At 46.1% G+C, this 72,089-nt stretch overlaps 2 protein-coding genes, 1 long non-coding RNA gene and 2 pseudogenes across 7 annotated transcripts; 3 read left to right on the forward strand and 2 right to left on the reverse strand.

Moving 5' to 3' along the window:
* The first annotated feature begins 13,342 nt into the window (after positions 1–13,342).
* Positions 13,343–23,493, forward strand: LOC136512809 (uncharacterized). 5 transcript variants are annotated; one of them, XR_010773224.1, is made up of 5 exons: positions 13,343–15,484; positions 15,571–15,621; positions 21,504–21,559; positions 21,650–22,989; positions 23,103–23,493. It is a non-coding gene; the product is annotated as an uncharacterized lncRNA (long non-coding RNA). The 5 variants fall into 5 exon arrangements; XR_010773222.1 differs by having other exon boundaries at positions 21,650–21,824; positions 22,013–23,493; XR_010773223.1 differs by having other exon boundaries at positions 13,343–14,085; positions 15,326–15,484; positions 21,650–23,493.
* Positions 23,494–23,644: 151 nt separating this feature from the next.
* Positions 23,645–25,691, forward strand: LOC136511125 (G-type lectin S-receptor-like serine/threonine-protein kinase At2g19130; annotated as a pseudogene).
* Positions 25,692–44,281: 18,590 nt separating this feature from the next.
* Positions 44,282–47,415, reverse strand: LOC136511649 (probable WRKY transcription factor 70). The gene is made up of 3 exons (XM_066505691.1): positions 47,063–47,415; positions 46,491–46,580; positions 44,282–44,582 (listed from the first exon to the last, which is right to left on the reverse strand). Exons 1-3 carry the CDS (start codon positions 47,413–47,415, stop codon positions 44,282–44,284), a joined length of 744 nt encoding a protein of 247 aa, XP_066361788.1.
* Positions 47,416–55,813: 8,398 nt separating this feature from the next.
* On the reverse strand, positions 55,814–56,248 carry LOC136511126 (uncharacterized). The gene has a single exon (XM_066505322.1). It carries the CDS (start codon positions 56,246–56,248, stop codon positions 55,814–55,816), a length of 435 nt encoding a protein of 144 aa, XP_066361419.1.
* Positions 56,249–67,123: 10,875 nt separating this feature from the next.
* On the forward strand, positions 67,124–69,780 carry LOC136511127 (G-type lectin S-receptor-like serine/threonine-protein kinase At2g19130; annotated as a pseudogene).
* The last annotated feature ends 2,309 nt before the right edge of the window (positions 69,781–72,089 follow it).

The raw sequence follows: 72,089 nt of genomic DNA on the forward strand, positions 1-72,089 counted from the left end.
AACTGACGAGCCACAAATGAAGGACTATAAAACTCATAAGTTAGGAGGTTACCTGAGATGAAGGAACCCATAGCCATTTTTCTGTGGCCATGGCGGAATTTGGCTGGAAGGACGCAGGGCTTGATAAAAGAATTGAAGATTGCAGCCGCCATCTCATCTGAACAGCCTAATTCAAATCAGAATTTGAATGGAAAGATTAACTCATTGTTTTCATCCTCATCATATGGCAGCCAAGTCAGGACTTCTACATCAAACCCTCTATAAATTTTTTTTGAAGAGATGGCCAACATCAACATCAATTATTATGGCCGATGCAGCCTCATCGTAGCTCGAGCACTGGCGGGTTCTTCCTTCTTCACCCTTATATTCCTCATCAAAATTGGAGGAAGGAAAGTCGAGGTTTCTGAGATTAGATCTTACAATCTTGTGCATATATAGGTTTAACCATAACTGTATCAACCACCAAGGGCCACTGATAGTATGCACTGGTTCATTCTTCAGTAATTGGGCAGTTACCTGATACATCAGATGATAAGCAGCCCCTAGCAGATACTTTCCAAGGGGTATTTCCTTGCCTACTGCTAGATGCTCTGCCATAAGCTTATGGTTGTAAGTCGGACCACAAGATGTCCCATAGAAGATGAATCTCTCCAGCCACATATTAAAAAAGTACATGTTCCCTCTCACTGACGATTGATTCGTCTCCAACATGGTTTAGAATGTAACTGGTCCATCCTATATGGTCTGCTATTTTAGCTAATTTCTTGGAGCCAGCACTCAAGTATTCATAAGGCTGCATTGATCTAGTAATTCTAAGGCTAGTCAACATGTAAACATCGGCCGAAGTGATGGTCATTAGACCATGACCGAATACAAAGGCATTCAGGGCATTGGACCAAAAATAAGATGCAGAAATCAGGAGTGAATCATTCCTCTCTATCTCAGACAACGAGAGGGTCAGGCATTGATTCAGATCATAAAGCTCCCAATTCCCACCCTTTCTCTCAGACACCCTACGAAACCAGTCCCTCCATCCCTTGGGTATTTTGGGCCAATTTCTGAAAGGAGTCTTAGTGTTCCAGAAAGATAAATCTACTATGGACTCTTTGAAGGGAATTTGGTTGGTTTCTTGACGGATGAAATCGGATGGATCAAGGTTGCCCATAGGCCCAAGAAAATAGATATTAGAAGCCACAGCTGATGGGATTAAGATTTCGTTCCTCATTTCCTTAGAATCGGATGAAATGACCTTGAGAGGAAAAGAAATACAAGGTGATGACTGATGCTTGGAGAATAAAACTTGGAGGCCTACCACAGGGATGTGGTCGATGGTTGCCATTGCAACTAGAATAGGTTTGAATTTGATGAAGAATTGCTTGGACAATAGCTTGATAGAACAGAGGATTTGCTAGGGTTTAAGGCCTTTGCGATGACGACGTCGGTTGTTAAAGTTTGCCTAAGAAAAAAGAGAAAGGGGAAAAGGGCTGAGTGAATTGGAAGAGGTCTTGTTGGGACATTATATAAGACTCGGCCTAGAAAGTCAGGACTTGCACGTATATCTCAGAGCAAAATGGTTGTGGCATGATAAATGGATAAATAGGAATTTTAGAATAGAATCACTTTTATCCCAAAATTGGGGGGCATATGTTTACACCAAAATTTGGAGAGAAGAATGCGGGAATTCGAAGGCTTCCAAAATTGTGCCCATCACGGAATCGATTGCACGAGGATTGATATTAGCTGATTTAGATACGACTCTAAAATTGGATCTCTTTGGGTGACTTCAGTAGATAGCGATGATGAGCTATGGTTGGCACCAGGAAATTGCATATCGGACTCTACAAAAAGGGAAAGATTAGGGTCCAAGTTATCTTAAATTAGGGATATATTCTTCTATGCCAAAGTTTGTAACAAGTCATGCTCGAGTAGGATTCATGTTTAGGCTCCGGGTATAAATATCAGACCCTGGCTATTATAAAAAACACACAATCAATCAAATACAAGTTACTTACTTTTTTCGGCTCCGGCCATCCCTTAGGAGTAGGAGTAGAGTAGATCTCGGCGAGTTCTTCAGCAAGTATGGCTGCATTGATCCGGTCGACCTCCACTGCTTTTCTATAAGTACCATCATGGCTTATACCTCTGTTCGTACGGCTGCATCGATCTGGTCGACATTCACTACGACTCTGGTATAAGCTAGTTATCGACTCTTGTCTAGTTCAAGTATGGCTGCATCGATCCAGTTGACCTCCACTGCTTGAACTAGATTAAGGTCAAGTTATCGACTCTATCTAAGGGTGGTGTTCCTTTGGATAGATTCATTAAGTTACCGATATTGCTTATTGCTTCCATTGTTTATTTAATTACATCAATATCACTTTGCCCGATTGGGATTAATCTAGATCGGCTTTATATCATTTTTAACCCATCGTTTGTTAATCTAAACCGATCTAATCTACACTTTAAACGATGAGTTATGTTTTATCGGCTATTTTTATATCAATCTTGATCGTGCATGGTGTGTGGTTAAGGCATGTCTGATCTTGAGTAGATCTATTGGCTAGCGAAAACCGTTCCATGGCCCGTTATTATGGCCTGTGTGATTCTGCCTCACACCCCACTGTTAGCACCGTGGGGTGGGGATCGTTATTTAGTAGATATGTTCCTAAGAGGACATGATCTTAACGGTGCGCTATGCCTAAATCGGCTATTTTAGTCGATATTGAGTGCTTTTACGAATAGTTCACATCACGAGATCATTGAAGTAGGGATAGGTTGAAAGATGTGTTAGCCCCATGATCTTATTATTGTATTACGGCCTGCATGATTCTATCTCATGCCCCACTAATATTAGTAATAAGTTAGTGTTGTCGAGTCTATTATTGTTTTTACGACCTGTATGATTCTACCTCATGCCCCACTGGTCATAGCGATGGATGAGTTCTAATATATTCATTAGATTTATCTTTATTAAATGGTTGAATGATGATGAACTATTTCTTTTACATAAAGAGAGGTTTGGTTACTCACAGTCATTGGCTTAGCATGAACTAATTACTGTTGACATCTTATTGCTATTGACTAATATTTGTCTAAATAATAATATTCATCTTGAATAATAATCGATTCTTCTTACACAACCCCATGAGCTTTAACTGATTTATTCTTATGAATATGCTGGAATCGACTATTTAGTCAATCTCCTTTCATATCGGCTCTCAGAGCCGTACATTCAGGACTGTCTGGCAACACCAGCATATTCCATCCTAAATTACTGATAAACTTTCTCTCTTTGTCAATTGTAGGGTCAAATTGATTGGCATATATCGGGAGGAGCGTGCAGGATCGACCACCCCTGCGCTAAAGCTAGGCGGATCTCTAGCTCCATCAAGCGGACCCTTCTGGCTTGCTCGTATGCCCTCGGCAAGGGACAAAATTCCGTGTCGACAGCTAGCAACCATTTATTGGGCCTTATCATCTCTTTAGCCTTTTGTTTTTAAATATGGAGGTCTTGTCCCTAATTGTGGGTTCCTATCTGTTTACAGATGAACCTGAGGTCTGGTCACGGGAGCACCAGTGTTGGGACGGGCCATGGTCTTGGTGAAGACCATGTCAAAAATGGTCGTGGCGATGATCATGGCAATGCCAATGGGGAGAGCCACAAGGCCCCATTCCTTAGTCCTCCTCCTTCGCCACCACCACCGCCTCCGATGACCCATGCCAAGATGATAGCTGAGATGTTGGCTGCTCGTTGCAAGTCGACCCATGCCTTGGAGATGCGGGCATAGGCTATTGGTGGCTTCACCCATGGAGGCCTCGGTGGCAATAATAGGAATGGGGGTGGTGCCTGTAGTCCCAAGAGGCCCTGTTTCTATCAGGACTTTTTGGGGACACACCCACCCACGTTCATGCCGACTACTAAGCCTCTGGACACGGAGCATTGGCTTCATATTCTAGAGCAGAAGTTTTAGCTGCTCAATGTGACTAATGAGCAGAAGGTGCGCTTTGCCACACAATAGCTTCTGGGACCTGCTAGTGCTTGGTGGGATGCTTTCAACGCCATGTAGCCTATGGACCACCATGTGACTTGGCGGTAGTTTACCACTGCTTTCCGTTAGTACTACATTCCTGCTGGTTTGCTGAACAGAAAGCTATCCGAGTTTCTAGAGCTGAAGCAAGGAAACATGACTGTGATGGAGTATGTGAACAAGTTCAATCATCTTGTACAGTATGCTGGGACTCATGTGGATACTGATGAGAAGAAGATGGACCATTTCAATCATGGCCTCTCTTGCATCTTGCAAGAGAAGTTGTATACAAGGGGCTATTAGACCATTGGTGCTTTGATGAATGCTGCCATTGCTATGGAGGGACTTCAGCGTGACTCTCATGCTGAGTGGAAGCACAAGAGGGCGATCACTGGGTCTTCTAGTCACCCATAGTCCTAGAAGGTACAGGTTGTGAGGAAGGTGTCCTATCACTCTCTGGGTGGACAATCATCTCGCCAGACTCAACAGACTCACCAGACACCTCCCACTTTGTACCGTGCACCTACTTAATAGGTGCAGCAGCTTCTGGGACAGTAGTTATGTCTTGTTAGGGATAGGGGAATAAGCCGGGTGCATGTTTCAAGTGTAGCAAGGAAGGCCACTATGCTCGTGAGTGCCCCTAGAACCAACTTACTTAGTTTTCTTAGCCTTCAGTCAACTCTTGTCTGGTCAAGAGGACTATCATCAGGAAGAAGGTGCCCATGAGCCGCTCAGGGCAGGTTAACTTCACCGAGGCTGAGTAGATTCTGTAGGGAGAGCCCATGATGGCTGGTATGTTCACCATTGATTCCCACCCAGCATATGTATTATTTGATTCTGGTGCATCATATTCATTCATGAGTATAGGGTTTGCACAAAGGCATAATATATCTACTATGGCTATTCCTATTGCCTATAGAATCAGAGCTTTGGGTGCGTAGTTGTGCGTTAACACTTGGACAGGCTCAATAAGACTAGTGCTAGCAACTCACTCTTATCGTCTCCAGTTCATGTTATTGCCTGGGCAAGGCATAGATGCAATTCTAGGAATGAACTAGTTGAGAAGTTATGGGGTAGTCCTGAACCTTAGGCAGAGAATTGTTGAGTTGAAGCTTCCTTCTTCTGAGGATAGAATGTCTCTCCTTATGCCTTTAGTCCCCACCTTGTCAGTTGTTGCTCATACTGAAGTTTCTCCTGATCTTGCCTATATTCCTGTGGTCTATGAGTTTTCAGATGTCTTCCCCGAGGATTTACCTAGGTTACCACCAGATAGGGATGTGGAGTTTTTTATTGAGTTAGAACCTGGTACTGCTCCTATCTCGCAGCGTCCCTACCGCATGGCTCCAAAGGAACTAGTAGAATTAAAGATGTTGCTAGAGGAATTGTTAAAGAAGGGATTCATCTGTCCTAGTTCTTCACCATGGGGTTGTCTAGCTATTTTTGTGAAGAAGGACAACACTCTCCGGATGTGTGTGGATTATCGCCCTCTCAATGCGATAACCATTAAAAACAAGTATCCTTTATCTCGTATTGATACTTTGTTCGATCAGTTGGCTAGTGCAAAGGTATTTTCAAAGATTGATCTTCATTCTGGGTATCACCAAATTAAGATCCGACCACAAGATATACCAAAGACAACTTTCTCTACTAGGTATGGGCTTTATGAATACCTAGTCATGTCTTTTGGTCTCACCAATGCTCCTGCATTCTTCATGTACCTCATGAACTCAGTCTTTATACTAGAGTTGGATAAGTTTGTAGTAGTGTTCACTAATGACATATTGATATATTCTAAGAACAATGAAGAGCAAGCACAACATCTTCGGATAGTATTGACACAGTTAAGAGAACACAAGTTGTATGCCAAATTCAGTAAGTGTGAGTTTTGGTTGGATCGAGTGTAGTTTTTGGGACATGTCCTGACACCAGAAGGCATCTCTTTGGATCCTGGCAAGGTGCAGGATGTGTTAAATTGGAAATCTCCAAAGTCAGTGCATCAGATTCATTAGTTCCTTGGTCTTGCTAGGTATTATCGGCCCTTCATCCCTGATTTTTCTAAGATAGCTCAACAAATGACCAAGTTGCTCCTAAAGGATGTCAAGTTTGTATGGAGTCTAGCTTGTGAAGAAGCTTTCCAAGCCCTGAAGAAGTGTCTTACCTCTGCTCCTATTCTTGCCCAACCTGATATTGATAGGCCTTTTGATGTGTATTCTGATGCCTCTAGGACTAGACTAGGATGTGTGCTTATGCAAGATGGACGTGTAATCACTTATCCTTCACATCAGCTGAAAAAGCATGAGTTGAATTATCCCACCCATGATTTAGAGCTGACTACAGTGGTGCATGCTCTAAAAATTTAGAGACATTACCTATTGGGAAATAGAGTACACATTTTCACGGATCACGAGAGCCTCAAATATATTTTCACTCAATACGAGTTAATATGAGGGAATGGAGGTGGCTTGAGTTAATCAAAGATTTTAATTTATAAGTTCATTATCACCCTAGAAAAGCTAATGTGGTGGCTGATGCCTTAAGTCAGAAGTCACATCAAGTTAAAGAAGAATCTTTGTCTCTCAACCATTCTTAGGTGTTAGCCCATATTGCTCTAGTCTCGGATCTACTTGAGCAAATTATTATAGAGCAAAGGCAAGATGCTTCAGAAATTCCGTATATCAATAATTTAATTATAAGGGCATGGTCCTCATGTTAGTGTTGATGATTAAGGTGTGGTGAAGTTCAAGAACCGATTGGTGGTTCCCTCAAGTGATGAACTTAGGAGAAAAATTTTGGATGAAGCTCACAATTCCAAATTATCCATTCATCTGGGAAGTAACAAGATGTATCTTGATTTGCATCACTTGTATTGGTGGCCAAATATGAAACATGATATTACCAAATACATCTCTGAATGTGACATTTGTAGAAGGGTTAAGGCGGACCATATGCATACTCCTAGATTCCTACAGCCTTTGCCTATTCCCATTTGGAAATGGGAGGATATTTCCATGGACTTTGTTGTGGGTTTGCCCCGCACGACAAAGGGGTATGACTCTATTTGGGTCATTGTGGATTGCCTTACCAAGTCCGCTCATTTCCTTCCGGTGGATACAAGGTATTCGGCCAAGAAGTATGCTAAGCTGTATTTTGATCAGATTGTAACCTTGCATGGAGTTCCTCTTACCATTATTTCTGATAGAGGGTCAGTCTTTGTCTCTCGCTTCTGGGAGCAACTCTAGAAATGTCTTGGTACTCGTCCCCTTAGAAGTTTAGCTTATCATCCGCAAACTAACAGTTAGATAGAAAGAGTCAATCAGGTACTTGAAGACATGTTGAGAGCTTATGCCATTTCTTTTCCAGAAAAGTGGGATGAATGCTTGACTTTAGCTAAGTTTTCCTATAACAATAGCTATCAAGAAAGCATTCGTATGGCACCTTTTGAGACCCTATATGGCAAGAAATGTAGAACACCCCTTAACTGGGTTGAAGTGGGTGATCGTGGTTACTTTGGACCTAATTTTATCAAGGAAGCTCGAGAGCAAGTTAGTGTTATTCAGAGTCATTTGAAGGCAGCTCAGAATCGTCAGAAAACTTATACGGACAAGCGAAGAAGGCCCTTGCAGTTTGAAGTTGGTGACCATGTGTACCTAAAGGTATCCCCGATGAGAGGTGTGCATCGGTTCGGAGTCCATGGAAAGTTAGCTCCTCGTTATGTCAGACCTTATAAGATTTTGGAGCGATGTGGTGCGGTTGCTTATCGTCTTCAACTTCCGGATATTTTGTCGGCCGTACATAATGTCTTTCATGTTTCCCAATTAAAGAAGTGTTTATGAGTTCCTGAGGAAGTGGTGGAAATTGAATGACTCCCTCTCCAACCTGATCTTTCTTATATTGAGCATCCTGTCAAAATCTTGGATGAAAAAGAGAGAGTTACTAGAAATAAAGTGATGAAATTTTATAAAGTCCAGTGGCAAAATCATTCAGTGGACGAAGCAACTTGCGAATAGGAGTTATATTCTAGAGCATTATCCCCATCTTCTCCCCAGTGTGCTGAGGTAATAGTTTATGTTAAAAGCTCACTCTTACCCTTTTTCCTACACTAGGCACTCACATGAAATCTCAGGATGAGATTTTATTTAAGGGGGAGAGAGTTGTAACACCCTTAGTTTTACACCCTAAATCATTCACTAAAACATGTCATGAGCATCATGTTTATGTGTTAATGCATGTGATAGAATATATAGATAAATTTCTTGTAACTTAAAGTGATTAATAAAAATGTTAAACGAAAGTTGATCCAATAGTTCATGTATATCAAGTAGGGTTTAAAACTAATTTTTATTGAACAAAAATGCTATAGAACATATATGTGGCGCTAAAATAAAGTTTGGAATTTGAACTTTGCAGATGACAGTGAAATACTTGTTGTTGAAAAATGATATTACTAGCTAATATTTCTACTAACCTAGAAATTGCAAATTGAAATCAAGTTTAGCTCAAAAACTTAGAAAATTTCCATGTTTATCAACAACTAGACATTGCTATGTTTAGCAAATTATTTTGAGAGATTGGGTTAAGGGGTGGTGTAGTGTTATAGCTCGATTTGGTAGTCGCATATGCAATCTTGAGGATGGTGAGGATGGTTTGGCTCCTGGAGCAACCGTTTAGTTGTTTTGGGCGCTTTAAAATTTGTGCACATCACGATTTCGGGCTGGTTGGCCGCGTGGGCGCGATCACCATGTTTGGGTGTTCGGCATCGCCACGCTGACTGCTCCGCATGCACGCGCGCTACTGTGAGTGACCGACCATGGCTACTTTGGCCTAGCTGTGGCCTGGCCATCGCCGGCTCCTAGCACGTGGAGCCGCTGCTGCTGCTTGCGCAGCTGGGCAGTGCTGTCGTCGGCCTCGCCGCGCTGCCGCACTTCTGCCCCGTGCCACACCATAGCCGTTGTCGGTGCCGTCGCCTCACCATCATGTCCGTGCCTCCCTCTGCATCTCTGCGCCACTACTAGCCCAGTGCGATGCCACCTCTACCGCATGCACGTGGTCGGGCTCACCATCGCCTTGTCATTTAAGACACTGTGGCCACGCGGGCCATGTCGGCTTGGGACGCATGTGCTTGTCTATAGCTTCTGCGCGCGTGCCTCCACGATCACATCGACCATGTCCTGCCAAGGCATGGACAAGCCGAGCCCACCTACCACGCCCCGTCTCTCTCTCTTTCTCTCTTCTCCCTCCACTGCCGCCGTCGAGCCACGCCATCAATTGGCCACCGAGTGATCACCTTCATTCAATTCAGCGCATCCATGCCTTCACCATCAAGTGCTCTCATTGGTCGACCCCACCCAGCCATGAAGAAGGCACTGCCAAGCTCTAGTTTTGGAGTTTCCCCGCTGCCATGCCGATAAGGCCGTGTCCGGCCGTGGATGTGGGAAGCCCTCCTACCGACCATCCTGAGCCAATTCACCAGCACCACCAGCTTCGCCTCGCCTCCCTCTCCACCTTGCGCATGCTAGACAAATCGCTACCACCTACTCGTCATCGCTGATGCGACTGTGCCACCATGGTGCGCCACCGCATGGCTCGACCGCACATGGCCAGCCGTCTTCCGTCATCCACCGCCCCAACTGTCACCTTGGCCTAGTCTACGGTAGCCTCCTGATGCTCACGCGCTAACCAATTAGGCATGTAGTTACCCTAGCTCACAAGAATAGTGGCACCGCCGTCGCGGATGGCCACGCGCCGCTGCAGCCTTCCCTAGCCGGCCGGGTTAGAGATGGTGATCGACTCGTTAGGTGGACCTGATCAGGTCCCAAGTGGCCGGCGTAGGCGCTCGGTGCCACCGCTCGCTGCGTCGCGTTGCTCTAGGTCGCTGGGGTGTGCATAGGGAAATTCTAGGAAAGCTAGGGGGTTAAGTGAAAAGGTTTGATAGAGGGGGAAATAGTGTTAGTACTTAGTTGTAATCTAGGAGAAGTTCGAGGTTTCTTTTGCAAAATCGCTAGCGCACGAAAGATTTCCCAGCCGTGGGCCATCTCACGCTGTAGGCTAGCCTCGCGTGGGCCGTACCTCGGGCCGCTGTGCGCTCGCGCGTGCTGCGTCGCATGGGCCACGTAGGAGAATTTGTTTTTCTTTTTCATAAGGAATTAGAAATAGTTTTCTAATTTAATTTTTGAGCCAATCTTTGGTAAATCATATAAAATTATGTAGGTGTCTAAAAATTGTGAAACAAATTTTATTAGGTTTCTAAAATTGTGCTCTATCTGTTAGTGTATTTAGTTCATATATGTACATGTTGATACCAGGAGCTATTAAATCATTTGAGAGTGCTCAATATTATTAGGTTAAATATTGTAGGAATTTTTGTGGTAAATTGGTGATAGCTTTAGTCCTAAAATTTTTATGATAGCTTCATTGTATTATTATGTGCTCACTGTAATTTTTGTAGCCTTAGAATAGACTAAACATTAGGGTAGTTAAATGCTCTTTGTTTTAATATACATTAAATCATTAATAGAAATAAAGATATATTCTTAATTTGTAAAGCTAGGTGTTTGTTAGTTGAATCCAACACCTTGCTTGATGAAAATGATAGTTTGCTTAGTATCTTAGTCATTAGAGCTAGCTTAGTAGCTTAGTATGCGTATTCTTAGTTTAGGAGTTGTTGTTGCTTAAATGCTAAGTGTTGCATCATCATCGCATGTATATAGAGAACGAGTTGGTGGAGATCGTGACCACCAGTGATCACGAGTTCAAGGAGATCATCGAGGAGTACAAGGAGGAGATTCTCGTGCAAGAGGAAGTCCCGAAGCCACCGCTGACTGACTCAGCTGACACCGCGCCTGCCCAAGGCAAGCCCCAGTGCATAACTCCTTATTTTCTGATAATCACTGTTTATATATGTTATGTGTATTTATGTTACAGGAATTTTATGGAAACCACATGTAGAGATATACCTATCCTAAGAGTCTTACTAGTGCAGGTTCGAGTAGCTGCTATGCTTATGTTTCGGTAGCGTGAGTAACATGTCATTACTCACAATCGGTGATTATTGTAATTACTCTCATAATAAAATGATGAAAGGAAAAATAGAGACAGGGCAGGGATATGGTATGGGTATTGGTGGGTGTAACATATTGTGTCCCACGACCAACGGAACTTAGCTTGGCTACACTATTTTCCTTGTTCGTGTTGATTAAGCACCGTCCGTTGCTGTGGATGGTAGTCAGGTCACGGACTTATTATCCTGGGCATATACTTGCTTATGGAAGTGAGAAGGCTCGTTATGCTCTTGTTGTGGGTTCCGGTTCTTTCTGGACCGACTGATTGGAGGCGGGGAAATGTGAAGGTCTAAGCAGCATACTGAGACCGGGTCTCAAGTGTGGGGGCTTAGAGTCCAAGTTTAGACGGGACCTGGACCTAGTGATAGGAGTGGAATGGGTTGGTATTGTTTGTGCCTGGGGTATAAACGGGGCGTGTGTTTTAGGGTACCCAGCTAAGATACATTGGTTCACGAATTGTCGTTTCCATGAGACGATACGACTTGGCTATGGTCTAGCACCGTAGTAAGAACTGAAAGATAAGAGATGGTGAAATGGTTCTTATTGCTCAACCCTTGCTTGAAAGTAGAACATATGCTTACCTAGAATGGTTAGCTAATGAAGTAATCATGACTGCTAATAAAACATGACTATAAGGATGAACTATTAATAATGTTTTTCACAAAGAAAAGAAAATAGCAAACTCATATTGCCTAGCATATTCCTTGAGAGTCGGAAAATTATTCCCACTAGTCGGGTAAGTCTTTGCGAGTACATTGTGTACTTAGGGTTTATTTTACCCCTGTTGCAGGTGCAGCTTGAGGAATAGCTCTTGTGTGGAGGATTCTTTTGGTGGGCACAGACGGATCCTTATATTGTTTCTGCTAGATGTTTATTTTTATTCCGCTGTTTAATTATCGCACTCTCAACTCTGGTATTGTAATAAATGATTTCCGAGAACTCTGATTGTATGAAATGGACTAAGTATTATAAACTCGTACTCATTATGGGATTCTGGATGTAAAACATTGATTGTTTCGAGTTGTTTCTTGGAGTGTGCTCGACGGAACTGTCCGATGTAGCTCATTTTCGAGGTGCTTAGTGTCTAGTGGAAGACGAGCGCCTCCGGAAGCGTGTTATTTTGGGCGGTTCTACCACAATGCAATATCCCGATCTACTTTTGCAACATCTGCATGAAACAATTGAAGCATTCATATAAAACAACTGAAATACTTGAAATATAGGCTTGCAGCATGTCTGAAAAACGTCCAGAAACACTTGAAACACAGCATCGCCGTGCGTCCATGACCTACCTGGTGGGCAACTGCGGTGGCGCAGGCTCGCTGGATGGTGTACGCTAGCACGCTCGCTATGCCCACCGTCCGCCGGGGTGGGGGAAGGAGGACGTCAGGGTGGGGGAGGAAGACACCGGGGGTGGGGGAAGGAGCCGCCGCCGGTCAGGGAAGAAGCGATGGCCCCGTTGTTGGGTGTGGGGTAGGACGCGAAGGGATAAAAATGGAGAGGGACAGGAGCGCTGCAGGAGTGAGTGGTGGGAGGTGTTCGTCAGTCCGAACATCTTAATCGTATCATTATCGAAAGAAAGAGGAAGAAAAAGTGAGGAAGACCTTTGTCATACAATGCAATCTGCTCAGCTTATCATTCAGTACTAGCGAAACCCAAGTGAAAATCCAAGACGTTTTCAAAATGCATCAGTCCAGTCATCAAGTTTGACCACAACGGTAAATCCACAGCTGAACTTGGCCACACAGCAATAACGTTGCCGTGGCTCCGACGCTGCATATCCAAGACTCAAAGTATCAGTATCACTACCTGGAATATTGATTGACCTGTAACAGATGCTGCATCGTAGTACTAGTCTACCATGTACCATCTACCATTATTATTATTATTACTTTTATTCCTGTATACCAAATCTAACAAACACGGGGCCACGTGAAAAAAAAAATACCGAAGCTTCTTCGGCTCCGTTCGCTTGGAGGAAGCATGAACTCAACTTACGTGGATTTACAACACAAGATCCACATTATTAAGTTTATTAAAAATGTTTTCATAATATGTAACTCTTTTTTAAAATAATATAACTTGACAAGGTTTAAATTTTTTGATTTAGAACAAACTTTATAACAGACATAAATTTTAGTCTTAGAGCGAGGAAGCATGAATGAAAGCATGAACTCAGGCATCATGCTTCAAACGGCATGGGTATCGAGTGTGCTGAACATTTTCCTTTTTTTTAAAAAAAACAATTAATCATAAGCGTGGGTCCCCGATCGTACGGTCCACGTGTTCGTGCACTTCGTCCTGGTTGCAGAAAAGGCCGCAGTTTGGCAGAGAAAAAAGATTGAAGTCACGTACGTACCGTCGAACATGGCGGGTTGCTGGAAAAGCAAGCCGACCTTGCGCCGGAGCGCGCGGACGTCGAGGCCGCACACGTCGGCGCCGTCGAGGAACACGGCGCCGGGGGCGGGTTCCCAGAGGCGGTTGAGCGCGCGGAGCAGCGTGGATTTGCCGCTGCCGCTGGGCCCGATGACGCCCATGACGACCCCGTGCGGCACGTCTAGGCGGACGCCGCGCACCCCCCCTCCCCAGACCCACGCCGTCCCACCGAAAGCTTCTACATCCATCGCGCCTCCCCTCCCCAAACCCGCGTCGCATGCGCCTGCCGTCCCCAAACCCGCTTCGCACCAGTCCCCTCAGCCGCCCCGGACTGCCCTCCGCGCCGCCGCCCCACAACCATGCCAGCCGGCCATCCGCGCCCCGCCTCCGCCTCCTACCGCAGCCGCTACAGCTCCGGCCCTCCCCAGCGCCGCCGCCGCGCGTGCCGGCCTTAGGGCCGCTGGCGCTCCTCACCTACGTCCTTGGTTGGCCGGCCTGATCCGTGCCGCCTCCTCGCCGTGCCCTACGGCTGCCTGCCCTCGCCTATGCCGCCGTGACATGCCCTACGTCTCACCGCTCACGCCAGCACCATGACCACGACGGATTCTACGACTCCCTGATTGGTGAGATTTGACACTTGCTTGGTCGATTTGGGAATATTTCGAACTCATCACTGTGTATTTAATTTATTATTGGGCAGCTGCATAAACACTTAACGTGGTGGCAATTTACTCTAACCAAGTGCCAGTTTAGTTCCCAAAATTTTGCAAAATTTATCAAGATTCCCCGTCACATCGAATCTTTGGACGCATGCATGAAGCATTAAATATAAATAAAAAATAAAACTAATTACACAGTTTAGACGAAATTCACGAGACGAATCTTTTAAGCCTAATTAGACTATGATTGGACACTAATTGCCAAATAACAACGAAAGTGCTACAGTACCATTTCCCAAAAAATTTCGCCAACTAAACAAGGCCCAAGCAATAAACGCCCTGGTCGGTCTGCCATCTAACTCTTCCTTTGGTTAGCGAGTTGCCAGCTACCTCTTGCAGTTTTGTGTTCATCTACTTCAGCTTGGACCAAGATTAATGCTAGGATATTTCAGATGGTTTCTTCAAGTAGTGATGTTTCGTGTTTTTGTTTCTGTTATATATTGCCTGCAGCCATATTGCAGTAGTGCAGCTTCGACCAAGACTAACGCTAGGATATTTCAGATAGTTTGTTTAATTAGTGATGTTCCATGTTCCATGTTTTTGTTTTTAATATATATTGCCTGCAGCCATATTGCAGTAGAGCTATCTTTGTTTCCAAAATAATTGCATCAAAGTATGTGTTCGATGTCCTCAGATACAACAGCACAAGTATGTGTTAGGTATGTTAATTTTCCTACTGTTCCCTCATTCGTTCTGTTGTTTTCTTTACTATCCTCAATGTTGTTGAATGCATGTTTGCAAAATAGTTAGAGGTTACATGAAAATAAAGAATTGTGATTTGGGAAGGTAATCTTTCATCCGATATAGGTGTATTCCTTACCTGATTATAAACATGGTAAAATATGCATTCGTGCTATTAACTACTAGAATTAGCTACCAGAACTTCTTTTGCCTCAGTATTCAATGGAAAGCTGACCATTGGTATTGATGCTTTTCCAAAAAAGGTTTCCTGTTTAATTGTGATGGATGTACACTTCATCTTGACTCCTCATGATTAATTACATTAATGCCTTTGTGATGTTTAGGTGCCAAGTTCGACTCATTCACATGCTTAAATATGTCCCAACAATATAGAAGTATGCAACCTGAATTTATTCGCTGATATTTTTACTAATTTTTAAGTTAAAAAAACTCTCATCAACAGACTGGAAGAGCGGATTGAAGCCAACAGATTGCATAGCAACACTCCTGTTGTTTTGAAGTGGCTGACAAGGTGCTGCAGATCCCTCTCCTGTACTTGCTGAAAGCTTCTGATCAAGTGGAGCAAACAGCAGTGGCTCCATCAAACATGGGTAACCTATCCGTGAGTGCTGGCACCCAGTTCAAGAAAGATGTACCACATTTTTGCTATACTTTTGCATATCTAATTTGATCAGTTTCGTATTGCAGGTGTCAATCTTGGGTACAAAGTGACAGACCTAAAGCCTCGCTTCAACTATGGTAAAACTTTAGACATTTTTTTCATGTTTGGTTTGCTTGATTACTTCCCCTCTGGACTTTTTTGCTTCACAATGTGTTAGCGCTTAAGCTCCTGAGGCTGTAGCTATGGTGGATTGGGGGCCGGGGCTTGAAGACTCGACGTCGGGGCGGCGGTGCCGTGCTGTCGACGAGGGTTTAGGGCTGCGGTGCGAGTTGACGAGGAACAGGGAGGGAGCGCCAGGTGCCCAAGGGTGTCTTTATGACACAATCCCAGGCTAATTCATTTCTTCTCAGAGTTGGACTCTTATAGTCCTTACAAACCGAAACAACTTGACTCATTAGGCTAACAAACTCTGCTACTAATCTGAACCCAATCTCTAAAACTCTCAACTAACTAAATCTGCTAGGACTCTTAGGGACTCGGCTTGGACCTGAACCGGAACCATGGCATGCACGTCTTAGGTCTTAGGTCTTGCCACTTCGCCTAGCATAGGTCTTGCCGACCATAACATCTCTCCCGTCCTTTGGAAACAGCTCGTCCTCGAGCTGGAACGCCGGGTAAGCAGCCCGGAACTCCTCCACCGGCTCCCAGGTGGCGTCGGCGGCCGGCAAGTCGGCCCATTGAACGAGTACATGCCACGCCCCGCGACTAAGGCGGGAACGCAGCACCCTCTCTGGTTGATGAAGTGGCCGGCCGTGGCGTAGAGGCGGTAAAGCTGGCACCGAGGACGGCGGCGTGCCGCGAAAGGGTTTCAGGACACCGACGTGAAAAACGTCGTGAATCCGGGCACCCTCCGGCAGCCGGAGACGATAGGCCACCTCGCCAAGGCGTTCAAGCACCATGAACGGCCCAGCATACTTGGGCCCCAGCTTGCCCTTGCTGCCCGGTGCGACGGACTGGTTGTGGCGAAGCAGACGGAGCAGCACCCAATCGCTAACCGCGAGCTCGAGCGGTCGGTGCTTGGCGTCGTAGAAGCGTCGCGCATGTTCCTGAGCCTGCAGAAGACGCGCACGAACCTCGGCGAGGAATTCATCCCTGTTGGCGAGCAGGGCGTCCACAGCATCCGTGCGAGCGCCCCCCGGAGCATAGGGCAGGAGCTCCGGCGGTGCGCGACCGTAGACAACAGTGAAGGGCGACGTCCGTAGGGCAGAGTGGTAGGCGGTGTTGTAGCAGAACTCTGCCCACGGAAGGCAGTCGAGCCAATCCCGGGGACGATCGCCAGTGATGCAACGAAGGTACATGGCGATCGTCTTGTTAACCGCCTCGGACTGCCCATCCGTTTGCGGGTGGAAGGCAGTGCTCATGCTGAGTTGGACGCCCGCCTGGCGGAAAAGATCGTGCCACACGTGGCCCGTGAAGACCGGATCACGGTCACTGACAATGGAGTCCGGGAAACCATGGAGGCGGACGATGTCGTGGAAGAACGCGCGAGCGACGGAGGAAGCCGTGTACGGGTGGCCCAACGGGATGAAGTGGCGTACTTGGAGAAGCGATCGACGACGGTGAGGATGACGCTCTTGCCGTGGACCTTGGGAAGCGCCTCGACGAAGTCCATGGCAATGTCGGCCCAAACACGCGATGGCACCGGCAGGGGCTGTAGCAAGCCGGCCGGGTGCATCGCCTCTGTCTTGTTGCGTTGACACGTCGCACACTCCCGCACGTAGTCATGGATGACACGGCGATCATGCTCGACGAAGAATTCGGTCCGGAGCCGCTGCAACGTCTTTTGGATGCCTTCATGCGCGTTGGTGTGGGCCAGCTGCAGAACGTCGTCGAAGACCGAGGAGGTCGCTAGGACGTAGACGCGGCCCTTGTAGAGGAGGAGGCCGTCTTGCAGCGCCCAGTCTGCGCCGCGCGCGCCTGAGGCCACCTCATCGCGGAGCGCTCGCAGCTCGTCCGACGCGGTCACCTCGCGCCGGAGCTGGTCGAAGAGTTGGAATGTGGGAACGGAGATTGCCGCGAGGGCTGGCGCGGCTGGAGGCAGCGCGGCCAGCAGGGGTGCGTCGCCATCTCGCCGGGAAAGCGCGTCCGCGACGACGTTGAAGCGCCCTGGCCGGAACTCAACCCTGAAATCATAACCCATGAGCTTACTGATCCAGTGGTTCTGGGGAATCGTGGACAGGCGCTGGTCGAGGAGGAACTTCAAGGCGTAGTGATCGGTGCGGACAACGAAGGAACGGCCCCATAAGTAGGGCCGCTAATGCCGAACGGCCTGCACCAGGCCGATCAACTCCCGCTCGTAAGTGGCGACCTTCAGGTGGCGCGCCGCGAACGGCCGACTGAAGAACGCCACGGGGCCGGCGCCTTGGTGCAGGACAGCCCCAAAGCCGGAGCCCGACGCGTCGCAGTCGACGAAGAACTCGTTGTCGATGTCCGGGAGGTGCAGGACCGGAGCCGCGGAGAGCGCCGTCTTCAATGCCGCGAACGCCGCGTCCGCCGCCTCTGTCCACAAGAACGCATTCTTGCGCAGGAGGCTGGTCAGAGGCGCGGCGAGGGTACCGTAATCCTTGATGAACCGCCTATAGTATCCCGCCAAGCCAAGGAATCCACGAAGGCCACGGGCAGACCTCGGCTGCGGCCAAGACTGCACTGCCGCGACCTTGGAGACGTCCATGGCGACACCCGCATGCGAGATCACGTGTCCCAAGTAGTGAACTGTTGGAGCCGCGAAGGAGCACTTGGACCTCTTGAGGTGGAGCCGATGGGCGCGCAACACCTCGAGGACTGCGCGCAGCTGAAGAAGGTGCTCCGTCCACGAGGTGCTGTAGACGAGGATGTCGTCGAAGAATACGAGCACGCACCGGCGGAGAAAGGGTTTCAGCACCATGTTCATGAGGGCCTGGAACGTCGACGACGCGTTGGAGACGCCGAACGGCATGACGAAAAATTCAAAATGGCCATGGTGAGTGCGGAACGCCGTTTTGGCCACATCGTCTGGGTGAACGCGCACTTGGTGATACCCCGAACGGAGGTTGAGCTTCGTGAAAAACTTTGCACCATGGAGCTCGTCCAACAACTCCTCGACGACCGGTATGGGGAACTTGTCCTTCACAGTGACCGCATTGAGGGCGCGGTAGTCCACGCAAAACCTCCACGATCCGTCTTGCTTCTTGACGAGCAGGACCGACGTCGAGAATGGGGACGTACTGGCGCGGATCGTGCCCTGCTGCAGCATCTCTTCACATTGCTTCTCCAGCTCGTCCTTTTGCAATTGTGGATAGCGATAAGGACGCACCGCAACTGGTTCTGTGGCCGGCTTGAGGTGTATCCTGTGGTCACACGCGCGCGGTGGAGGCAGTCCGGTCGGCGGTGCGAACACATCGGCGTAGGACTCCAGCAGGCGCTCGAGGATGGCAGGCTCGGTCCCCTTGGCCGAGAACCCCCGGATGACCTGGAGCCGCTGCGGCGAAGCGGCTGCAGCCGCAGTGCGCGGCGAGCCGACTCCATGCCACAGCACGCGGCGGCCCTTGAACGTGAACTCCATGCACAAGTTGTCAAAGTCCCAAAGGATAGGGCCGAGGGTGCGGAGCCAAGCGATGCCGAGGACCATGTCGCAGGAGTCCAACGGGATGGCGTAGCAATCGACGGTGAAGGCTTCGGCCCCAATCCGGAGACCGACGTCGCGTGCGATGCCGCGACACATGACGCGATCTCCATGAGCCACGATGACATGAGCGCCTTCGCTGTCCTGGAACTGGATCTCCGCGCGCCGGGCCACAGCTCGGCTGATGAAGTTATGAGTAGAGCCCGAGTCCAGCAGAGCAGTGAGCTCGTGCGGCCCCACCCGCACACGGAGTTGCATCGTCTCCTCGGACCGTATGCCGGTGATCGCCAAGAGCGAAATCAGCGGCTTGTCGGGGTCGAACGGAGGGTCGGCGGCCGGCGGGGTGTCGGCGTCGTCATGATCGTCCGGTTCTTCGACGATGTAATCGGCCGCCTCGAGGAAGAACAGCCGGGCGCACTTGTGGCCCCGGACGTAGGGCTCGTCACAGTTGTAGCAGAGGCCTTGCTTTCGACGCTCCGCCATCTCCTCGGGTGTAAGGCGCTTGAAGGCTCGAGGCGCCGGTGTCGATGAAGAACCCGAAGAGGACGTCGTTCCTGCCGGGCCGGTCAAGGCCGGCGTCGATTCGGCAGGTCAACGTCGCGGTGGTGCAGGCAGAGCGAGCTGAGCCGGCGCGCTCCAGCGTTCGTAGGCGCGGGCCAGGTGCATGGCGCGTTGCAGGTCCTGTGGGTCATGGAGCTCCACGTCGACGCGGATATGTTCGGGCAGGCCACCCGTGAAGAGCTTCGCCTTCTGCCCTGGGGAGAGACGTCCAGCGTGTGCAGCACGCGCCTGGAACGCCTCCATGTAAGCGTCGACCGTCGATGTGAACGGCAGCCGGGCCAGATCTGAAAGATGGTTGGTGCTCAGGGGAGGCCCAAACCGCTGATGGCACCGCGTGCGGAACTCCTCCCACAGCGGCCGGCCGGAATCGGCCTCGAGGACCAGGTACCATTGCTACGCGACCCTGGTGAGGTGGTAGGACGCGAGCCAGACCCGGTCGGCGTGGCGTGTCTGATGGCCCTGGAAGAATTGCTCGCACTTGTTCAACCACCCCAGCGGGTCCTTCCCGTCGAAGGTGGGGAACACAAGCTTATGATACTTGGGCACGACGTGACCCTCCAATGCAGCCTCCGGCGCCGGCGGAACATGCAGGCGAGGAGGGGTCTCCACCGCGGGTGCCGGCGACACAGCCGCCGCCCCCACGATGGACTCGAAGGACGGCACGGGGGACGGCGAGTGAGGGAAGGAGATGTGTGTGATCGGCACGCCGAACTGGGGAGCCGCGGCCGACGTGAGAGGCGCCGAGGCTGGGCCCGAGGCCAAAGGCGCCGATGGCGCGGACGAACTGATGTCCGTGAGCGCCGGCATGGAGGACGCTGGCCGGCCGCCGGAGCCCGGCAACGCGGATTGATGAAACTGCGCCCTCGTGGGGGGGGGGGGGGGGGCGTCGATTGCCCTGACGCGCGCCGCCAGATCGCCCATCTGGAAGAGTTCATGAAGGCGAGCTGGTTCTGGATGCCTTGGACGGCGTTGGTGAATTGCTGGAGCGTGTCGGCGGGGATGGCGTATAGCTGGGGCGGTGGTGGTGGCTGCGAGGACAGAGGCAGGGTGGTGGTGGGGACGAGCGCCCCGGAAGAGGCGATGGGCTGCGACACCCCAATGGTCGGCGTGACCAGGGGCGCAGAGGGGTTGGAGATCGGTGGGATCGACGGCGACGGGGAAGCGGTGGTGGGTGGAACGGCTGGTGACGAGGTCCCGGACGAGGCCATCAAGTCTGATACCAGGTTGTTAGGGCTTAAGCTCTTGAGGCTATAGCTATGGTGGATTGGGGGCCGGGGCTTGAAGACTCGACGTCGGGGCGGCGGTGCCGTGCTGTCGACGAAGGTTTAAAGCTGCGGTGCGAGTTGACGAGGAACAGGGAGGGAGCGCCAGGCGCCCAAGGGTGTCTTTATGACACAATCCCAGGCTAATTCATTTCTTCTAAGAGTTGGACTCTTATAGTCCTTACAAACCGAAACAACTTGACTCATTAGGCTAACAAACTCTGCTACTAATCTGAACCCAATCTCTAAAACTCTCAACTAACTAAATCTGCTAGGACTCTTAGGGACTCGGCTTGGACCTGAACCGGAACCATGGCCTGCACGTCTTAGGTCTTAGGTCTTGCCACTTCGCCTAGCATAGGTCTTTACACCTGAACATGGCAATTATAACAATAGTTTCACTAAAGCCGTCCATAGTATTTGACAAAGAGAATTGCTTCGTTGATTGCTCTTCCTCACAAGTATTGTACTCTCCTTGGTAGAACTATTTAGTTCCCTGTTTTTCTAGATTCTGAACCTTCCCTTAATGTGCCAGATAGTGAAAGTAGTACTCTCATGAGTGACGAACAGGGCATTTCCGCAACACTGCAGGTTATACTTCAATATATACTTTTTTGATGACCTAAATTTATGTGCGTTCCATGCTCACAGTTTTCTTCCTCGCATTATATCTTCTGACAGGTTGTTGGTTGCTTAGAGTTAGATTGTGCATCTCTTGAAGCAAAGAGAAAACTGGACACTGACCAAACAGCGCGAGCTGCACCAATCTGTTGGTGAATTTGTACTTACCGATTACCTTCCCGATTGCAACAAAGAACTACGACTTAGTTCACCTACCTTTCTTATTCAAAGCCAGGTAATACCACCGAATTTCTATTGTTGCCACCTTAGATTGATGAGACCTATCTCAGTGAAAGAACTCTTCTGACATGTGCAATATAATGTCATGTTACTTCATGCCGAGCCGCTCTGTTCTCTTTACAATTTTTTAATTCCTGCTTCGTTTTAATTCCTGCTTCGAACAATGACGCACACGACATGCAGTTCGTAGCAAACAATTTGTGATATCCACTTTGTAAAGCAATTGACGTCTATTCTGACAAGGTACAAGGTATGTAGTTGCTTTATACCGCACCCTCTTACTCTTATTTAATGCTCTGTTTTCCTGTTCTTGCTTAGAAAAGATATGTGTGACATGCCAATTTTAACAAACAGCAAAATTCGATGCGCCAAATGACAAAACTACACACATATATAATTTCAAAGGTATGCCACATGAGCCTACACCTATTATGAATTTGTGATGTATTATATCTGTTACCATCTGTATCATTATGTATCTACAAGGACTCAGGTAGTGTGCCACTAAATTACTCCTCACTTATTTTATCCCTGCTTTTTAATAGAACCAATATGCTATACATAAATGCTTTCCGTTCTCTCGATGTAGCAGGAAATAGAAGCACCGTCTATTTTGCATGCCATGGTAGCATATTTGCGCATCAGGTGATTAGGGGGGTGATAGGTTCATTCATTTTTTTATGGCACCCAACAAGCCTTCTTTTAATTGCTATCACTTTCTGCTGCAAGGATGATTTACATCCAGAATTCAAAATTCTATGATTTAGACTTCCTGCAGGTCCATTGGACAAAACATTTCATAATCTATGATTTAGACTTCCTGCAAGTATATTGGAGGAAAATATTTCAGTTTGATGTACAGTAGAAAAATCTGCATATACTGATCACCTATCCACCCAAAATGTAGCTTATATAATATAGCAAGATGGTTAACAGATCACCTAGCGCAATTGAATTTATATGCTACACCTATATTACAAGGACGACCAAACTTTCTAGAGTATATGAAACTTAATGTAGCCCTCTGCTCCCTAGATGGTGGTTCTTTAAATTACACCCATTTGGTTTCACAGATAAAGTCTAACCATATGCTTTCACCTATAGACCTCTTGACGATTTGTCAGCTGCAACTACTTCACATCACCCTCTTAGGCTTAATGGTATTACAGCTTCTAAAATAGCAATGCACCATGAATTTTGTTTATGGCATAGTCAATGGAGCCTACAAGTGCCATGGTTGATGGTACAACTCATCATCCTCCCTTGGACACAGGGCGCCGACGATGCTATCAAGAGCAAAATCGAAGGGGTAAAAACCGCAAGATGAAGAGGAAGAGGCGCAGAACTATGTTCAGATATGCTGATGATCATCATAAGACATTTACATAATGCCATTACCTTTTCAGGTTGACGATTTAGGCGATTCCCAAGGTCCAAACTGTCCTTCGTCTGATGGATAGTATGGTTTCCACCTTCATTACTGCCATGGATGTATCCTGCTAATATTGTTGCAGCCACTTTAGTTTTTGCAGTATTTAGTGCAAACATCTACACATCTGAAGCAGTCGCATTCAGTTGTAAGCTTATAGCACAGTTTTCTATGCAAGTAACATGATGGGAAAAATATTTTTTTCTATCAGGGTAATGCACATTTTGTGTTCTCCCTGTTCTTGATAATTATTATAACCATGTGCATATCTACGCCTAACCAACTACCCGCGGCAACGCGCCGGATACTCACTAGTATATTACTATGGTTCTAGTACTACTCAGTATTCACTACCTCCATCTCCCTTTGTTTTTTCTCTGTCAGTCATGCATTCTGCCTTCTTCCTTCTCGTGTACCTCCTCTACTCTCTGCATGCTCCTACCTGTTCTGCAACAACAGATTCCATTTTTGCCGGTGAAGCGCTCATTGGGGGCGCCAAGCTTGTCTCCAGCAACGGCAGGTATGCGTTTGGCTTCTTCCATCCAGGCAGTAAATCCTCTATTCGGCACACTCCCAAGCACTGGTACCTAGGAATATGGTTCGACAAGGGCTTCCAGTTAACTCCAACAGTTATAGGTCATCACAGAATGACAAAGCTCGCTATCTTTGAGGACGGCAACCTTGCCATCTTCAACCAAGCCACCAAATCCGTGGTTTGGTCGACCCATGCTAGTATAACAGCCAAGAACTCTACGGCCATGCTCCTGGACAATGGAAACCTTGTCTTAAGGGACACAGCCAACCCCTCCAACATCTTATGGCAGAGCTTTGACTACCCTACAGATATCATGCCCCCTGGTGCAAAGTTTGGCATAGACAAGACCACCGGTTTGAACCGGCGTGTTGTTTCCAAGAGGAGCATGATTCACCCATCTCTCGGCCGCTATTGTCAGGAATTAGATCCTACTGGTGCTCCCCAATTTGTCTTCAAACTATGTAACACGTCCATAGTGTATTGGTCTACTGGGGAATGGAACGGCCAATACTTCAACGCAATGCCTGAAATGTCAGGGCGCACTGTTTGACTACAGGTTTATCAACAACGACAAAGAGGAGTACTTCCAATCCATATTGCTAGAGAAAGACTTAATATCTATTAGTATTTTGGACATATCTAGTCAGAACAAGATGCTCATATGGTTTGAGGACAAGCAAGAATGGACAACAATATACACCCAACCTAAAGATTTATGTGATATATATGCTACTTGTGGACCATTCACTATTTGCAACAGCAATGCACCTTCACCATGCGATTGCATGAGGGGATTCTCAGTAAGGTCACCTGAGGACTGGGAGCAAGAGGATCATACTGGTGGTTGCACAAGAAATACACCATTGGATTGCAGCACCAGGAACCATAGTGGAGCTAAAACGGCAGATAAGTTCTACCCATTGCCTTATGCAACACTGCCTACAAAAGGTGACATTATTGGTTCTGTTGGGAGCACAGAACAATGCGAACAAGCATGCCTGGATAACTGCTCTTGCTCTGCATATGCCTATTCTAGTGGTCAAAGATGCTCCCTATGGTATGACGACTTGTTAAACATAAGAAGCTATACCAATGGAACCACTGATGATGGGGGAATTCTGTACCTTCGCATTGCTGCCAAAGATGCATATAATTGGAGAAATAGCAAGAGATCAAAAGGAAAGATCATTGGAGCTATCATCGTTGCAAGTGTTGTAGTTCTGAGTATGTTATCAGCTTTTTTTTTCATGTGGATGACCTTGAGGGAACGATCTTTTCGCATATTGAATGATGTTCAAGGTGGAAATGGAATTATTGCTTTTAGGTACATTGATCTTCAAAATGCAACTAAAAATTTCTCTGAGAATAGGGAGTGGTGGTTTTGGATCTGTGTTCAAATGGCTTTTAATTGACTCGACAGTCGTTGCAGTGAAGAGGCTTGCTTGATGGTGTCCGTCAAGGACAGAAGCAATTTAGAGCTGAAGTGAGTTCCATAGGAATCATCCAACACATCAATTTGATCAAGCTAATTGGCTTCTGTTGTGAAAGGGATAGGAGGCTGCTTGTGTATGAGCACATGCCAAATTGCTCCCTTGATGCACATATTTTTGATAGCCATACAACGGTCCTAAATTGGAGTACCCGTTACCAGATTACTCTTGGAGTAGCAAGAGGGTTGGCGTATTTGCATGAGTAGCAGGGATTGCATCATACACAGTGATATTAAGCCAGAGAACATACTTCTTGATGCATCATTCATACCTAAAATCACAGACTTTGGGATGGCAAAATTTTTAGGAAGGGAATTCAGCAGGGTTATAACTACTATGAGAGGAACTGCAGGGTATCTCGCACTTGAATGGATCAGTGGAGTGGCAATTACATCTGAAAGGACCTAGGATGCCGCCTAGAGGGGGGTGAATAGGCGTTTCTGAAAATTAACACCTTTAAATGTGGAAATGATTAGTAAAGGGAGTTTCCAAAATAGAAACTCCAAATAAGAGTAATACCACCCCTCACAAGTTAGTCACAGAGTATGTAAAAGATACTAAATAAATCTAGGAGCCACAATCCTGCATCACAACGATTAGTGCAAGGATCAAATAAATTCAGCACTGAGCTCAAATACCGGACGTGTCCGGTAGTTATACCGGACGTGTCCGGTATGAACGTGTTCTGCAAAGCAGCCTCGCACAGTTATCAATACCGGACGTGTCCTGTATACACGATTTCTGCAAAGCAGCCCCAAACTTGCTCCTTTCGATTTCTATCTTCAAGCCAAACTGCAGGTATCTACTGGAGATGATAATATACACAGAGAACCTGCGCAAGAGCTAGAGCAATACAAATATCAAATGAAATATGAATTAAGACACGATATTTGTTTTACCGAAGTTCGGACTCGTTTGAGTCCTACTCTCCGTTGAGGGGGCTGCGGGCGACCCAGCGAAGGTCAGCCCTAGAGGATACCACGAAGGTCACTCTAGCCAGAGTCTTTTCCAACTCCTTTTCTTCCTTCCACTAGTTGATTCCGAGGCGGCAGAATCGACCGTTACAAACTTTCTGAGGCACACCACAATCTCTCGGGTGCTCTCCGGCGATGCCTAACCGTCTAGGACCGAAGAGTCCAAGAGTAACAAATGCGAATCACGAGATTGACAATATGCACAAGTGCTCAAGTGGTTGGATTGCTCCCTTTTTGAATTTCACTCAACCCACAATTTGATTTGGCAAATTTGATCAATCACTCACTAAGAGAGGGTTGGGAGAGTTGGCAAGGCTAAAAAACGTGTGTATGTATCAGCAGAATCAGCAGTCTCCAAAGGTGGAGGCTTGGGGGTATTTATAGCCCCTTGGAAAAACTAGCCGTTTTATAGCCGTTGCAATATCGGACACGTCCGGTATGACTTAAACTGCGCCAACGGTAACTAAGTTACATTGAAGTTGTGAGGCGTCGGAACTCCCGATGAATGCCGAAACTCCCGACCATTGGAACTCCCGACTCATGTCGGAACTCCCGACCCTCAGCAAATTTGAAAAACATGTAACTCAGTTAAAGTATGTGAGGTGTCGGAACTCCCGACTCATGCCGGAACTTCCGACCGTCGGAACTCCCGACTCATGTCAGAACTCCCGACCCTCAGCAAATTTGAAAACTATCCGTTGGCCTCTGGCTGTGCATATCGGACACGTCCGGTATGACCAGGACAGTGAACCCTCCAGTGTCAGTTAAAGTGCGAGACGTCGGAACTCCCGACCATTGCCGGACCTCCCGACCGTCGGAACTCCCGACCTACGTCGGAACTCCAGACGAACCAACTCGAGAACAACAATTTTACCACTACTGGGTAAATACCGGACACGTCTAGTATCAATACCAGACACATCCGGTATTGCCAGACCAGCAAAAATAAAGTTAGCTCTTTTGTCGCTCAAATACTCAAAACTCACATGGGTTGGCTTGAGCACTTATGAAACATTATCTATCAACATGATGCATCCCTCTTAATAGTACGGCATTCCTATTAACTCAAAATTAAAAGTATAATGAAATTAAACCTTTTGAGTTAATCTCTTTCAACCGAAGCTGTGTATTCCAATCTTCATTAAAATAGGGGCGCTAACATGTTGATAATGATCTTTTCACTTGAGCATACCCATTTTGAGCACGTGACTTGATTCCATTCATCAAATTTGAATAATCACAAATGTATCAAGTCACTTCCATCAAACACTCCAATAGTGATTTGATCCTCCACATAAACGTGGCCATCATAGCTTGATTAGTACCTCAACTAAATGCAAGTACTTCCTTCTTCACCCTAGCTAGGTTCTTCGGCCACCAAGCCGTCGCTTGCCCTTCACCCTTGCTTAGTACCTCGAAGCCTTTCCTTGCTATCTTCATCATCTCAAGCCATCAAGTCACATCTTGTGTTGAATCATCCATTCATGTATTATTATCTTTTTCATTTCAATTTAGCAAGCTTCAAATATGAGACCAATCAATATGCAATCCCTTACGTCTCATTAATTAATTCTTATAAGCTTGCTTTCATATAATACATGGAAATCCCACAATAATTAAGCCTTTGCATGAATTCCATTTGCATTGTTGTCTTGTGCTTGAACTAGATTGTTTACACAACAACACATCATTTTGGCTTTCATTAAGTACCTATGAGATAACCTATTACCTGTCCACACTTAGCAAACGGGTTAGTCCTTTAATCATGTTGTCATTCAATCATCCAAAACCCACTAAAGGGCTAGATGCACTTTCAATCTTCCCCTTTTTGGTGATTGATGACAACTTGATTAAAGCTTACACAAGGATATAAACATTTAAACTTTTGGGTTCAATGATTTATGAGAGGCTCCCCCTTAATATGTGCTTATGATTAGAATTCACAAAATGACCTCAAATGTCAATTGCACATACTAAAACATATAGGAGACTCCCCCTAAATCATTGCATCCGTGGGGTGCATGTGTGTGTGACAAAGTGAAACCGTGATGCATATGATAAGATATATCACACAAGAATAAATATAAAGGCATCACATCAAATATTTTCATTCTAGCATGCATAGTCCTTATGAAAATAAATATAACACATGTAATTCACACATAGCACTCATTACACATTTTCTCGAGTCCACAAGCCACTAATATATAAATAAAGATCATGTCTCAAGAGATACATAGATAAAGCATAAGTCTCATCTCTCATATGATACAATCTATCTCAAATCCAAGATACATCAATGAAGCTCAAGAACAAGAACAGATAGTCTGCAGTACATATCTTCAGGTACAAAGATAAGCAAATGAAACTATCCTGAAGCTTTAAGCAGTCTCTCTCCCCCTTTGTCATCTATCACCACAAAGGTCCAATAATGACATACTAAGGACAAAGAGGCTACAAGCTGTCACTGAAAGCTGAGATCACTCATCATCATCTTCATCTCTACTAGCATCCTCGTCATCTGAGCGTGTAACACTGGCTAGACAAGAACCACCCACACCAGATGGGTCATAGCCACCAGACCCACAGTAGCTGCCACCACCTGTGAGGTCACTCTACCAATCTGAAGCATAGTCGTCTGTAGTACTGGGACATGGCTGAGAGTGAGTAAGCACATGAGCCTAAAGTGGTAGAGTGTTAGGGTGCTCAGGTGCCTACTACTGCTGTCTCTGAAGGAACTCAGCATACTCTTTGTCGTATCTGGCCTGCTGCTGCTCCTCAGTCTCAGGCTCACTAGCTGCTTCATATGATAGTGGAGACCTAGGAGGATCAAGCTCAAGCCTAGAAGCAATTTGCTTCAAGGTTCGAGTATCCTTCCTCCTAGCCTCCCTCTCCTTCTGCTGTCGGGTCTGGATGTCCCGGCACATCCCAAATATGGAGCTGAAAAGCCTGCGGATAGGTGAGGGAGGACTGCCACGGCATGAAGAAGAATGTGAAGGAGCACGTGGTGGAGGTGAAGCTCCTGCTGCTGCACCACTCTCAGGTGCATCTGCCTCAACTGTACCTGCTGCTCCTCCTGGACCTGCTGGAGGTAACCCTATCTTAGGCAAGTCTGCAACAATCTTCAGGGCTTTATGAATCTTATCATACTCGAACATGTGCCATGTCACCTACTCAATTATATGCATGATATAAGGAGCAAAACCATAGCCCCTGAGGGGTCTCTCTCCCACACTCCTGATCTCCGACCAAATAAAGTCAAACACGCTGAAGGGCCGAGCATTAGGTGCTATCCTATGGAGTAGGTTCCTAGAATAATCTGCAATGTTGCCCTTGTCTCCACCCATGTAGTTAATAGTCTTCCTGAACATCCTGTCTAGGTATCTATAGGTAGGGTGAAGACCTAGAACCTTCCCCACTACTCCTCTCTCACCTCCTGGTGGATACATATAGGCAAGCCGCTCAGGGGGTAACACCTGCTCGGTGTGAATCCTGTCTCTCTAGATGTCATCCTCTGAGAAGCTAAGCTGAGCAGCAAACACATAATAATCTACACTGTACCACTGGCCCTCAAGCATCCAGTGCATCCGCCTCTCATCCTCCTCAACAAACAGAGTAGCATAAAACTGAGCTACTACCTCTGTGTTCCAGTCATGCTGGAACTCCATGATCTCATAAACCCTAGTGCGCTGGCAAATAGCAATGGCATGATCAATTAAGGCCTTCTACAACTCTCTAACATACTGCCAGTCAATCCACTAAGACCTAGCAATAACTGGGTTCCTAGTGAGAATCACACTAGAGTAGAAGTCAAGGTGAAAAGCTGTCTGGAAGCGGTGATCATACTAAACCTTAGGTAAGCCTCTCAGATCAACCCTTCGCTCATCTCTAGCTTTCCTAGTCATACCCTTTCCCCTGTAGTCAACTCTAGGAACATAAGAGGGCACATTGGGCAAACGTGTCTCAAGGAGACCATAATGCATCCCTTGACCAGGCTAGTGCTGAACTGGAGGAACTGGCTCCTCCTCCTCAATCTCCTGCTCCTCATCTAAGCTGTCATCTTCTGAGCCTCTGTCAGTGCTCTTCCTCTTTCTATCTTCTCTGGACTCCACTCTGAACTCATCAGTGTTAGTGTCAGAAGAAGAGCTCCCTGACCCCTCTGCATACTGAGGTGCTGCACTAGAGGCAGCTCTGGTAGACCTCCTGCTGGTTGGCTTGAATCTAGGATGCATTTCCTGTCTTACCTTCTTGTACTTTTCAAGTGCAGGATCATGCCTATGCTTGGACCTCGGCTCCTGTCGTCCACTCATGGCTGTTGTCCTGTATCAAAGGATTTTCAAGAAATTTCAGATACATGCCCAAAATTTAATCTCGAATTGCAATTTAGAAGTAGAATCTTTGATCCATGGTTTTACATCCATTTTGACACACACTTGTCAATAAGTTTGCAAAACGTAGATACAAAAGAAGCTAAGCCTAACAAACAATTCTATGCTTGGATTGAATCAAAAGGGAGTAGAGGGTCTACTCTGTTGGGCCATACTGGACACGTCTGGTAGCATATCGGACACGTCCGATATGGGCGCCCAGCAACCCTAACCAGGGTTCCTCGATTCAAACCATCACGGATCAATTCCAAAATTTGGGCATTGCTTCTATATCACCAATGCAGCATATTGACCGAAGGAATTTCAATATCAAGGATTAACCATGTAGATCAGACGAGGTCCACGATTAGTGTACCTTGAGAGAAGAGATGAGAGAGCGATGTGAAATCCAAATCCACGGGCCTTCAATCCTTGATGCAAGCCTTCTCCAATGCAATCTCCCTCTCTCCCTTTTCTTGGTGAAATCCCGGTGGCCCTAGGAGAGGAAGAAGTCAGTGGCTGGGTTGGTTGGAAGGAGTTCTAGGCCGAAGGGGTACGCTCGGTTTTATAGCCCCGCTCATACCGGACACGTCCGGTATACGCGGGCTAGCCCAAATAATTCCAAAAAGTATTTTCTCTCTTCCAATCCCCTTTTCTGTTATTTCTCAGTCCAAAAAGGTATATAATCTTGATCCAAACCGAGTATCATCACTTTCCTTATCCAATACCATAAATTGATTTTCTCTTTTCCAAATATTTGGCATATACAAGATTTCGCTTACTTGAGAGAGATAGAGTGAGACATAGTAGATTGTGGACTTAAGAAAGCCATGTCATGTGTGATTAGCCAATCAAACAATCAAGGAGAGCTATAATCATCACATGACAAGGCTAGGTCACAAAGACCAAGATTCAAATAGTTTTTCAAATTCACACCACCTACACATGCTAGTTATGGGTTTTGAAAAATATCTCTCCTATGTCACACAAATGCACATTCTAACATATAAAGGGCCTTAGATGCACTTACAATATATGTATGTAAACACATACCTTTGCCTTGAGCCCACAAGAATACCACTAAGAAGATAAATAGCATGAAGATCTTTATGTTGACCTCAATTGCCAAATAATCATGCTAGATACATTTTCATCCGAAGAACTACAAAGAATGCTAGATAAATTTGTTAATCCACAATGGTGAAAAATAAAAACTTAGCTGCCCCTAAATAAGTGCCTTATGTAATTTGAATGACTTTCAGCAAGCACTTTATTCTATTAAGAATTTAGGAGTCAATTTTCTATTTTGAACCACAACCAAATAAATTGCCATAAGTAAATTTGAGTATAAGAGATGCTCACAATCCACTTAGATTTGGTAAACCACAAGCTTCTGAGTAAATTGAGGATATATGAAAATATATGGGTCAAAAACTCAGTTGCTTATCCAATTAGTGTTCTGGTTCCTACAATACCGGACATGTCCGGTAGGTATACCAGACACGTCCGGAATACAACGAACAAAAATACTTACTTTCTATCCCTGGCCATACCGGACACGTCCGGTAGTAATATTGGACACGTCCGGTAGGTGCAGGACAGACACAATTAATTTGCTGCTTGTGATTCTTTGTTTAGCTTTATTATTTATTGTATACTAGCATCTCAACAAATAAATTACTCTACTAGAGAGCGATCAAAAGCATCATATGGCAAACATGATAAATCTCAAGTGAAATTAATTAGCCACATTTAATGTTTCACAAATATACCTATTTGTGACCCTATTGAGCACAAAACAAATAAAGTGGCTATCCTATGAGGTTTAGGTACTTGTTACCAATGGTGTGGATGAAGTAGATGATATTATTTATTAAATTATCTTCAGGTCAACCATATATAAGATTATGATGAGAATTGATTGATAGATTGAGTGAATATTTTCAATTTACTTGCTCAACCACCCCGAAGCCTTCATCTCATCACCAAGTACCTACATCATTAACCTAAGCACACTTTGGTACCCAACTCTTGTTGGGTCCTTTTGGGTTAATCAACAAGTGCTTAGGCACCCAAATGGTATTAGCACTAGTTTGTGGTGAACACATCACCTTGCTAATGCTAACTCTATTTATGGTCTTCCTAAGCATATCATTATAAACAAATGTGTTCGGCTTAGGTGAGTTACTATTTGGGCATTCATAGCTTAGATGCCCCCTTCTTCTACAAGCATAGCATATGCGGCCTTTGTTTGCTCTATGCTTGTTTTGCTTGTATGGGCATCTATCAACCTTATGTCCCATCTCATTGCATCCATAGCATCTTCTTGTTGCAACTTGGGCTTCCTTTCTTGCCTCTTTGTACATTGGGCATTTCTTGGTAGGATGTCCCAATTTCTTGCTCATGAGACAAGCACTTTGTCCACCACTCTTCATTTGCTTGGCCTCCTTGGTAGAAGCCTTTTGATTGGCGGCTTCAACCTTATCGGCCCAACTCTTGTGTGGACACATAGCCCACTCATGTCCATACAATCCACAATCATAGCACATCCTTTTTCCATGTTTCTTGCTCTTGGTTGAGTTGGCCTTGCTTGAGATGTGATTCCTTTGTTGGGTTTTGGAGGAAGCAAAGTTTGAACCCTTCTCAAGCTTCTTCACCATGTTATCACGGTTATCTTGAGAAGGTTGTGCTTTCTCCTTACCCTTCAATCGAATCACATCTTTCTTTAATCTTTTCACCTCTTCTTTGAGCTCTATGTTTTCTATGAGATTTAGCTCAATCGAAGATTGGCTTGCTTGAGGAGCACACTCATTAGTATAAGAAACATTTAATTGAGATGGTGTACTAGTGAGTGGATGTGTGAGAGGTTGAGAAAATTTTACCGATGTAATCACAACCTCATGAGCCACCTCAAGCATGATGCTTGATTCTACTACTTCCTCATGAGAGCACTTTAGATGAACATAATTTGCTTGTAGCACATTATACTTGCTTGATAGTTCATCTAGCCTTGCCTTGAGCTCAAAGTTTTCCTTCTCTAGTTGTGAAACACTAGAAGAGGAGTTAGTAACTAAAGCATGCTCAATTGACAATTTTTCATACCTTTCACTTAGAGCCTTTAGTTCTTTCATCTTGGAGATGAGAAACAATTCTTGCTTCTGAAGTGATTGCTCTTACTTCTCAATCTCTTCTTCAAGCTCATCATTCTTTTCAACTATCTTCATGATGATGAACTTGTCTTTGCGGTTGAGATGATCAAGGTTGTAGTTGTCTTCAACTTCAACATCACTCTCATCTTGATCATCTACTTGTGCTTTCTCCTTTTCTTGATCTTTCTTGTTACTCTTTTTCTTGCTTTTCTTGGCCATGAGACACAAGTGATGAGTATCATGAGATACTAAGGTTGACTCATCACTTGGTCGCCACCGGGCTTGAGCATCGTTGCAAATAGCTGCTCGCTGGTCTACTGCCTCGGCCATACCGGACACGTTCGGTACATGCAAGCAGACAGCAGGTCACGCGCTGCTTGAACTTCTTGCTCTGGCTCAGCGCTCTTGAGGTCTTGTGAGGCTTCTTCGCTGTATGATGACACAATGGACATACTTTCCATTGACTCGATCTCAAGTGCATCATCACATTTGGATTTTCCATATAAATCAAAAAGTCTAGTCCAAATGAAATGAGCACTCTCCGAAGGTGGTTGTCCATTGAAGATTGCCTCATCTTGAACCTCTACACTCAATGTACTCAAAATAATATTAATAGCTTGAGCATTGAGTTGCACGCATATCTCTTCCTCTTTTGACAAATTTTTGTAGTTGCTCCAATCAACTATAGAAAGAGGTATGCTTGCATCCACAATATGCTCAACAAGAGGACTAATGTCTCTAAAAGCATTGAGTACATGTATTGACCAAGGTAGAAAGTTTGAACCATCATTTTGGAGAAGCACCGGCTCCAACTCGATAGGCATCGACATCCTTTTCTCACGGCGGTGAAGCTTTAGGTGAGAACCTCGCTCTGATACCAATTGAAAGGACCTAGGATGCCGCCTAGAGGGGGGGGGGGTGAATAGGCATTTTTAAAAATTAACACCTTTAAATGCGGAAATGATTAGTAAAGGGCAAATAAGAGTAATACCACCCCTCACAAGTTAGCCACAGAGTATGTAAAAGATACTAAATAAATCTAGGAGCCACAATCCTGCATCACAACGATTAGTGCAATGATCAAATAAATTCAGCACTGAGCTCAAATACCGGACATGTCCGGTATGAACGTGTTCTACAAAGCAGCCTCGCACAGTTATCAATACCGGACATGTCCGGTATGAATACTGGACGTGTCCGGTATACACGATTTCTGCAAAGCAGCCCCAAACTTGCTCCTTTCGATTTCTAGCTTCAAGCCAAACTGCAGGTATCTACTGGAGATGATAATATACACACAGAACCTACGCAAGAGCTAGAGCAATACAAATATCAAATGAAATGCGAATTAAGACATGATATTTGTTTTACCGAAGTTTGGACTCGTTTGAGTCCTACTCTCCATTGAGGGGGCTGCGGACGACCCAGCGAAGGTCAGCCCTAGAGGATATCACAAAGGTCACTCTAGCCAGAGTCTTTTCCAACTCCTTTTTCTTCCTTCCACTAGTTGATTCCGAGGCTGCGGAATCGACCGTTACAAACTTTCTGAGGCACACCACAATCTCTCGGGTGCTCTCCGGTGACGCCTAACCGTCTAGGACCAAAGAGTCCAAGAGTAACAAATGCGAATCACGAGATTGACAATATGCACAAGTGCTCAAGTGGTTGGATTGCTCTCTTTTTGAATTTCACTCAACCCACAATTTGATTTGGCAAATTTGATCAATCACTCACTAAGAGAGGGTTGGGAGAGTTGGCAAGACTCAAAAACGTGTGTGTGTATGAGCAGAATCAGCAGCCTCCAAAGGTGGAGGCTTGGGGGTATTTATAGCCCCTTGTAAAAACTAGCCGTTTTATAGCCGTTGTAATACCGGACACGTCCGGTACGACTTACACTGCGCCAACGGTAACTAAGTTACATTGAAGTTGTGAGGCGTCGGAACTCCCGATGAATGCTGGAACTCCTGACCGTCGGAACTCCCGACTCACGTCGGAACTCCTGACAAGAACATGCTAAAAATGATCTAACATGAACTTAAGATTAGTCTAGGGATTAGAACAATCATAATAGATGAAAACATAATTAGAAGCATATAGATTTTTAATCAACTCATGAACATGATCAACTTTCTCTAATAAAAAATATATCATAATATCTCCACCATGGTCATACCTTAGACTCTAGTGTGAGGCTTCTTCACAGGGTGCTCATATTAGCCAAGAACTAGAACTAGAGCTTCTAGTTTCTAGATAACTTTCCTGACCTTGGCGTTAAGCCTCATGGCGCCGATCTATGCCACATAGGGACCACGCTGTAATCTGACCGCGCGTAAAGCTTGGCGCCAAATCCTTTGGCCCCCGAGACGTTCAACCTCAACGCCAAATGTCATGGCGCCTACCCTAATGTCTATATTCAGAATAAGGTCGTTCAAAGGTACACATGTGATTTTTTTAAATGGCCAAAATGTGAAAAAGTAAGGAATAGTTCCACCCACTTGTTCGCATGCCCTCACTACCTACTCATCTAGAGTTTGGAGTTTGTGAGCTCGACCACTGGTGTCGCCTGCGCCATCTGGCTTACGGCTAGGTAGCTGGTGCTATGAATGGCCAGCCCTCACCTATTCCCCACTGGCGTCTGTGTTCTTGGAAGGTGATGGTGCGGTAACGTGCATCACAGTGACATTGCTAATACTAGCTTGACTTCTATTGTCCTCCTTCCAGCGCGCCGTTTTAGTTGAACTGCCACGTCGCCTGTGCCGAGGTGACTCACACGTCCTCTCCCCTCCCCTTTAGGTCTACTTTGGAAGAAGGGAGAGCAAAACCCAGAAATGAAAAGCCCCCTATGAAAAACTAAGATCTTAACTAAAATGGAAATCTGTTTGATAGGAAAAATAGTTGGGTGCACGACGTCAAAGATAAACCTGCTCCTCACTGTCCAAATGTATAACAACTTCTAAGAAGAAAGATCCCTGTAGTTGCCTTCGAAAGTCTTAAACAAATTGCTGAGATCTGATTCCTGAACGCTGCTGACTTGCTGTCAACAAGAATGGTAAAACCACTTTGCAGATCTAGCTAGTTGAAGTAAGCAGGTGTTTTTTTCAAACTCCCTGTGGTGTTTCACGTGGTTTCCAGCGCGACCGATGCAAGAGTCTTTTTCTTTTTGTCTATTTAAACATTATTACTAGGACTGATGCAGAAGTTGTTGAGCGAGTAGTCATAATGATAACTCATAATCCATGCTAATGACGACGATCGCTACCAGTACCACCACGCACGTTAACGTTGTTAGCCACTGCGTGGTGCGTGCGCCCATGTGCGTCACTACTCTGCGTCATCGTGGGTAGCGTCAGCGCCGTGACGTAAGTAGCTACTGCTGTACTATACAATATAATCAATCCTTCATTGTTTTTCTCTTAAAAAGGAATTGTTAGAATCTCATGCCGGTCGGTGATCTGTCCGTCTTGGAATGGGAGAAATATGTGGAAGACTATTCCGCCTTGGATTATGCTTTGGTCATTTTATTTACATTTTGATTGATGAGCAAGTTGCGTTTGATGCGTTGGTTATTTTCCCCCTTTTTTTGAGGAAGTTGATGCTTTGGCTATTATTCTAGTCATCACCAGGTGATCGACGTTATGATCAGGTGAAGAAGCCGTGTGGACGATATGTTAATCTGCTGAGTTTGCAGGGAACACATACGCATGCAGCGTCACTTGGTTTCACACCGCCTGGGACGACTCGGATATCATTACAATTTACGCCACCACTTTGTACTTTATACGTACGCTTGCGTAGCAAACTGATGCACACAGACACATGGAAGAAGAGAAGCAATAATTAATGGTTTTAATTTAATTCTATATATAAAATTATAGCTCAATCCAGATTTGTATATAGGAGGAGGATATGTACAGTCAATGGTGTATATCACCAATCAAGATCGCTAGCTGCGCACGTTCTCAAAGTCAAGTCACACAAGCTAGCTCCAGCCTCCAGGAGCTTGCTTACGTTTTGCTACTGCCCGGCCATGTCACAGGCTCACCGACTCACAACGGTGCTTGTTAACCATGTGACTTAAGAGGCAACACGAATCTAGATCGATAATTAGGCTCTGTTTCACATAGCTTAAAATTATTAAGAAGTGTTTTTTCAAGATTCTCGCATCAAACGGATTGTTAAAGGCTTAAACAAGAAAAAAAAAGGTTATATAGTTTGCATTTATGCAAAAAAAATTTGGCATGCGGTACACATATATAGTTTAGGGTTAAGACTACCTTTGGATGTTATTGACCTTTTTCATAGACGGTACAAACGAGGACGTGGAATAAGCAATTCTTTGTTGTTATGAAGTGCAATCATTTGCTGGTCAACAAGGCTTACAAGGAACAAAGTTGTTTTTTTAACAAATGCCAATCTAAAACTCTTTTTATCTTGTTCAGAGAAACACACTAGTTAGAACATTGGACGTAACTACAACTATGTGATGACAACAAAGATCATATTCACCAAGGAGCCAGAGAAGTAGTGACTATGCATTTCTTTGCTTTCTTTGGATGGCCAAATAATATGCTAGGATTGAGTTTTGAATTCGATATGTTTTATGTTAGTTTCATTTTATGTAATAAGTGGCCTGATTCCTTAGTTAAGGGATGAAGCCGGATTCAGTTTCTTTATCTATGAAAAAATACAGCTTGACATTTGCTTCATCTCCAGCTGATAGCTTCCATTGCGTAAGTGAGCTAGTTGTGGCGCAGGTGGTTGGGTGGTGGCGATAGATGACAGTGGCGGCACCAGATGACTCCGGCGCGACGGCTGGTGGATAAGACGCGGTGAGGAGCAGGAGAGAGGCTAGGGACGGCAGTCTGCGGCACGGTGAGGGGCAGGGAGGAACAGGAGAGAGGCTAGGGACGGCAGTTGTCTTACATTACTTTATTATAGTAATAAAATATTACTTCAATTGATTATAACAGTGGAATATAGCAATGTTATCAGAGTTACAGAGGAAATAAAGATTAATTTAATAACATGGTGGAGTATTAACATAGTGGACATTTATATACGAGAGATGCTAGCATATTTTACATCTTTTCTTATAAAAACCTTTAGTGAGGGTTATAAATAAACACTACGACAGCAACACTGCTACCAATTTGTGATTTGAGGATTCGGACACACTACGACAGCAACACTGTAGACAACGCGCTATTTTACCATAGTATTTTAGTTATACCATTTCAAAGTATTTCTTTATTTTGTTATATATATATATATATATATATATATATATATATATATATATATATATATATATATATATATATACTAAAAATGTTAGGATTTTGGTGTTAAAATTCCAGAGTCAACACTGCTACCAATTTGCCACAGCAATTCCTACAAGTTTGAGTTTTCGCAATATTAAGTATTCAAATTAATTAGGTTACTCTTGAAAGTATTATGAAACTAGGTGAACAAAATATACTAGCAGGTGGATCATAATTTTATGAACTTAACAAAATTGGTTTCATATTTTTTGGTTAACTACAAAATTTTCTATTGAATTTACAAGTTTGCTTTTAGCAATTAAATTAGGAAACGCTTTAGAAAAGAAAAGGGCCGGCGACCACTTACTTGGCCCAGCAGCCCAACGCGAGGCGCGGCCGCGTGCAACAGCTGGCCCAGCAACGGCCCAAGGCGGGAGAGCCCGCGCGCGCGATCGTTTTTGCAAAGGAGGGCCTGTGCTCTTTGGAAATCAAACGACGCAGTGAGGTACTGTTTATCTAGACTAGGTCTTTGCACAAAACACCTCAAAAAGAGTTGCCTTCGCAACGGGGCGGTTCCAGGCGTGCCCGTGCGTGGCGGTGCGGCGGCAACGGCGGCTACACCGGTCATGCTAGACTTACTGTGACAACAACCACGAACCGACCACTACCTACGGCTAAACCCTCAGGGGTGGGTGGCGGTTAGAGGCTCGGTGGTGCACTGCCGAGAGCCGTAGTGGTGAGCGGCTAATCGCGATGGCGGCACATCCGTCCCAACGACCTATGGCGCCATAGAGGGAAGGGGTTAGCGAATAAGCACCAATAGCTCACCGGGATTCGAGCTGCGGTGGCGGCTGAGGCGTAGGGGTGCCGAGATGGCCTAGCCACGTGCAGCCGATCCATGCAGCGGCATTCCGAGCGCAGCACCGATGCGTCACTGCATCGATGGAGAGCTTCCTGGCCAAAACTGTGCGAGCACCAAAGGGCGTGAGTCAAAGCGAGTTCAAAGCCACAAGCAATTGAACTATTACCGCTCCAATCCTACCTCTCTCCCCAGTCCAAGGTCATGGTGGCGAACATGGCCCACGATGAGCTAATCACCGAATTGTCACGGGGTAGGACTTTACCGTGGCCAGATGCGGTTGAGGTGGCTAGCTAGCTCTCCCTGCTACTTACTGACATGAGGAGATGGGCTGAGAAACCATGGGCTAGGCGAATTTAAAAGGCGGGGCGCGGTGCCCAGGCTGAGGCCACGTCGTGGGGAAAAGCATGCGGATGAGCTTGAGCGGTAGGGCGTGTTAAAGCGGGGCTCTGGTCGGCGGTGGCAGAGCGAGCTCGTGCACACAGGTGACGAGACTAGGCGGCTTGGCGCGACGTTCATAGCAACAAGCTGCAGGACCCAAGCGAGATCGCCTGTGCCGGCTAGCGGGCAAAACAGGGCAGGGAAGCGTCCCATCGCCGCTGCGTCCGGCCCTCGACTCATCACGACGGCAAGGTCTAGCTTAAGGACTAGGCGGGATAGGTAGGACGAGGGATGGGGCAAGCACCACGTCGATCGCATGATGCAGCCGCAACCACGGCGCGGCCCAACAGCCAGTCGTGCGAGCGCGGCGCGCGTGCAACAGCGAGACCAGCCGCAGCTAGCTAGGAATGGCCATCGCCCAGGGCAAGGCCGCGCGGCGTCAGCTAGCCGTAAGCTTGCCAGAGGTAGTGGCCCGGCCATAGTTGGAACTCGGTAGCGGCAGCGCTCGCGCTCGGATGGTGACCGCGCCCACGAGACCAACTGTGCTAAGCACGGTTTTTAAAGCGAGCCAAAAACTGCTAACAATCCCGGATGAAGTTCAACTAATTCCCCTATCCTACAGCCAGCAGTGCCAACTATCTGGTGAAGCAATCACCAAGAGCAGGGAGCAACTAGAGGAGAAGATAGATGTATGCCAACATGGGCTCATCGCTCTGAATGTCCGTTCATGAACGGAGCGCCAACAACACTATTCAGACACGTTTTAATGAAGTTAGAGCAAATTTACGAGGGTATCGTAACACCCAACACCACTACAACCTAAGCCATGCTCAAGTGCACACTCAGGGACAACCAACAGTACAAGAACGTGAAGTTGGTGCCTAACAATTTTTGTTAGAATTTGGATGTCAAAACGGCATTGTCTATTTCCTTTTTCCGACTTCGAAAAGTCGAAAGCTTCGATTGGAGCTAAGCAACTTTTAACACTTTTGTCCTAATTTCTAAAAGGCCTAACCCTATTGAAAGGTCCTAATGGCTAGAGGAGGGGTGAATAGCCTAATAAAAATTTCTACAACAATACTTAATAAAATGGTTAGACAATTATGAGGCGAAGCAAGTGTTGCGCTAGGCTACTCAAAATGCAAACCACCTACCATAATTCTAGTTTAGATAGTATCTATTCACACAATAGCTATGACACTACCCTATGTTAGTGTGCTCTCAAAGGCTAACTAAAGAGCCACACCAACCAAGCAAGCAAGCTCTCACAACTAGCTACACTAAAGAGCTTGACAACTAGTTTGCGGAAATGTAAAGAGAGTGATCAAGAAGGTTATACCGCCATGTAGATGAAGGAACCAATCAATCACAAGGATGAATAACAATGAAGATCAATCACCTCGGACCCTGCCAGCGTCCGGTCGTTTTCAGTAAGGTTCCAGAAACGCATTTTGCCTACCGGACGCGTCCGGTCATGCACGACCGGACCCTGTCAGCGTCCGGTCAGAGACCCTAGCCTCTGTGCGCTGCTCGACAACAAGACCGGACCCTGCCTCCAGCGTCCTATCGCTGAGCGACCCAGCGTCCAGTCATTAGACCGAAACGCACACCCTCTGCTGCCACTAACCGGACGCGCCGGTCCAACCGAGACCAGCGTCCGGTCACTTACAGTGACCTCCGTCTTTTCTGTCTAGGGCGCCGGTGGCACCGTCGGACTGTCTGCACTCTACGGGCGGACACTCCACCAGTGAAGTTCATAACCCTTGCTCAAATGTGCCAACCACCAAGTGTATCACCTTGTGCACATATGTTAGCATATTTTCACAAACATTTTCAAGGGTGTTAGCACTCCACTAGATCCTAAATGCATATGCAATGAGTTAGAGCATCTAGTGGCACTTTGATAACCGCATTTCAATACGAGTTTCACCCCTCTTAATAGTACGGCTATCAAACCTAAATGTGACCACACTCTCTAAGTGTCTTGATCACCAAAACAAAATAACTCCTACCATTTATACCTTTGCCTTGAGCTTTTTGTTTTTCTCTTTCTTCTTTCCAAGTCCAAGCACTTGATCATCGTCATGGCATCATCATCATCATGCTATGATCTTCATTTGCTTCACCACTTGAAATGTGCTACCTATCTCATGATCACTTGATAAACTAGGTTAGCACTTAGGGTTTCATCAATTCACCAAAACCAAACTAGAGCTTTCACCTATTAACCTCGACCAACCCGTACTCCCTGCAATAGCCCATACTTCCTACTAACCCATAGGAGCAAAACATCTAAGCACCTTTTAACTATTTTACTCAATTTAATTCATCAAAAATGATATTTTAAACACAATCCAAATTCTTGCCGATTCAACGAAAGTTCCCGTTAAATCACGGATTCGATGTTTGAGCTCCTAAAAACCCTAGTTACAATATTCACTTCCGAAAATTACAGTTGCATTCTTATCTACCCTATTCGCTCATCATTTTACACAAACACTATACACAAGTTATATCTTGTTTTTGTTTACCGAGATCGCTTTCCCGTTTCATACGTGTTCTAACTTGTTAAAAATTCGAAAACCCATTCGGCTTGATTTCTCCGAGACGTTAACTTAGATGCTAAGTCAGCTCGTAACACCCGAGGTGTTACAGCTAGATGGCTGCGGCATGGTGAGGGTGAGGGACAGGACGCAAGCGAGGTGGAGAGTGCGGATGGGGCGGCAGACGAAGATGAAAAATTTGGGGAAAGTAAAGTCATGAGCGCGGCCGCGAAATATTGAACCCCTCCCATGCGCTTTCTTTCCGTAGTCGTGCGCAGCACGCTTCCTCTGTTGTGTGGGCCAGATGCCTGCTTGCAGCGCGCGAACAAAGCCACAATTGATGGTCAAACTCCCCGTGACAGCGCCAACCGACGGGAGGGACTTTTCCTGACGGGATTTCAGTGCACGCAAGGGATGGTCGTGAGCCCCTGACGGAAGACGTAGAGTCGAAGGGGAAGGTACCTACCGACAAGAGAAAACCAGTCTGGGGTAGTGGTGGTAAGGGAGGAAGCCACATGCGTGTGTATTTCATGTAACTTGTGATGTCCAACTTATTCCCTCCATCCCACGATAGAAGTCGTTATGGGATACATGTAGGTCAAACTTTCTCAACTTTGACTATGTTTGTAGAAAATACGTGTAACATTTATATCTCCAAATAAGTTTATTATGAAGTATATTAAACGATCTATCTAATAATACTAATTATATATTATAAATATTAATATTCTTTTATATATAATTGGTCAAAGTTAAAAAAAAAAACCAACTTCTCGGAAAACAAGAACGACTTCTATTTTGGGACATAGGAGTATTTTTTTGCTATTCTTTTGCTTGATTTACATATTATGTAAAATAATTTCTAGAGGTGGCTGAATTTTGACTCGCCTCTAGTAATCGGTCTCTAGGGGGTGTGTGGCTTGGTTCAGCCCGTTCTTAAAGATGGATTCTCGGAAGATGGAAAAGTAGAGGTGGCCAGAGCACACAGCCACCTCTATAGCTATTATAGCCGTCTCTAAAAAAGCTTTACTTACCAGCTACTGTTTTTTACAATAGTGTCTGATCACATTCATACTCTCTCCGTCGTCCACAAATCAAATATAAGGAGATCGATTTATTTCTGTAGTTTCTTAGGACAGATTAAGAGAGAAAAAATGACCGGCCTGGCCCTCCATCAAACCCCACCCACCGAGACCAGCGTGTGATTGATCCCTGAAATGAGAAAATAATTAAATGCGTGGGATTGGATCTGGTCGGTACATTGAAATCCTTAATCAAACGTCAAGTGCATATGCCAAGCTACTAACTCTTGCCGCGTGAATCTGCTTGCCTGCTTGGAAACTCGGTATGCACTATATGATAATAATCCCTGAATGCGCTACCGTACCACCCGGGTCCCAAGGATAAATCTACCTGATGATCTGGAATGCATCTGCCGACATCGTGGGCAACGAAGACGACTAGCTAGTACTCATCATACGAATACGAATATCTGTGCATAGACACAGAAATACTGTCTTCTTCATCTTTCTTCAACTCTGAGGCAGCGGCCATCAATGGAGGAGAAAGCGATGCCTTTGTGAAGTCGAGAACCTGCGAACCACTGCTGCTTGAGCTGGGCTCATTATCCCGGAACAAGGTGTCGCACGTATGCTCGTTGATCAGGGTGACCAAGAAAAGTGGAGGGTAGCTGTTGCTTTGCTGCTGCACGTATTTCTTTGCTGGGCACTTGTGGTCATCGCTGTAACCGCACTTGTAGTATAACCTGCAAATTAGTAACCGATCGACAGTATGAACATATATAAATCTTGAAATAAACTTCTTTTTTCCGAGTGAGAAAATTAAAGCATGCCAATAATAAGTTAGAAGTAGAGATTGTTGACAGGCTGATAACGACATTTTATGTACATGTCAACTCTCCGAATCCGAACGGGTGCACGTATTTACGACTATTTATTCTTTCAGCGGAGGTGTCATGCTCTCAATAGTAAAGGCACCTAGGTGAGTTTGTTAAATCTCAACATCTACGGGCAGATGGAAATGAATGAAATCCTAATTATTTGAATCTATATATTCATTAAAACTTATAATATGAACATCTATATTCGTATTTATTTCTACTATAGATACTAAATGGATGTGTATAAATCTATTTTATATCATTTTTCTCCATGCAATTCTAGATACATAATGAAAAGAATGGATGGATTTCCGATACAGGTGAAACTATCTAAAAGTTATTCATGTGACTAATGACTATATATTTATATTCATTTTATTATATTATTAATATGTACCAATTGAAACTATTTAAAAGTAATGGCTAACAATATTAATAACAATGTATACAAAGAATTTAATTAAATCTATATAACTAATGTCTGTAGTTTAATATGATTAATTATGGCAATTTCAATTATATGACAAAGATGAGCTACCTGATCAGTTGTATGCCCTTCATATTCATCCTCAACAAAAGAAATTATAGTAAATAGTGACATTTCTATTCGATTCAATGCGTATCTGACCATTTCCACATTCCACCCCTAGCCAGCATAGTGTCTTTTAGAAATGCTCATAGAGATGAACTATATTTGTGTGTGCATTGTGGGCATGCATGCATGTATATATGTGAATGCATGCATCTATACCATGTTTAAAATAAATTTCATAATGCTATGCATTTAAATATGCTTTCTCAAAGGATAATCTAGCTTGTGATTCCTCGAGAGGATAACCTATTACATTAGGCTAACTTCTGTCTTTCTTTAGGCCTTGCTTGGATGTAGTCTCGGATTCGCATCAGTCCATATGTGTTGGAGTTGATTGGAGTGGAACTTGAACTAAATTCCACCTCAAATCCACCCCAAGGATTAAGGTGAATACTATAACATTCAAACAAGACCTTAAGGATAACACATCTTGAACAGTACTGCATCAAACAAGATAGGTCCACTCACAAAAAATAAATGTCCGTCTAGTTTCAAGAACGGAGAGAATATATATACCATACTCCTTTAATTTCTAAACTTTTTTTTACTAGAAGATAACTACGATAATATATTCGCAGAAATCTAAACATGCATGACTCACAACGGATAATTGGAAACAGTATAAATAAATGTACACTACTTGTCTACTTGATGGAAACATTGTGCACGGGTTACAGCTTGCAATGATGTTACAGAAGTATACAAGCTGCAATCTACAATCTACAAGTTGAAACAAATTTAACAAGGCCTTAGTTTAGCTATTGCCCAAGTCCAGCTATAATATTGGAGCCATAATAAACTCCTACTACTCCATAGTCCACACAAGATGAGTTATCCTTATTAAGGGAGCAGAAGCTAGCTAGCTGCCCGGCCAAATAGAATAAGTAATTGTTGGGTCTGAATTAAAAAAAAACTCGTACAAGGATAGAAGCTAAAATCCAATGTACCAAAGATATGCTTATCTGAAAAGTTGCTTTTTTTAGAGAAGCAAAGACCCAAAAAAACGTGTAAGCAGAAGGAAGCTGACCGAGCTATAGTATTTGTACTTTGTAAAAGGTGTCATGATGGATTAGAAAACGGATGAATGATCATAATCTTTCATGACGAATTAATCTGCTAATATGGTGACTTAGCTAGAGTACGTTGGTGATGCATTATGAAGTTCCATCAAAGATACATACCTTGGATATTCAGCATAGAGGATATTCTTCTCACCATATTTCGTCCAGTGGAAACGATCGTTTTCTGGTGCCTCAGTCAGTATCTCCTTGCTGAATAACATGGATGGAGGAGAAAGAGAATGTAATTTCACTGCATGACTTTTTACAAACTTTCCTACCTATATAACCATGAAATATTGATCCTCGAATAAAATTAAAAATTAAGCGCACAGAGACACCTAACTAATATATTCTTCCTTTTTGTAAATTGTAATGTAGATCTGGAAATCTCGAGGCCTAAACTATTAAGTACGTTCCATTTTTCTTAACGCGTCGCTCTCAAAAGCAAGTAATTAATTAACTATAATGGAGCAAGGAAGTAAACAGTAGTAAACTGTGACGTGAATTAGTTACCTTAAGCCCAAATAAGTTTATAACAGATCTGCAAATTAACTCATTTGCCCATATGCAGATCCACATAAAGTTATATGCAACTATGCAAGTTATATGTCTTAATAACACCACTTACTGTAGTAGCTTGTAGGCTTGTAGCATGCAAGACGCAGTAAAAATCATAGGTTTGTAGTACTCACATCGGGAGTTCATCTCCAGCTCTGCCTCGGCGGTGCCTCACCCTTCTTGTACGAGGCACGGGACCGTTTCTGCCCCTCCTGCTGGTGCCTCCGTCGGAGTAGGCTGTGGGCGCAGCCATGACCTTGGAGACGAAGGGGTGCTCCATCTCAGACTGGAGAATGGAGAGCGACGACTCCATAGCCATGGATATTTGGCCCACGTTGACCACTGCAGCGTGACGGCGGTTAGGCTCCGGGATGAGCTCTACCTGCTGCCTGAGCAGCTCCGCCAGCTGGGTACCCCTCCTGAGCTCCTGGATCGCTGCGTGCCTCGGGCTGGAGGAGGGCGGCGGCTGCGGTGGCGACAGAGTCATGGAGTTGGAGCGCGTCGACAAAGGGGGGACACTCTTCAAAAGGTGAAGAAGGAAAAATGTGAAAGCTCCGGGCTGGGACTGGGAGCCGGCGGGGTCAGAAGTTTGGACAGGAGCTTGTTGTGTGTAATGTAACCTTAATTAGAGGAAAGCAAGGGCTCAACCATTGACCATAGAGATAGGCAGATAGCGCAACAACTAATAAGAGTATGTACGGGCCGGACTGCGGACTTGTTATTTTAATTCTGGCTATTGATTAAACAAATCATATCCGTCGATTTAAGAGTATTAATTGCGTGTTTAGGTGCAAGTGTACGTTACAACCGTGTATGTCTCCGATTCTGGTGTCCCTGAGAATATATACAATTAACCATGCATACTTGCATCAAAAACACTTGCCAGTTGCCACCATATTATATATTATTTGTATTAGCCTATTAGGCATGGTAATCCATGCATCAAAACAAAATGTTCAAGTCTGTCAATCCTAGCTAGCGCAGAACACTGACCAGATTCATAGGGGTGAGTGTGTGCATTGTGAGTGTCTGCATTGTGCTATGTAATCGTAAAAAAAACACTGGCCATATTATCATAAAGCATAAATTTAGGGTTGGCAAAGGGGGCGTTCAATATGTTAGATAATAGGTATTTTCATATTTAATTTAATCCAGAAAAAACAGTAACGAATATTTTTGATGACATGTATGTACATGTGTAATTACTACTACTCGCAATAGAAGTAACGGTGGCATACAAGCAAAACAACATACTTATCAAAGCAAAAACCTTACATGAATACAAACATAGTAAGAATAGAAATATACCCTGCGGTAGTGCCAGGCCATTCGCACTAGTCGACATAGTGCGTTGCTTAAAGTAGTAGACCACAGGTGATGCAGGTAGATGCTCGCAGTACAGTTCCACAAATGGCCACTAGGAAGACGATGTATAGCTAATAGAAGGTATTGGTTGTTGGGAAGAAGACATGGCAGAAGAGAAGCAATCACACAAGGTCATTGTGCTCCCTAAAAACCTAATTCGCCCGCACACCCAAGCAAGTGTCGTAGGTGGGCGTCGGTTCTAGAGGCCTGCCATCCAATTATTGTTTGTGCAGAAGACTAGATTGGGGAAAACTCAGAGCAACTCGACAGAGAAGAGAGGGTGTGGTTTCTGTGTCTGGTGCAAGGATTCTAGTTATCTCTCGTACTTATGCCTGAGCGGAGGAAGCCGGAGCGTCAAGAGGATGCACCTAGACAGTAGCGAAATTAGTGAGAACAGACGGAGCGCAAGGCTTCTAGTTACCTCTCATACTTATGCCCGAGCAGAGGAAGCCAAAGCATCAGGAGAATGCACATGGACGGCGGCGATGTTACTAGAAATGGATGCACAGAGTAATCATGGAGGAAGCCAGAGCATCGAGTGGATGCACATGGATGATGGCGAAGTTACCAAAAATAGACGGACAGAGTAATCACAGAGAATTACAATAAAAACTCTCGCACATCGACTACTCCATAATTGTCAAATGGAAGGAGGCAAAGTTACTGGAAATGGATGGACCGAGTAATTACGGAGGAAGCCAGAGCGTCGAGAGGATGCATATGGATGGCGGCGAAGTTACCGGTTATAGACAAACTGTTGTGCACTGAGTAATCACTGAGGAAGCCGGAGCGTCGGGAGTAATCAAGGAGGAAGCTGGAACATCGAAAGGATGTGCACATGGACAACCACAAAGTTACCGAAAACAGACGGACGAAGTAATCACAAAGGACGGATCGAGTAATCATGGAGGAAGCCGGAGCATCGGAAGGATATGCACATGGACGACAACAAAGTTACCGAAAACAGACGAACGACGAAGAAGCACACTGGCACATCGAGAGGATACACATGGACAGTGACAAAGTTACCGGAAACGGAAGGAGGAGTAATCTTGGAGAATATGGAGACTAGGTAACTGCTGAGTTGATGACTCCATCAACCAAGCTCAAGTGGAAAAACCAAGGCCCAACTCGCACCGCATCATGTTGTGGAGAGGTGCGGCACGAGCGGTGCGGCACAAGCTCGTGCATGTCACATGCTCATGCTCACTACACCTCGGAGGCGGCGGATGCATGTGGCACGTCCGTAGTCTCTCAACTTCTCAATAGGAGCACACATAGTCCACCTATTTAAGTTAAGTCAATGTTTAGTCAAAATTCCATACATAACTAAAACTATATAATTACACCTTAGCATTTAATATGTGCCTAAGGATTTATTTGACTTAATTGAGTTAAAATTGGGCCAAGCCCAAATTAAATCCAACACAACAAACATATATTGGGCAAGAGGGTTTATGGATTGGTTCAACATCCTCTATGAGGATCCTTGTATGCCTAGCGAACTTGGCATTTGTAAGGCACAAATTCAACATTGTGTTGTGGACAGCCGGCTACAAAGTGGTGCACTGATCCAAGGGAATGATTATTGAAGAGTTCAAGTGTCGGTGTAGAAAGTGACCAACACGTAAATATTTATAGTTTTTCCATACGTGGTGATCGGAGGTGGCCTAGCACTCATGACACAGGGTTTATACTAGTTCAGGCAACGTGCCCTACATCTAGTTTGAGTCAGTCGGTGACTTTATTCCTGAGCCCGGGTGCTCGAAGTTTGCAGTGGGTTACAAACGAGAAGGAGAAAGATGGAGGGTACAAGAGGTCCGGTTGGACTCTGGTCAGAGGGACCGAGAGTGACGGAAGCTCCGCTATGTGCTAAGTGTTCGAGCGTGTGCTCGTGGTTTGAACCTGGTGGTTCTGTTGTTGTGTACTAGTAAACTGATCGATCTGAATCAACTTATCTGTTGGGAGAGAGCGCATCCCCTTTTATAGATGAAGCGGATGGCCTTACAAGTGAGAGGGAGAGAGTACATATGCTACTAAGTCTTGTTGCCCATGCCGGTGGGTACAGGATGATGGTAGGCGCCCACAATACTGTTGAATGTCAGATGCACGTGGGAGGTTGTGTTGTCTTCTTTGGGTATGGCAGACGTCGGCGCCTGCCACACTGTTGATACCCAGAGGCATGCAAGGGGTTTTACCATGTTCGTCTAGTACAGTAAATGCCGGTGCCCACAACACTGTCGATGCCCAGAGGTATGTGGGGGGAGCCTTACCGTATTTGTCTGGTATAGGAGTTAATGGCGCCCACAACACTGTAGGGGAAAATATCGGCGCCTACAACACTGCTTGAGTTCTGTCGTGCCAGGAGGGTCGCAGGGTACTACCTGGCAGGTGCATAGGGTACGGTCCCTAGTATTGTGGTTTGACTTGTGCGCCCTGCCTTACTTTCTCCATCCATTTCCTAGCCCTTACCGAGCGGGTGTCCCCGGTCGGTTGGCCCCAGTCGGCACTGACTGCGCTAGTTGGAAAGGAGCTTGTAAGCAAGGGTTCGATGTATCCCCAGTGGGAGATGTGGGTCAGAGTCAGAAGCGGTGTTTGGCCAGGCCTTCCGATCGAAGAGTCCATCTGAAGGTGGGCTGGAGACCGAAGCGAGTGCTCTGGTCGAAGAGGCGGGCCAGAGTCGGAAGCGGGCGCCATTCCTCCTTGGCTAGGCCTTTCAATTGGAGATTGGATCACCCTTCTGGCCTGTCGTTTAAGTACTTGGGCTAGCCTAAGAGTTGCGCGTTGCTCGCAATGTTGTCTGTTGGGCCGAGCCTTTGTTGGAAAGCTGGTCCATGAGGGACCTCGGGTTTATGAACCCAACAGGAGCCCCTGAGCCTCTGGGTGATTCGGGTAGAATCACCTAGGAGATTTTTGTCTTGATGGCGGGTGCACGCGAGCGCACCCACGGGTGTAGCCCCTAAGCCCTCGGGTGATTCGGTCAAAATCTTCTGGGGGTTTTTCGTGTCACCAGCGAGAGAGGTTTTGTTTCGTCAGCAAGTGCGCGCGAGCGCACCCGTGGTTGTAGCCCCTGAGCCCCCGGGCGATTCGGGTAGGATCGCCTAGGGGGTTTTGTTAGCGGGTGTGTGTGCATATTTTTTAGTCAAGACGGAGTTGTCAACCAAGGCATCATTGCATGGCCGAGGCGGTTAGTTTAGGGATCGGGCGAGACGGAGTTGTTAACCAAGGCATCGTTGCACGGCCAAGGTGGTTAGTTAGGGATCGAGCGAGGCAGAGCTCGCGGATCCTAGCGTCGGTGTAGCCCGCGCAGCCAAGGCAGTTAGTTAGGGATCGGGCGAGGCGGAGCTCGCAGATCCTGGCGTCGGTGCAGCCCACGCAGGCGAGGCAGTTAGTTTAGGGATCGGGCGAGGCAGAGCTTGTGGATCCTGGCGTCGGTGCAACCCACGCAGCCGAGGTAGTTAGTTAGGGATCGAGCGAGTCGGAGCTCGTGGATCCTGGTGTTGGTGCAGCCGACGCAGCCGATGCAGTTAGTTAGGGATTAGGCGAGATGGAGCTCGTAGATCCTGGCGTCGGTGCAGCCCGCGCAGCCGAGGCAGTTAGTTAGGGATCAAGCGAGATGGGGCTCATGGATCCTAGCGCCGATGCAACCCGCATAGCCGAGGTAGTTAGTTTTAGGTGTCTTGAGCCCCTGAGCCCCGTTGGGCTCGGTAGGGGTCGGTTTGAGTTTTGTGCGTTACCCCGTCCTTAGTTTCTCACAACCGGAGGGGCTGAGCTTTATCGCTTGCCTCGATCACTTGGGATCGAGTGACGCGCTCGGTGAGCTCGCTAACGGGTATGATCGAGTGGAATCCGGGTCCGTCGTTCATGATGGGGTCGGCATAGCCCTCTTGTGACATTCCACTGCTCCTTTACCTGCAACCCGACAGATGCCTGGGTTGTTCCGGAGACTGACCCGGGTGGCCCGCTGGCCTCCCCTTTGATGGAGATTCTATAGGTTTGGCGGAGGTTTAGGATCAAACGAGAAGGTTGAGATGACCTTGTCTGCTTTAGGGCAGACTGGGTGAGGGCCGCACAGGGCTCATCTACATTTTCTCCCCTAGCTTTGTTTGACACGAGGCGGCCTCAAGCCCTTCGTGGGCCGGCCTTCGAACCCCGGTTGGTCGTTGCTCATGTTGAATGAGGCAACTGCCACTTCATGACGCAACATGGAGCATTGTGATGCATTTAGCCGCATGTGCGATGCCTTTAGTTCCTGAGCCCCCAGGCGATTTAGGGTGGAATCATCTAGGGGGCGCAGGCGTATGGAATGAATGTGTGTATGGATGTATGAATGATTTATATAAAGAAAGAGTGGGGGTCAAGAATGTTACCTTGATGACTCGAGTGACGGGGTTTGAGGAGCTTCAATCGGAAATGTCCGACCAGGATTCATGCTCGTCGTTCGTGATGGAGTCAGCATGGTGGGCGTCCCTTTGCTCCTTACTTGTCTCTCAGCGTTCATCTGAGCCGTTCGATCAGACTTAGGAAGCATGTTGGTCTCTCCTGGCGGAGATCCCTTTGTTTGGGTCTTTACAAGTACTGCCTGGGAAGGCAGAGAGCCGCCTATGTGTAGTGGCGCTTTGTTTTTCACACCCGGTCGTGTGGTAGTGGTGGGCCATACCTTGGCCACGTCCCATCTGATCAGGTGCTGTTCCGTCGGACAGGGTGCATCTCATCGGTCAGAGTGTGTCCCATCATATCCCATCTGCATTAAATGGGGAAGGGAGAGAGTTTTTTGCTCTGATCCTTTGCCCTTCTTCAGCTGCCGCATTTCCTCCTTAAATAGGGGAAGGGAGAGGGCTTCTCGTCACAGTCCTTTGCCTGTTCTCCAACTATTGTCTCTCCTCCTTCCTTCTCACCAAGAGTGCCTGTAAGCCACGGCAGTTCCTAAGTGAGAGAGAGGGCAAGTGAGGGGGAGAACTCACAGATCTCTTCATGAATCTAGACCACAATGTCGAGCTAGAGGCTGCTCGAGGCGGTGTTGACCGTCTTTGCCTGAGAAGGGGTGGCTTCCGCCGAAGGAGGTGGCACGCTGGATTCATCTACGAGGCCTTTTTTGGGATGGAGCCGTGTGTGGACTCTTTTTGATGGGTCTTCACTGGGTGAGCCTTGTTGGAGGGGAAGTTGCCTAGGATCGTGCTGGTGGAGGGTTCCATGCCTACAACTGCTCAGGTTGGCCAGTTCATAAAGTTTGATGAGATATCTTCCAGCCACGGTCGCCAAACCTCGGTGGGCAGCGTCCTAGCCTAGGAGCTACCTCGACTGCATGAGAAGGTCATGGGCTCCATGCTCTTCTGTTGAGCATCTATGGGTGCGACGCACTTGAGGTACCTGTTTTGCTCACCGAAGTTGAGGGAGCAGAACCGAGCGAGGTCCTTGAGGTACCCGTTGCGCTTACCGAAGTCGAGGGAGCGAAACCGGGTGGGGTCCTTGAGGTACCCATTGTGCTCGCCGAAGTCAAGGGAGTGGAACCAAGCGAGGCCTGTGGCTTCTCCTTTGGTGTCAGCTGATGCCGCTGAGCAGGCATAGTAGTATTTGGAGTAGAAGTAGTCAGGAAATGTAATCGTTAAGTTTGTGGGGGAGCCCTGTGTGAACAGTTTTTGTATCAATGAATACATCAGTTCTGTTTTTGTGATGGAATCACTATCTGTTCTTTGTTTTTTATCCCAGCATAGCTTTGTTTTCATCCTTTGTTTTTCGCACCTACCCATTTGTTCCGTAGGCTACATCTTTTAAGAACCTAGGCATGGCCCGCGGGGCTCGGCTGCTCGTAACCGTAGGTCATGACGGGGTGCATTTGGTTGGGAGTAAGAATAAAGTCACGTAGGGTAATCACAGGAATGGATTGCCCTTTTGTTCGGGTAAAAAGTTTTTACCATGCGATAGTAAAAAAGAGAGGTAGTATTTAGTATTGTACCCTCATGGAGCCCCCGAGCGACCTGGGCTAAAAATGTTTGGGCTGGGGTGCTTTACAAGAGCAAGTGTTGACTAAAAGCGGTAAGACCAAATTTAAGGGAAAAATAACGTAGTTGTTCAATGTTCCAAGTGTTGGTGAGAATGTTGCCGTTGTCGTCCTCCAGTCGGTAGGCACCGGTCGGATCACTTCGGTTACCATATAGGGTCCTTCCCATGGTGGAGAGAGTTTGTGTTTTTCCTTCATTGATTGGGTCCTCAGGAGCATGAGATCACCGACTTCGAGGATCCTTCCCCTGATCTTCCTTTTGTGGTACCTACGGAGAGTTTGTTGCTAGCGAGCAGAGCGAATGACGGTCGTCTCATGGGCCTCCTTGAGTAGGTCGACTGCGTCTTGCTGAGCCTCCGTGGCTCGGTCACGGTCGAAAGCCTTTACTCTTGGGGCGCCATGGTCGAGGTCAGGGGGCAGCACTGCTTTAGCTCCGTAGGCCAGGAAGAAGGGTGTGAACCCTATGGATTGATTTGGGGTCATTCTCAGGCTCCAGAGGATCGCTGGGACCTCTGCAACCCATTGCCCGGCGTACTTATTGAGTCGGTCAAAGATGCGTGGCTTAAGTCCTTGGAGGACCATGCCATTGGCATGCTCGACCTGACCGTTAGTACGTGGGTGTCCGACCGAGGCCCAGTCAATTATGATGTCGTATCCATTACTAAAGTCTAGGAACTTCTTCCTAGTGAAGTTACTCCTATGGTCAGTGATGATGCAGTTGGGAACGACGAACTGATAGATGATGTCGAGGAACCTCTTCTGAGCGGATGTTGGTGATGGGCTTGACCTCTATCCACCTGGTAAACTTTTTGACTACTATGAGTAGGTGAGTGAAGCCACTCGGGCCCTTTTTGAGGGATCCTACCATGTCGAGGCCCCAGACCGCGAATGGCCAGGTGATGGGGATGGTTTGAAGCTCCTGTGCCGGCAAATGAGTTTGCCGAGCATAGAATTGGCATCCCTCACACCTGCAGACGACCTTCTTTGCATCTCATAGTGTTGTGGGCCAGTAAAAACCTTAGCAAAAGGCTTTTCTGACCAGCGACCTCGGGGCCACGTGATGTCCGCAGATCCTAGCATGGACCTCAAGGAGGAGCTGCTTCCCCTGGTTGGTGGGGATGCACTTCATGAGCACCCCCGATGGACTTCGTTTATAGAGTTCATCACCGAGCACGATGAAGGTCTTGGTGTGTCGAGCCATCCATTGAGCTTCAGTCCTTTCTAGCGGGAGAACCTCCTCGAGGAGGTTGGCAACTCGCCAGTCGGTTTGATCGAGTGTCAATATGGTGGCATCAGTGGGTGACGTCATCATAGAGGCACTGGGGTTGGAGCCCCCGAGCGCCGGCTTGGCATCGGGGTTAGAGACCCTAGGCGTCGGCTTGGTGTTGGGGTGTGTCTAGATTGGACCTTCTAGGATGCAGGTGGATGCCTCGTGGAGATCGTTGATGAAGATCCTGCTCGGAGATGGATCTCGCCTGGTGGCCAATTTTGCGAGAAAATCGGCGGCATTATTGTCCTTTCAGGGGATGTGATGTAGCTCAATCCCCTGGAATTTGTCCTCTTGGCAGTATGCTATCATGAGGGGGCTTTTGTAGGAGGACTCCTTCATGAGCTGGTCAACGACCAACTCCGGGTCGTCGTGGACGTAGAGTCGTGTTGCGCTGAGCTCGATGGCGATATGCAGCCCATTGATGAGGGCCTCATATTCTATGGCGTTGTTTGAGGCTGAGAAATGGAGGCGGATGGCGTAGCGGAGCCTACTCCCATCTGAGGAGATCAAAATCACTCCAGCCCCTGAGCTAGGCACCATTACGGATCCATCGAAGTACATTGTCCAATACTCGTGGGTGACGTTCGGGGTCAGTAGCTGCACCTCCATCCATTCGGTGACAAAATCCACGAGAACCTGAGATTTAATAGCAGTACGGGGGATATACCTGATGTCATGGCCCATGAGTTCAAGTGCCCACTTGGAGATCCGTCCCGCGGCGTCACGGTTGTGGATGATGTCCCCGAGCGAGTATGAAGTGATGACCGCAACTTCATGGTCGGTGAAGTAGTGCAGGAGCTTCTGGGTCACCATCAGTATGGCGTATAGGAGTTTCTGCACCTAGGGGTACTAGACCTTGGGGTCGGTGAGTACCTCCCTGGTGAAGTATATGGGCCGCTAGACCTTAAGGTGGTCTCCTGGCTCCTCCCTTTCTATGACCAAGGCGGCGCTTACCACATGGTTGTTGCTCGCAACATAGAGGAGGAGGGGTTCTCCCCATTCGGGAGTGACGAGGATTGGGGCCGACGTTAGGGATGCTTTGAGGCTCTCTAGAGCCTGCTGAGCTTCCTTAGTCTAGACGAAGGCATCCATCTTTTTGAGGAGCATGTAGAGTGGCATCCCCCGTTCGCCGAGCTGAGAGATGAACTAGCTCAGGGCGGCCAGACAGCCAGTGAGCCTTTGCATGCCCTTGACGTTGTGTATGGGGCCCATGTTGGAAATGGTCGTGATCTTTTTGGGGTTGGCCTCGATGCCACGCTTGGACACAATGTATCCTAGCAGCTTCCCCTTTGGAACCCCAAAAACACATTTCTTGGGATTCAATCTGATGTTGAACCTTTGGATGTTCATGAACATTGAGGCCAAGTTTGCGATCAGGTCGTAGGCTTGAGCTGTTTGGACCACAATGTCATCAACATAGATGGCGATTGTTGGTTTCAGTCACTTGGCTTGATCAGGCTCATCGAGCAGGTTGATTTGGTCGGTGAAGCATTGCTGCATGCACCTTTGGTAGGTGGCGCTAGGGTTCTTTAGGCCGAAAGGCATGGTTATGTAGCAGTACGAACTATACGGGGTGATGAATGAGGTTGCGAGCTGATCGGACTCTTTCATCACAATTTGGTGATAGCCTGAGTAGGCATCTAGAAAGGAGAGGATCTCGCAACCTGAGGTGGAGTCGACTATCTGGTCTATGCGTGGAAAAGGAAAATGATCCTTTGGACATGCCTTGTTTAGGCTAGTATAATCAACGCACATTCTCCATTTCCTAGTCTTCTTTTTAACAAGAGCAGGATTGGCAAGCCAGTTAGAGTGGAATACCTCTCTGACGAATCTGGCTACCAGGAGTTTGGTGATCTCTTCGCCTATTGCCCTGCCCCTCTCATCGTCGAAGCGGCGCAGGTGCTGCTTAGTGGGCTTCGAGCCTAGAATGAGGTGTAGTGCATGCTCGACGATGTCTCGTGGTATGCCTAGCATGTCAGATGGCTTCCATGCGAAGACATCACGATTGGCATGTAGGAAGTCGACGAGCTCGCATTCCTATTTGGCCGGGAGCTGGGTCCCGATCCGCACCATCTTAGTTGGGTCGGTGGGATCAATTCCCATAGCCTTGGTTTCCTCGAGCGGGTGGAAGGCCATCGAGAAGGTTGGTTTGTTGCAGTCTGGGACTGCTGGGGTCAATGACTCCCTGAGCTGTAGGAGCTCGGATGAGTTGATGACCGTGGTGGCGAGCTCAAAATGCTCGTGGTCACACATGAAGGCGTGCGAGAAGGCTTTGCTCATGGTGATGACACTGTTCGGTCCTGGCATCTTCAGCTTGAGGTAGGTGTAGTTGGGGATTGCCATGAATTTGGTGTAGCTTGGCCACCCCAAGATGGCTTGGTAGGACCCTAGGGAGTCCACCACTTTGAAGGTGAGGACCTCCAAGCAGAAGTTGGCTCGGTTGCCAAACGTGACAGGTAGGTCGATCTACCCGAGTGGGTAAGCCTGCGCTCCCGGGATCACCCCATGGAAGGGAGAGCCCGCTAGGCGGAGTTCTGACCAAGGGATGCGCATGGCATCGAGGGTGTCAATGTAGAGGATGTTGAGGACGCTGCCTCTGTCAATCAGCACCTTGGTGAGGTGCTTATTGTGGACAATGGGGTTGACGATGAGTGGGTAGCATCCCGTTCTCGCAACATGGGAGGGATGGTCCCTTTGATCGAAGGTGATCGAAGATTCTGACCAGCTAAGAAAGGAGAGGACGGTCGTCTCAGCAGTGCATGCCTCCCTATAGCGCACCTTGTGTTGGTGTTTGGACCAGATGGTGTCGGAGCCACCAAAAATCATGATGCATTCCTAAGGGTCGGGGAAGTTGTCTCCGTCGTTGCCCGCTGTGCCCCCTTTCTTGGCTACCGCCTCTTAGCTGTCCCCTCTTTTGGCCCACTGGCCTATCGAAGGAAATGTTTGAGGAGCTTGTAGTCTTTGTAGAGGTGTTTGACGGGGTAGGCATGGTTGGTGCATGGACTATCCATGAGCTTGTTGAAGTGGTCGGGTAGGCCTTGTTGGGGCTGCTTGCCCGTGCGATCAGCTACGGCGACCAACGCGGTGTTATCCAATTAGCGCCGATCCTTTTTGTTCTTCTTGCCCCTCTATGTGGAGGGGCCCCATCTTGGTCCACATGCTTGGCCTTGCCTTTGTCCTGGCCTCCGTTGAAGACCGCTTCGACCGCCTCCTCGCCGGAGGCGTGGTTAGTGGCGACATCGAGCAGGTCACGGGTGGTACAGGGCTTCAGGTAGCCAAGTTTGTGGATCAAGGACTCATAGGTCGTCCCAAAGAGAAATGCGCTGATGATGTCCGTGTTGACGATATTAGGGAGGGAGTTGCATCGTTGGGAGAACCTACGGATGTAATACCGTAGGGACTCGCTAGGCTCCTGCTGGCAGCTCTTGAGGTCCCAGGAGTTACCAGGGCGGACATACGTCCTAATGAGGACATGACCTCCATACATATAACCATGCTTGGAGAACCATATGGAGACCAAGGAGATCAACGAGGGTGTCCTAACCGAGAAGGAGGCCCGAAGCTCATCTGGTTCAAGTCCCCAAGGTGGAGACCCTAATCAAGTTCGAGTCCGGCTCGGGCTCTAGGACTAGTCTACCTTAAACTGGTCACCCAAGACGCATCTGGACTTCATTTTCGACGATCCACATATGGTTGGAAAGATAATTTGATAAGGAAGCCAATCCAAGTCGTTTCACATTAAAAGACCTTCGAAATCAACGGGAATCGTTGAAACTAGTTAGCATCTAGAATCTACCAGGGTGCTGCGACACCGTCTTTTGGTCCGTTGGACCGTGTATCGTGTTTGAGCCCATTAAGGGGCGCATCCAGGGGTGACGCCCAAGAATCTGTAAATAGTAGCCGTCACTCTCCTTAGGGTTTGGGTTTTGTTTAGTTCTTGATTTCCTCGTGAAACAGACGTCGTTTTACTACAACTGTCGCCACCAAGGCCGCTTGCTGTGAATCAGGGCCCCAGTTCTTGATCTTGTTCGTCTGTGGCGATTAGTCCTTTCGAATAAATACTTGAATTCCTTCTCATTATCATAAGCCTCATATTTATTTGTAATTTCAGATTACGTTTATTATGTTCTTGCTTGTGTTCTCGATTCGCTTGTAGGAAGCCTTCTCGGCGATGTCAATCGCATTCGCGTGGTTGATAACCAACGGAGCAGTGGTGTAACAGTTGCGGGGGTCCGAATCAGTCTTGGTTTGTAGCCTAGATTATGAACGTCAAGTCTCCACCAATTGACGCTATCATACCTTTTGGAAGATCGGGCCTAGTCTACATCAAGTGATATCAGAGCACTTGTTGCTCGTTAGGTATAACTTTATTTTTCCCTTTAGATTGTTACTGTTTTTGCATTACCTATAGTCCAGAAAAAGCCAAAAAAAATATACATCATCATATATTTCCTGTCCTATAGCCTCATTGTGCCGTGCAATTTCGTCTCTGTTTTGCGTTGTTGAGTTTGTGCACTAGGTCAAGTTCTGGTTGCTGGTTTTAGATCGTTTTTTTAGTTCAGTTTGTGTTTTCCCCTTTGTTTTTCATCATAATCCGTGAACATCTCTAAGTCTTGTTGAGTTTCCTTTGTATCCATCAAACCCTAATCTATGCCATCTAATTTCCTCCACTTGTCTTCACTGTTTCCATCAAATGCTTGCTGCCGTGACCAATTTTGCGCGCATTGTTCACGTTTTGTCCTCTAATTCGGAGTGCGTTCGTAAAACTAGTCTAGTTTTTTCTTACGAACTCGGATTTTGATGTTCCATATATCAAAATCGATTAGAAAAAAATTTTGAATCCGCCCATCCCCACCTTGTTAGGGTCGGAGATTTTTATTTTGGTCAAAAAGTGGTCACAAGATCCTCTTTTCGTGGTCACAAGGTTTTTGTCGATTTTGAGCACGTCTTCTGAAAATTCCATAGGCTACGTCTTTCACTTGTTTAAGCTCATATTTTTTGTGATTACTTTTTTTGTGCTCCTAAGTGAAGAAAAAATATAAAAAAAACAAAAAGTAGAAATTTCTCAAAAAAACAACGATAGCCCCAAAAAATAGAAAAAAGAGTGGCAAAAGAGGAACAATATCTAGAGGAGCACATAGATAGCGTCATTTGAGCTATATTTGCGTGTGCTAATTTCTACCTTGTTCCTAATCATATTCTTGCTATTCACATCACTTAATACATCTGGTACTTGGAACGTGAGTAGGCCAGCAACTAAGACAAGTACTTGGGATACTTATTAAGCTTTGCCATTCAGTTACGAATTTTGCTATTCCTTGCTACTATATTGTGCCTATCCAAGCTGCACTTTCTTCTAACTAAGTACAAGTTCACCTTGCAACTGTTACACTCAAGCTACAACGGTATCACAGTCACCGATCGATTGCACCGTCTGTTGCTTTGGTAAGAACACTTGTAAGACAGTGGTAAGACGCTTGAGAGTGTGTGACTTTACTCCTTGACCACATCCTATAGTAGTTCATAGAAAAATACATACTAGTGTGTTTTCTTGTTTGATTCTAACAATGACAGGTTGTTCATATCCACCGACTTATGATGGTATAGGTGCTGATGAGTACATGGAGTGGGAAAGTGCCATAGATAACATATTTGCTACTCGCTTTATGTGTCTAAGGAGGAAGGTAAAAATGCATCTAGTGTTTTGCGACATTCTGCTTTATCTTGGTGGGAGTCTTTAGATCCTTCTGATAAACCTCAAACTCGGAATGATATGAAAGATCTTATGAGAGAAAATTTTGTTAATCCATCTCTTGTAATTAATTCAAATGATGAGGTGCATCAACTAGATCAATCTCTTGTTATTCCTCTTGTTATGCCTAACCTTTTGTAGGACAATGTACAAAAGAGCGAGGATGACGTAACAGAAAATGAGATGCTTACAGTCTCATGTGACAATTCAGAACCATCAACTATTACTCCTACTGAACATAAGAGCAAAGGTAAAACCCACGATGCTAAACTCACAGAAGGTGAGAGTTCTCATGATGTGCTAAATTTTTTCACCAATCATGCTATGATAGAGCAAATTTTAGTAGAGCCTTCGCTTGATTTACCTTTGTCACAAGATGATTTGCTTGATGTTTTTTATGACAAAGATGACTTGCATGATGATATTTATATTATACCCATGCAATCATTGAAGAATGATCATGCTATATGTGTGCTGAAATCGAACACTTGTGCTGAAAATAGACTTGTTATTCATAATGCTAGTGAAGTTGACGAGCCGAAATTGTTGTCTTCTTTAAATACTTTGGGTTATATTGAATTTGATGTTCCGTGTAATTTTAGTTCTTTATAGGAGAAACTTTATGCATATGCTAATTTACCATGGTTCTCTAGACATACATATCATGTTTTTAGTAAATATAACAACCAAGGGCAATATTTGATACAACGAGTTTATATTTGTACAAATCTAAATTCTCCTTTTATTGTGCAAAGTAATGATCAACTAGAGGATAGTAAAAAAAACACTGTTGTTATGCCATATTCCTATAGTTTTGCTTTTCGAACACAAGTGGAATCTAAAGAAAGGGAGCATATGTTTCTTGTTAGTACTAATCTTTTGCAGGATAGTATTGGCAAAGATCGTGTGTATTTCAATCGAGCAGACTACATGTCTATAAGACAAGACATGATACAAACTTGGACATGTGGTCATATTCTTTCTCACAACATTGTCCATTTTCATTATTTTGGAAACCTCGATTGTCCTCATGTTGTGCAGGATCGACTTCAAACAAAATCGACGCCGAGGATGGCTTTTTGTCAAGAAAGGGAGGATGATGAGGACATGACCTCCATACATATGACCATGCTTGGAGAACCATATGGAGACCAAGGAGATCAGCGAGGGTGTCCTAACCAAGAAGGAGGCTCGAAGCTCATCCGGTTCGAGTCCCCAAGGTGGAGACCCAAATCAAGTTCGAGTCCGGCTTAGGCTCCAGGACCAGTCTACCTTAAACTGATCACTCAGGACGCATCCGGACTCTGTTTTTTACGATCCACATATGGTTGGAAAGATAATTTTATAAGGAAGCCAATCCAAGTGGCTTCACATTAAAAAGCCTTCGAAATCAACGGGAATCATCGAAACAAGTCAGCGTCTAGAATCTGCCAGGGTGCTGCGACACCGTCTTTTGGTCCGTTGGATCGTGTATTGTGTTTGGGCCCATTAAGGGGTGCGTCTAGGGGGGGTGATGCCCAATACTCTATAAATAGTAGCCGTCACTCTCCTTAGGGTTTGGGTTTTATTTAGTTCTTGATTTCCTCATGAAACAGACGTCGTTTTGCTGCAACTGTCGCCGCCAAGGCCACTTGCTGTGAACCAGGGCCCCAGTTCTTGATCTTGTTCGCCTGTGATGATTAGTCCTTTCGAATAAAGACTTGAACTCCTTCTCATTATCATAAGCCTCATATTTATTTACAATTTTAGATTGCGTTCATCCTGTTCTTACTTGTGTTCTCGATTCGCTTGTAGAAAAGCCTTCTCGGTGAGCTCAATCGCGTTCGCGTGGTTGATAACCAACGGAGCAGTGGTGTAATGGTTGCGGGGGTCCGAATTAGTCTTGGTTCGAAGCTTAGATCATGAATGTTGAGTCTCCACCAATCGACGCTATCATACCTTTTAGAAGATCGGGCCTAGTCTACATCACGTCCCCTGGAAATTTCCGACAAATACCCTCTTGAGGTCCGCCCAATCACGGATGCTATCGTGTGGGAGGAATTTGAGCCATGCCTGAACATGTTCCCCCATGCAGATGGAGAGATATTGAATGATGAAAAGGTCATCATCCACCCCTCCGGCTCGGTAGGCGAGCCAAAAATCTTCGAGCCAAATACCAGGGTTTGTCTCCCCCTTGTACTTGGCGATGTTGGTGGGCGGTCGGAAGCTGTGTGGGAACAACGCTCTCCGGATATGCCTACCAAAGGCCTGTGGTCCTGGGCCCTCAGGGCTGGGACTCTAGTTGTCTGGCCGGTGACCATGCCTAGGGCATGTTTCACCGCTCCCCTCGATGGTTCGGCCAGGATGCATGTCACCTGTCCTCATTGCCGCTCGGTGGACGTCATCATCATGCCGAGCCTGATGCCGGTTGCTGATGATGCTATGAGCGTCTTGGTGTGGACCGGGCCATTTGCGTACTAGCGGTTGGTGTAGAGCAGGTGCTAGGTCAAACTGCGGTGCCGCCGCTGCCTCCTGAGCCACGCTTGGCGGCTATAGCGGTGAGCGGATGGAGCGATCCGTCTGGTGCGTCCCCACTCCCCAGTGGGGAGAGAGGGCACATGTTGGAGACACGATGTGGAGCTTTCCGCCTATTGAATGGCGACGACTTCTACCAGTGCCTGGAGGTTCCGATAGACCACCTGCTCCTAGGCGTCGACGGGCTCGGGGACGCCGTGCAGAAGCATTGCCACAGCGGCGATGTTCTGGCTAGCCCGAGCGAACTGTGGGGGGTCGTTCCCCTCATTCATGATGTCACGCTGGATCTAGAAGGCGCGACCCTAGGCACTACCCACCGGGTCATGCGCATGGGGCACAACGTGCTTCACCGAGCGCACCGACGCAGGCGGCGGCTGGTTCTGCCGCCGTTGTCATACCTCCTTGGCATGCCCTTGCGCGAGTGAAAGGCCCCCCACACGTAGGTCCAAAGGGGTGTGAGTTTGTGCAGACTCCGCAACCACTGGTGGCTGTCCCGGAGCATCCACCATAGCGCACTTCTAGGACGGATGGTGGCTAGGTGCCACGTCGCTAATGCTGGAGCCATCGCTCTTGACCTTGTTATCCAGGAGTTCATGGAAGGTGGCGGGAGCATAGCTCGCCATTCCCATGAATTTAGATGTGAGAGGTGTGGCGCCATCATCCCTTGGAGCCCCCAAGCGAACGCGTCCACAGGGGACACGTGGCCATAGGGGAACCATTCGTACGGTGTTTGTGGTGCGGACAATATGGCCCCTCTAGATAATCGACGGGAGATAGTAAATAGAGAGTAAATAACAGTATGTACATTACTCACAACTAGGTTTGAGCAGAGAGTTTGCTTGGAATGAAGCGTAGGTGCCTTGTCATTGAAGTTGTCGTGCGTCCCAGAGCCGATGAAGGGCGCCCCTTTGATGGGCGCTGGAAAAAGTGCCTCCTTGCGGGAGGTGTAGTACGCTGAGCCGGTCGGTGATGAAGTCTAGGCTTCCAAAGAGGAAGGCCTAGGATGGCTCAAAGATGGGTGGGACCCGCATCCCAACAGGTGGGAGTGCGAGAAACTCCAGTGAGACGAAGCGAGTCGTATCGCTTGTGCCCGCCACGGCGAAGGTGGCGGAAAAGTGGGCCATCAGATGACCAAAAAGTGTTGAACGTATAACGTCTTCCCCACGGACGGCGCCAACTGTTGGTGCAGAAAGTGACGAACACGTAAATATTTATAGTTTTGCCATACGTTGTGATCGGAGGTGGCCTAGCACTCAATGACACAGTGTTTATACTAGTTCAGGCAACGTGCCCTATGTCCAGTTTGAGTCAGTCGATGACTTTATTCCTGAGCCTAGGTGCTCGAAGTTTGCAGTGGGGTTACAAACGAGAAGGAGAAAGATGGATGGTACAAAAGGTCTGGTCGAACTCTGGTCAGAGGGACCGAGAGTGACGGAAGCTCCGCTATGTGCTAAGTGTTCGATCGTGTGCTCGAGGTTTGAACTTGGTGGCTCTGTTGTTGTGTACTAGTAAACTGATCGATCTGAATCAACTTATCTATTGGGAGAGAGCGCATCCCCTTTTATAGATGAAGGGGATGGCCTTACAAGTGAGAGGGAGAGAGTATGTATGCTACTAAGTCTTGTTGCCCACACCGGCAGGTACAGGATGATGGTAGGCGCCCACAATACTGTTGAATGTCAGATGCATGTGGGAGGTTGTGTTGTCTTCTTTGGGTATGGCAGACATCGGCGCCTGCCACACTGTTGATACCCAGAGGCATGCAAGGGGTTTTATCATGTTCGCCTGGTATGGTAAATGTCGGTGCCCACAACACTGTCGATGCCCAGAGGCATGTGGGAAGAGCCTTACCGTATTTGTCTGGTATGAGAGTTAATGGCGCCCACAACACTGTAGGGAAAAATATCGGCGCCTACAACATTGCTTGAGTTCTGTCGTGCCAGGAGGGCCATAGGGTACAGCCTGGCAAGTGCACAGGGTATGGTCCTTGATATTGCAGTTTGACTTATGCACCCTGCCTTACTTTCTCTATCCATTTCCTAGTCCTTACCGAGCGGGCGTCCCCGGTCGGTTGGCCCCAGTCGGCACTGGCTGCGCCAGTTGGAAAGGAGCTTGTAAGTAGGGGTTGGGCATATCCCTAGTGGGAGACGCGGGTCAAAGTCAGAAGCGGTGTTTGGCTAGGCCTTCCGGTCGGAGAGTTCATTCGGAGGTGGGCTAGAGACTGAAGCGAGTGCTCTGGTCAGAGAGGTGGGCCAGAGTCGGAAGTGGGCACCGTTCCTCCTCGGCCAGGCCTTTTGATTGGAGATTGGATCTCCCTTCTGGCCTATCGTTTAGGTACTTGGGCCGACCCAAGAGTTGCGCGTTGCTCACAATGTTGTCTGTTGGACCGAGCCTTTGTTGGAAAGCCGGTCTATGAGGGACCCTAGGTTTATGAACCTGACATCAAGTATCACAAGCTTGGATACACATACACATTGACATGGTGGCATTTTGTATTAACAAAAGGGACTAGCTAGTGGTTCTTTAACTTACACCCATTTGGTTTCACAAATAAAGTCTAACCATATGCTTTCACCTATAGACCTCTTGATGATTTGTCAGCTGCAACTACTTCACATCACCCACTTAGGCTTAATGGTATTACATCTTCTAAAATAGCAATGCACCATGAATTTTGTTTATGGCGTAGTCAATGGAGCGCCTACAAGTGCAATGGTTGATGGTACAACTCATGATCCTGCCTTGGACATAGGGCGCCGGCGATGCTATCAAGAGCAAAATCGAAGGGGTAAAAACCGCAAGACGAAGAGGAAGAGGCGTAGAACTATGTTCAGATATGCTGAAGATCATCATAAGACATTTACATAATGTCATTACCTTTTTAGGTTGACGATTTAGGTGATTCCCAAGGTCCAAACTGTCCTTCATCTGATGGATAGTATGGTTTCCACCCTCATTAGTGCCGTGGATGTATCCTGCTAATATTGTTGCAGCCACTTTAGTTTTTGCAGTATTTAGTGCAAACATCTACACATCTGAAGCAGTCACATTTAGTTGTAAGCTTATAGCACAGTTTTCTATGCAAGTAACATGATGGGAAAAAAATATTTTCTATCAGGGTAATGCACATTTTGTGTTCTCCCTGTTCTTGATAATTATTATAACCATGCGCATAGCTACACCTAACCAACTACCCGCGGCAAAGCGCGGGATACTTACTAGTATATTACTATGGTTCTAGTACTACTCAGTATTCACTACCTCCATCTCCCTTTGTTTTTTCTCAGTCAGTCATGCATTCTACCTTCTTCCTTCTTGTGTACCTCCTCTACTCTCTGCATGCTCCTACCTATTCTACAACAACAGATTCCATTTTAGCTAGTGAAGCACTCATTGGGGGCGCCAAGCTTGTCTCCAGCAACGGTAGGTATGCGCTTGGCTTCTTCCATCTAGGCAGTAAATCCTCTATTCGGCACGCTCCCAAGCACTGGTACCGAGGAATATGGTTCGACAAGGTCACCCAGTTAACTCCAATATGGGTAGAAAATAGGGAGAGCCTAGTTATAGGTCATCACAGAATGACAAAGCTCGCTATCTTTGAGGACGGCAACCTTGCCATCTTCAACCAAGCCACCAAATCGGTGGTTTGGTCGACCCATGCAAGTATAACAGTCAAGAACTCTTCGGCCGTGCTCCTGGACAATGGAAACCTTGTCTTAAGGGACACAGCCAACCCCTCCAACATCTTATGGCAGAGCTTTGACTACCCTACAGATATCATGCCCCCTGGTGCAAAGTTAGGCATAGACAAGACCACCGGTCTGAACCGGCGTGTTGTTTCCAAGAGGAGCATGATTCACCCATCTCCTGGCCGCTATTGTCAGGAATTAGATCCTACTGGTGCTCCCCAATTTGTCTTCAAACTATGTAACACGTCCATAGTGTATTGGTCTACTAGGGAATGGAACGGCCAATACTTCAACGCAATGCCCGAAATGTCAGGGCGCACTCTGTTTGACTACAGGTTTATCAACAACGACAAAGCGGAGTACTTCCAATCCATATTGCTAGAGAAAGACTTAATATCTATTAGTAGTTTGGACATATCTAGTCAGAACAAGACACTCATATGGCTTGAGGACAAGCAAGAATGGACAACAATGTACACCCAACCTAAAGATTTATGTGATATATATGCTACTTGTGGACCATTCACTATTTGCAACAACAATGCACCTTCTCCATGCGATTGCATGACGGGATTCTCAGTAAGGTCACCTGAGGACTGGGAGCAAGAGGATCATACCGGTGGTTGCACAAGAAATACACCATTGGATTGCAGCACCAGAAACCATAGTGGAGCTAAAACGACAGATAAGTTCTACCCATTGACTTATGCAACACTGCCTACATAAGGTGACATTATTGGTTCTGTTGGGAGCATAGAACAATGCGAACAAGCATGCCTGGATAACTGCTCTTGCTCTGCATATGCCTATTCTAGTGGTGAAAGATGCTCCCTATGGTATGACGATTTGTTAAACATAAGAAGCTATACCAATGGAACCACCAATGATGGGGGAATTCTGTACCTTTGCATTGCTGCCAAAGATGCATATAATTGGAGAAATAGTAAGAGATCAAAAAGAAAGATCATTGGGGCTATCATCGCTGCATTGTAGTTCTAGGCATGTTATCAGCTTTTTTCATGTGGATGACCTTGAGGGAACAATCTTTTCGCATATTGAATGATGTTCAAGGTGGAAATGGAATTATTGCTTTTAGGTACATTAATCTTCAAAATGCAACTAAAATTTTCTCTAAGAGAATAGGGAGTGGTGGTTTTGGATCTGTGTTCAAAGGGCTTTTAACTGACTCGACAGCTTTTGCAGTGAAGAGGCTTGCTTGATGGTGTCCGACAAGGAGAGAAGCAATTTAGAGCTGAAGTGTGTTTCATAGGAATCATCCAACACATCAATTTGATCAAGCTAATTGGCTTCTGTTGTGAAAGGGATAGGAGGCTGCTTGTGTATGAGCACATGCCAAATTGCTCCCTTGATGCACATATTTTTGATAGCCATACAACGGTCCTAAATTGGAGTACCCGTTACCAGATTGCTCTTGGAGTAGCAAGAGGGTCGGCCTATTTGCATGAGAGTAGCAGGGATTGCATCATACACTGTGATATTAAGCCAGAGAACATACTTCTTGATGCATCATTCATACCTAAAATCGTAGACTTTGGGATGTCAAAATTTTTAGGAAGGGAATTCAGCAGGGTTATAACCAGGGAAAATTTTATCGGCCGAAATCTCCTGATATTTCCGATATATCCTTTTTATCTGTAGGTGCCGATAAGAAAATATCTATCTTTTTCGTACAAATTTTGTTTAAATTTATTTAAATTTACTTAAATTCAAATTAAATTTTATTTGAATTTGGCCTGATATTTCCGATATATCACGTTTATCCTTTTTATCTGTGACCCCCGATAAATTCTAATTTCAAAATGAAAACCTTGGTTATAACTACTATGAGAGGAACTGCAGGGTATCTCGCACTTGAATGGATCAGTGGAGTGGCAGTTACATCAAAAGTGGATGTCTATAGCTATGGGATGTTGCTGATTGACATTATATCAGGAAGGAGAAAGAGAAACACATGTAAAGAAAATACTAGTGATGATGTCCATGTTGCATGTTTCCCAGTGGAGGTTGCAAGTAAACTCTTGAATGGAGATATTGGGAGTTTGTTGGATGTCTAGTTATCTGGTCATGCTAACTTGGATGAGGCTGAGAGAGTCTGCAAGGTGGTTTGCTGGTGTATCCAGGAAGAGGAGTCAGATTGGCCAACCATGGGTGAAGTAGTACAAATTCTTGAGGGTTTGTTGGAAATTGATATACCACCAATGCCAAGATTTCTTCAAGCTATCATAGGAAGGTCACACTAGATATGCTCATAGAGCACCTAGTCCTTTATGAAGGCAAGGGTTACCTCATGTATGGTTAAAATAAGCTTTTGTGCTCGATGAAAAGCTTCTGAGGCTTTCTGTGATGTAGTAATATATGCAAAGCAAGACTCAGCAAGCAAATAATTTAAGTACAAGTTCAGCAGCGTTTACACTGTAATTGTGATGATGCATATACTTCTAGCTCGGACGAAGAGGTCAAGGTGGTAGGAATTCATAAAAGGTAATAAGAGTTCTTAATTTCACAGGAGCTTGGAGCTAGGCTAACATTCCAACAAAGGCTAATGGAAACGAGATGCAATGGTCAACATCTCTAGACATCAGAGCTGAAATTTGCCTATAAGACGAACTAAAACCATAGATTCCATTGCAGTCGACAAATCTAGCTATGGAACATGGAAGCAAAGTGAAGTCAGAAATCTTCTGCATTTTTGTTTACTTGTTATCTGTGGCCTCAGTAGTCAGTACACGACCAAGCCCCACCCCTCTGTCGTCTTCTTCCTATTTCCTCGGCTGCAACCTCGGGGTTCGCTGGATGGGAGCGAAGCCTCCCGTCGGCAACAGCAATGTGCCAAACATACCTCTCTTATGCCGGCGCGGCGGCGCATCAGACGGCACCGCTATTCGGCGGACATTCACCAGATTTTTGTATGGCGAACGATTGGACAGCTCCCACTGGATTTCATTTCAAGAAAAAAATTGGATCTATTTATTTCCCCTTTTGTCATGCAACATTCGGTTTTCGTCTGTTTGCACGCGGCCGGATGTGTGCTGGTCTCAAGCGGAACGCTCTTTTTCTCTTTGGGCTGCTGATGCCATATGATGTAACCCTAAAAAAAGAAAACATTTATTTGAAAATGCTATAACTTCTGAACGGTGTATCAATTTTCAATTTCATCTGCACCGGTGTGTTCTACGTGACGAGACGAATAAAACTAGATTCCGCTTACATATGTTTCAAAGAATTTTTTTCTAGTAGCAATTTATGTATATTAACTTATAATATATAACTTATACATAAAAGTTATGAAACCTAACTTATATATAAAATTTATGAAACAAAATGAACGAATTAACTTATAACTTGTGCTAAAAACTTGGAAACACAAAGGAATGAATTAACTTATAACTTAAGCCAAAACTTGAAAACACAAAAACTATGAAAACATAACTTATGTACTAAAGTTATAAAACACAACTTATGTTCATAAGTTATTCTACAATTTATGTAGGTAAGTTATTCTATACAACTTGCCAACGATACCCAATAAGTTCTGATAAAAAATTGTGCTAATAAGTTCTGCTCTACAAAATGTTATATTGTAAGTTGTGATATATAAGTTCTGACAATAAGTTATGCATAAAAGTTATGCGTATAACTTAGAAACTTTTGAAAAAATAAAAGTTATGTGTATGCTCATAAAAAAGAGGAAAGTTATGTGTATAACTTGCTTGTACTCCCTCCGTCCAAAAAACATGCAATTCTAACACAGCGTCATGGTTTAGTATCCCAAATTTAATTAATTATAGATAAAAAAATTATTAATATTTATGATATCAAATAAATACCATTAGATTAATTATGAAATATATTTTCTTAATAAATTAATTTGGAGTCATAAATATAAATAGTATTCACTAGAAATTTGGTTAAACATAAACTATTTTTGTCGGCACGCAACTTGTTATTGCATGTTTTCTTGGACAAAGGGAGTATAACTTAGATATATAACTTAATGAACGACTCAGATGTAAAGTTGGACATATAAGTTATATTCAATAACTTAGATGTATAAATTAACATCATAATGTATTAGCAGAAACGTGAAACTGTGTACGAAATAACTTATATAAAAAATAAAAAGGTAAAAGAAAAAAGAAAAAAATAAAAAAATAAAAAAGGAGAAAGATGGACGCACCTACAGTTAACATGCTAGCGCGTGTCCGACTCGAAACGTGCCAACTCTACGTAATTGAATCAGGCGAGGGAAAACCGTAGACTGCTCCATACGGCTGACGCACGTAGGACCGTTCGCTGCACCAAGAACAAATGAACGTTCGTGAAAATGGAATTGGACGCATCGGATCGGCAGACGCTACTCAGCCTTCAGCGCATGCACTGGCATGGCTACCCGCCTCCGCGTCCACGCCGGCATGGCGCGCTAATGGGCTAATGGCGGCGCAGCTCGCCCGCTGTGCGCCTGCCGGCTGGGTTCGTCTTGCCGTATCGCCTCTGGCCCTCTGCTCCGGGCTCGCGCAGCTCCGGTTCGTGTCGCTAGCCCGCCGCTGGC

This window comes from Miscanthus floridulus, chromosome 16 (genome assembly GCF_019320115.1).
Source record: "Miscanthus floridulus cultivar M001 chromosome 16, ASM1932011v1, whole genome shotgun sequence".
NCBI lineage: Eukaryota > Viridiplantae > Streptophyta > Magnoliopsida > Poales > Poaceae > Miscanthus > Miscanthus floridulus.

Bases quoted from the DNA above. Each gene is read 5' to 3' on its own strand.
- LOC136511126 (XM_066505322.1), bottom strand. From the start codon at position 56,248: ATGGGCCATGACATCAGGTATATCCCCCGTACTGCTATTAAATCTCAG.
- LOC136511649 (XM_066505691.1), bottom strand. From the start codon at position 47,415: ATGACTCTGTCGCCACCGCAGCCGCCGCCCTCCTCCAGCCCGAGGCAC. The intron at 46,581-47,062 runs GTGAGTACTACA...CATGTTATTCAG, and splicing joins GCTGGAGATGAACTCCCGAT to CAAGGAGATACTGACTGAGG. The intron at 44,583-46,490 runs GTATGTATCTTT...ACTAATTTGCAG, and splicing joins CTCTATGCTGAATATCCAAG to GTTATACTACAAGTGCGGTT.